Raw genomic sequence first — 72,089 nt, 5'->3', positions numbered from 1 at the left:
ATAAGTGAATTCTTTAGAAATCTTACTCATCTGTTCCTTAATCTTGTCCATTGCAGCGGCAGTGACACTGTTCTGATTGTCTTGCTCTACCGTGTTGACTCTAGTAGTGAGTGTTTGCATCATGTTAGACAACATTTCAATTGTCCTGTTGATGTTCTCGATATCTTAGCTTCCTTAGTAGCCATTGGTTGAAAGTAGACTGGAGATGGATCTTGTGGAGATGATTGTGGTGGTTTCCTTGTACGCTTCTTTGGTATAAGAGGTTGTTGAGGTATTGACTCGAACCGTAACAATCTACCCCTGCTTCTTGACCAAGTGTCGTGACACCGAAACAAACACACCTTTAATGACCAAACTTAACCTTAACCCATCCGGAAAATTAAAAAAAAAAATTGAATTTTAAAATTCTATAATTTTGAAATTCAATTTATTTTTTGTTTAAAAAAATATAGGAGGATACCATCCGACTTACTCCGAAAAAAAAAACCGACACAAAAAAAAACGACAAAAGACTACCCTAAAATACGGTCATGAAATGGTGCACGACTGATATGTCTATTTTATATAGGGTTTTACCCCCGTCCCGTGGTCATTATTAGTAGTGTTTTTGGCTCTTTCGGGCCACTTTTATTACTAATTTGTGTGTTCTAGTGTTTTCGTAGTTTTAGTTGTATTTTACAGGAAATTGCACTCTTGGAGCATTTTCCCGGGCCTTATTGGATCGACTACGGAAGCTAGAAGGACACGACCACTTTTGGAGCCCAAGATCGGTGAGAGCCGGTGACTAAGGGCTCGGTAATTTGGACACGAGGCATTTGGACCATGTATTCGAGACCCGAGAGGAAATATGGATTGGGCCGAAAAATCTAGCCCAATCGAAGTCCAAGCCTCGAAGATGAAGACCGGGCCCGATCGGGCAAGCATACGCCCGATCGGGCGGCTGCGTGCATTAGTGCCCTCAAGGAAAAGGCGCGCCCGATCGGGTGAGCTAGGCTCGATCGGGCGCGGCACATCAGTAGGAGCATAGTAAAAAAGGCGGGCCCGATCGGGCGGCCCTTCGCCCGATCGGGCGCGTGTTTTTCCTAGAGTCTGATTAAGTTTAGTTTAGTTCTTGTTTTAGGAGAAGTTTATATACGTTTTTGTACGGAATAATTACTTACCTCTTTCTCTTAGACTTTCTCTCTCTACTTAGTATCTTTCTCTCTCCTAAATTCTCTCTAAACTCTTGTTCTTAATTCCTTCATTAATTCCAGATTTACTTTGGTACAATTTCTTCCCTTTTTAATTTCAGCTATTTTAATTGCTTTCTTGATTATGCTTTTAATTATTTATTTGATTGGTTTAGTTATGATGATTAGTGAGTAGTTTAATTCTAGGGTTTATGGGGATCCATAATTAATATGAAGGGATAGTTTGTTATTATTGTTTGTTGATATTGTATGATAATTTCCTATTGAATTGTTTTAATTCTTTGCAATTAGATTATGAATCGAGCAGATGTAATTTGATTGTGGATGTTTAGCAATATTGAATTGATGAATCGAGCAGATGTTGATTTAATATTAAAGGCTATTTTTAATAGGAACTTAGGTCTAATAAATTGCGAGAGCCTGTTAAATCTATGATGATTAATAAATTGCGAGAGCCTGTTAATCATGTTATCTATGCATTGTTAATTATTAATTACTTCGTTCTATCCCGGAATATTAATTATTGGTGAACCTGTGACCCTAGGTTTCCTTATTATTGATTCTTTTCTCCTTAAACTTATTCTTCGTAGTATATAATTCACACTAAAAACATTGGTTACGTAGATAATTTAGATTATATTAATTAATTAGAATTAAAAAGACATGTTTCCCTGTGGAGTTCGACCCTACTTCCCTATCTACCTTAGTTAGTGATTTAGGTAATTATTTTTTATTAGGGGATACGACTTTACCCTGTCAAAATTTGGCGCCGTTGCCGGGGAAACGGTTTTATTTTTATTTTCTGATTATATTTTTGTAGTCTAGATTATCCCCCCTTTTGCCTCAAAGAACATTAGTTTTTTGAGGCAAATCTCATATTTGTCTTTAGTTCTTTGTTTATGCCCAGGTGTTCTAGATCAGGTGACATCCCTTTTGATCCTAAGATCGAGCGTTCTTTTCATAGGCAAAGGAGACTCTATAGACAAATTCTGGCGGGTTCTGAGGAGGACAACGATCGAAGAGATCCTCCCCCTGATTCTAGTGATACAGATATTCCTTCAGATTCAGAATCAGAGATGACGGCCCAGAAGAAACTCAGTGATTATTCGCAACCGAAGCTCACAGATTTCCCGCACCTTACTCCTACTCCGGCTCTAGATGGAGTTAAATTTGAGATCAAGCCCCAATTTATCACTATGATAGAGAGGAAGCAGTTCAGCAGAGCTAAGGGTGAAGATCCTAATCTTCACATCGCAGATTTCTGCCAATATTGTAACACCATTAGACAAGCCGGGGTTACGCAGGACCAAATCAGGGAGATTCTTTTTCCCTTTTCATTATGTGGCAAAGCAAAATTATGGTTTTTCTATCCCTTGTCACATTGGGAATGTTTTTATTGATAAAGCTTTATGTGATTTGGGTGCTAGTGTCAGTGTCATGCCGTCATCTATCTACGCTAAATTAAATATGGGAGAATTAAAAATTACTAATATAACTTTGCAAATGGCAGATCGTTCGGTAAAATATCCCTTAGGTATTTTAGAGGACGTACCTGTCAGAGTTGGTAAATTTTTTATTCCGATTGATTTTGTTGTTTTAGATATGGCAGAGGATACACAAATACCCATTATATTAGGTAGGCCTTTCCTCCACACTGCAGGAGCGATTATTGATGTGAAAAATGGTAAACTAACCCTTTCTGTAGGTGACGATAATGTTACCTTTAATTTAGGGAAGGTTTTGAAAGGGCCTATGTTAGAGGAAAATTGTTGCTATATTGATACAATTGATATAATGGACGATATTTGTGTTGATAGCTTGCCACAGGTTCTTGCAAAGGATCCCTTACAGGAAGTTCTCTGCGGGAACTTATTCAGCGACAATGCAAGCGTTTGGGGTAATGAGGTACAGGATATTGAAAAGGCTCTTTCCTTAGAAGAGTTAAGCCCCAAGGAGACAATGAAGGTAGTAAATTTAGTTCAGGAATCAAAACCTGCAGAGGTCAAGAAACCTGAGCTAAAACCTCTCCCTTCTCATTTGAAATATGTTTTTCTAGATGAACAGGAACTACACCCCGTGATCATCAGTACTGCACTCACTGACCTACAATCTTCCCAACTTCTAAGGGTCCTCAAAACCCATAAGAAGGCTATAGGGTACAGTATTGATGATCTCAAGGGTATTAGCCCTGATTTTTGCATGCACAGGATTCATCTAGAGGAAAATTACAAGCCATGCATTCAACCCCAACGAAGATTAAATCCCAACATGCAGGAGGTAGTCAAGAAAGAGGTGATGAAATTACTTGATCCAGGTATCATCTATCCTATTTCTGACTCCAAGTGGGTAAGTCCTGTGCAGGTAGTACCGAAGAAGGGTGGGATGACTGTGATAACTAATGATAAAAATGAATTAATTCCCACTAGAACTGTAACAGGGTGGCGTATGTGCATAGACTATCGTAGATTAAATATCGCCACTAAAAAGGATCACTTCCCTCTTCCCTTTATTGATCAAATGCTTGAGAGGTTAGCCAACCACAAATTCTTTTGCTATTTGGACGGGTATTCAGGATTTTTCCAAATTCCGATTCACCCTGAAGATCAGGAAAAGACTACCTTTACATGCCCTTATGGCACTTTTGCATATCGTAGAATGCCCTTCGGTTTATGTAATGCACCTGCTACCTTTCAACGTTGCATGATGAGCATTTTTTCTGATTTCATAGTCTATTATGGAGGTCTTTATGGACGATTTTAGCGTATATGGTTCTTCATTTGATTCATGTCTAATTAATCTCGCTAAAATTTTGAAAAGATGTGAAGAGTGCAACTCAGTACTTAATTGGGAGAAATGTCACTTTATGGTGATAGAGGGAGTAGTCCTTGGCCATATTATATCTGATAAGGGCATACAAGTAGACAAAGCTAAAATATCAGTGATTGAGCAATTACCTCCCCCAGTCAATGTTAAGGGAGTTAGAAGCTTCTTGGGTCATGCGGGGTTTTATCGCCGCTTTATCAAAGATTTTTCTAAAATTGCTAAACCACTGACACAGCTTTTGCTCAAGGATGCCCCATTTATTTTTACTGACGAGTGTCTTGAGGCTTTTAACAGGATTAAGCAGGCTTTGATATCGGCACCCATCATATGTGCTCCCGATTAGAACCTTCCTTTCGAAATCATGTGTGATGCAAGTGACTTTGCACTAGGAGCCGTGCTCGGACAGAGGAAGGATAAGGTTTTGCATGCTATTTATTATGCTAGCAAAACCTTAGATGAAGCCCAAGTCAACTATGCCACCACAGAAAAGGAGTTTCTTGCTGTTATTTATGCTTTAGAAAAATTTAGATCATATCTAGTTGGTTCTAAAGTTATTGTTTTTACTGATCATGCAGCACTGAAATACTTGATAGCCAAGGCGGAATCAAAGCCAAGGCTACTCCGGTGGGTTCTCTTGCTCCAAGATTTCAACATAGAAATAAAAGATAAAAAGGGAGCAGAGAACGTAGTGGCAGACCACTTGTCACGTATCAGGTATGATGAGGGTAAGGATTCTTTACCTATAGATGATTCTTTCCCTGATGACATCCTGTATGCAGTTGTAGAGCATCACCCTTGGTATGCTGATCTTGCTAATTATTTAGTGGGTGGTACTCTACCTCCTGACTTGTCCTACCAACAGAAAAAGAAATTCCTTTATGATGTTAAACATTATTTTTGGGATGACCCTTTTTTGTTTCGTGAGTGTGCAGATGGATTATTTCGCAGGTGTGTTCCCGAATGGGAGGTTCACGGCGTCCTTTCCAGTTGTCATACTTCACCCTATGGTGGACATCATGGCCCCACTAAAACGGTGGCTAAGATTAATGAGTCAGGCTTCTTTTGGCCTACTATGTTTAAAGATGCTAACACTTTTGTGCAAGCTTGTGACTCTTGCCAGAGGACTGGCAACATTTCGCGGAGGCATGAGATGCCCCAAACTGGAATTCTCGAAGTTGAAATATTTGATGTTTGGGGTATCGATTATATGGGGCCGTTCCCATCTTCCAATGGGAATTGTTACATACTTGTAGCCGTCGATTATGTGTCCAAGTGGGTAGAAGCCATAGCTTCACCAACAAACGATTCTAAGGTAGTCATCAAGCTCTTCAAGAAGATCATATTTCCCAGGTTTGGTGTTCCACGAGCTATTATTAGTGATGGGGGTACCCACTTCCATGAAAAACAATTGGATAACCTCCTTAAGAAGTATGGCGTATATCATAGAACAGGGCTTAGTTACCACCCTCAAACTAGTGGTCAAGTTGAGGTCTCTAATAGGGAAATCAAGGCGATCCTAGAAAAGGTAGTAGCCAAGTCAAGGAAAGATTGGAGCATGAAGCTTGATGACACACTTTGGGCATATCGAACAGCATTTAAGACACCGATTGGTACTTCACCTTATAGATTGGTTTATGGTAAGGCATGTCATCTTCCCGTAGAATTGGAGTACAAAGCCTTTTGGGCAATCAAAGAGCTTAATATGGATTCTAAGGCCGCGGGTAAGAAGAGACTTCTTCAACTCAATGAGTTGGATGAGTTTAGATTGTCGGCATATGATAGTGCGCGGATCTACAAGGAGAAGACCAAGAAGTGGCATGACAAGAGGATCTTACCAAGAGAGTTTGCACCGGGTGATAAGGTTCTTCTCTTTAATTCTAGATTGAAGATTTTCCCAGGAAAGTTGAAGTCTAAGTGGTCCGGTCCCTTCACTGTCACAAAGGTGAACAAATTTGGTTCGGCGGAGTTGGTGAATGACAAAGGTGAAGAGTTCAAAGTAAATGGCCAAAGGTTGAAAGTGTATCATGAAGGTGCTACCATTAGAGATGTGGAGGAGACTCTCCTAACTCCACTTCTAACATGAGCTTCAAGGTGGTAAGAAGGTCGTGCGGGACCTAGATAAACCAGCGCTTTGCGGGAGGCAACCCGTATTTCATGCTTTCTAGAATAGTTTTCCTTTTTCCTTATTTTTGTTTTTTTTTTTTTGGAAGGCGAGGAGAGTGATATTTCACCAGTTTTAAGTGTTGTTGTACAGGTATGAATTTGACAGGTAATAAGACTTAGAAAAAATTTGAAGAAAAAAAAAAAGAAATCGGAGAAAAAGGGCCTCTCGGGCCCGATCGGGCGCGTAAGTGAGCTAGAATTCAGAACCAATTTCGCCCGATCGGGCAAAACAGCCCGATCGGGCACGAAAGCAATGTTGAATTCAGAGATTATTTTCGCCCGATCGGGCGAAGCTTGCCCGATCGGGCGCTTTTTTTGGAAAATCGAGTGAAAGGAAAAGATATGTCGGGCGAAGCTCGCCCGATCGGGTGAGCAAAGGGCGAAAATTTTGTTCGCGTTCGCTCCCGATCGGGCGCGCAACTTGAGTTCTGGAATTTCAAACCTTCGCCCGATCGGGCGAGGCTCGCCCGATCGGGCGCGCCTACAGCCCGTCCCCCCTTTATTTTCTTTTCTCTTCTTTCTTTCCTCACTTTCTCCTTATTTCATCTTCTTCATTTCACTTTCTCTCTCTAAAACCTCCATTTTCAAACCTTCAACTTACACTTCAATCCAAGATCTCCTCCAATTCTTCCATCCAAATTCAAAAATTCTTACATATTCCATCTCCCCTCATCCTCCTCTACCATCTACACTAATTTTCCCCCACTTTCTCTCAAATTTTCTCAAACCCTAAGAGAGAGAAACCTCAAATTTTCCACTATTTTACAAAGCAATGGCCTCAAAGCGTTCAAGGAATCAAAGGGGTGAGAGCTCAAGTGCACCACAACCAACAATCAACCCGGACCTTCAAATTCCGGGATGGGAGGAGGTTGTAATCACCTCAAAGAAGCAACGGGTTAGGATGGTCAATCTCATCGATCGTCGGGTAATTTCTACCCGTTTCATTCATCATCCTACATTAGTTAGGTTAGGTCTTGATAAATATGTGGAAAAATTGTTCAAGGGCATAGGCATGAGTGGTTTTTTTCAAATGTGCCATGATACTTATGATTATTTAACATTGGAATTTATCTCAAGTTTTAATGTTATTAAAATGAATGCACTAATCACTCATGTACAATTCCGATTATTAAACAACGATGTGAGACTAACTCTAAAAGAATTTGGAAAGTTGTTTGATTTAAAATCGGATAAACCTATTGAGCCCTCTCAAGACCACACCGCCGTGGTCTATAAGAGGTTAACTGGGGAGGATTTAGTGAACCTCCAACATGCCAAAGGGGCGTGGATTCAACATCCCGTCCCAAAGCTTTGGCAAAGATTTGTCGGCCTCACTATTTTTGGGAGGCATGAACCGGCAAATGTTCGGAGAGATGAATTGGAACTATTGGCATCCTATATAATTCCTAATGCTGAAAAATTGAACATACCCCATAGGATAGCCAATCATTTCCAAAGGGCGGCCAATGCGGCCGAGGCTAGTAGGTCTAGAGCACCTATTTACTTTGGGGGGTTAGTGACCCATATTGCTAGGAAACACTTAGGTTGGAACCCCGATGGCCATAGGAAAGTTGTGGGATCGAACCTAATTGACCTACCATATTTAGGGAGTTTGAACTGGGTACAACCGGTGGGGAGTGATACTTGGTGGATTGTCCACCGACAATCGGGTAGGAGGGACCAAGACTTTACCTTACCCAACCCCGCCTTGACCAAATTTGAGAGGGGGAAGCCCTCTTATACTTTCGAGATAAATGGTCAAGGTGAGGTTCAACCACCTCACCCCTCACCACAACCCCACCAATCCCCCATTCACCACTCACCACACTACCAACCACCCCCACCTTTCACCTATGGCATGCCCACTTCCTCGGTCGATTACAATGTCGACCCCAATGCCCCATATGACTTTTCGGCTTTTAGGAGCCAATTAGACCGCATTGAGACGGGGCAAGGGAGGGTTGAGGGTATGATGCAAAACCTAGACTCTAGGTTAAGCACCCTAGATGGGCGGGTTGGTCTTATAGAGAGGAACCTAGGGAGGGGCCTTTACCCCATGTATGATGATTATGCCCGTCGGGGGGCTATTCCTCCCGATTCATTTACTCCCGATTGGTTCCAATACCCCCAAGGAAGGTATTCTCACCCCGGTGCTTATGGTACTTATGTGGACTACTCTTCGGTCCACGGATATGGGGGTAATGCTCCTTATGGAGGTATGGGTGGGAATGTAGACCCTAACTACTATGCCGGTGGTTCGGGGTATGGTGGTGGTGGCTCTAGCCATGGAGGAGCCGGTTCTAGCCACAGCGGGGGCTATTCTAGGATGGATGAGGATGAGGAGTAGGCTACTCTCCCAAGTCAATGAGGGCATTGCTTGATTTGGCTTGGAGGGGGTGTTCTTTCACTTGGAAATTCTCTTTCTTCTCTCTCTTTATTTGCTTTCTAGTATAGTTTTTATTTGCTTTCCTAGTGTAGTTTTTTATTGTTTTCTTATATTTGAAAAATAAAAAAAAATTCAAAAATACGTTCCAATGAATTGTAAATCATGCTTCCCTATGCCCCATACTTGAGAAAAATTGTTTTGATTCTTGGTATTTGATGATGAATATTGTGGATTTGTTGGTCATGATTTGAAGTCTAATTGTTTGGATTCCTAAACTTGCGTCAATTTTGCCCAACTACTTGTGAATATAGTGCTTGACTAGTTGATTTGGTTAGGAAATGTGTGATAGTTCCATAATTCCTGGTATGTCAATAAATTTGAGTATTGATTTGCAACTATGAGTAGTGTTTCATGACTTATTATTATGCACATGAGGAGGACGAAAGCGTTCATTCTTTTAGGTAGCCTTCAGAGTATTAGATACATTTGTTCCCTTCTTGTTACCCATGTTGTTGCTTGTGCCCTTTTATTGTTTATAGCCACATTACAAGCCTTAATTGCCCCATTGGTTACTAGTCCCAAGCTTGGCTTGGGGGAGCTATTAGTGAGTGAGGTGAGGGAGTTTGTAGTGTGCACATTATTTGCACAATTTGGGTGGGTTTTTAGAAGTAATTTGTTCTTGATCATATTTTTGTTTTTATGAGTTTGAAAGTTGTATATATTTGAGAAAAATAAAAGTGTGATGGAAAAAAAAGAAGTTCAAAAAAAAATGAGAAATTTGAATAAAAGAAAGTGAACTTCTAAGAAAAAAAAAAAGAGAAAAAAATGTTTGATGTTCAAATGTTCTAAGTGAAGGTTAATCAAAAGAAAAGAAAGAAAAAAAAAGTTGAGTTTCAATGTAAATATTTCAAGTTATGAGTTCAAGGTTTGTTATTCACTCTTGTTCCATATTGTCATATTTTTATGAGTGAAATTGTGAGTGTTGGGATTGTTTTTATTGTTTGGAGTATATTTGGTGGATTGTTGTTGGAGTTGGTTATGTTGGAGATGTGTATGACCATTATTTTTTATCATGGGTTTATTAGGATTTGGCTCCCTTTTAGCATAGCTTTTCTCTCACATAATCCCAAATTTATCCTACCTTTACCCTAGCCTTACATTACAAGCTTAAAAGACCTTCCAACCTTGTGCATAAAAGTTATGTAAATGTGAAAGTGTTGTTTTTCAATGCAAGTTATGACTTGGCATATTTCGAGTCGACTAGTAGGATGAGCGTTCAATGTTTTTTATACACACGAGAGTGTGAGTTGGGAGGGCATTGTTCACATTAAAGGGGTTGGGTGGAGAGCGATCGAGTACATTCTTTACTCGCCACACAAATGAGAGTTGAGTGTGTGAGCACTAGTCGTGAATTTTATATGCTCTTGTGGTTTGCTTTATTTGACAATTGTTGGGGAGGAAGGGTGATTAGATTAATAAGATTGATTGATATTGAAGCATGTTCATTTAATTTTACCTTGAATCGTTGGATTTTGATTTGTTTATTGGGGTGAAGTATGTTTTATATGTTCATTGATGAGCTCTTTACTTAGGGACAAGCAAAGGTTTGGCTTGGGGGAGTTTGATATGTCTATTTTATATAGTGTTTTACCCCCGTCCCGTGGTCATTATTAGTAGTGTTTTTGGCTCTTTCGGGCCACTTTTATTACTAATTTGTGTGTTCTAGTGTTTTCGTAGTTTTAGTTGTATTTTACAGGAAATTGCACTCTTGGAGCATTTTCCCGAGCCTTATTGGATCGACTACAGAAGCTAGAAGGACACGACCACTTTTGGAGCCCAAGATCGGTGAGAGCCGGTGACTAAGGGCTCGGTAATTTGGATCACGAGGCATTTGGACCATGTATTCGAGACCCGAGAGGAAATATGGATTGGGCCGAAAAATCTAGCCCAATCGAAGTCCAAGCCTCGAAGATGAAGACCGGGCCCGATCGGGCAAGCATACGCCCGATCGGGCGGCTGCGTGCATTAGTGCCCTCAAGGAAAAGGCGCGCCCGATCGGGTGAGCTAGGCTCGATCGGGCGCGGCACATCAGTAGGAGCATAGTAAAAAAAGGCGGGCCCGATCGGGCGGCCCTTCGCCCGATCGGGCGCGTGTTTTTCCTAGAGTCTGATTAAGTTTAGTTTAGTTCTTGTTTTAGGAGAAGTTTATATACGTTTTTGTACGGAATAATTACTTACCTCTTTCTCTTAGACTTTCTCTCTCTACTTAGTATCTTTCTCTCTCTTAAATTCTCTCTAAACTCTTGTTCTTAATTCCTTCATTAATTCCAGATTTACTTTGGTACAATTTCTTCCCTTTTTAATTTCAGCTATTTTAATTGCTTTCTTGATTATGCTTTTAATTATTTATTTGATTGGTTTAGTTATGATGATTAGTGAGTAGTTTAGTTCTAGGGTTTATGGGGATCCATAATTAATATGAAGGTATAGTTTGTTATTATTGATTGTTGATATTGTATGATAATTTCCTATTGAATTGTTTTAATTCTTTGCAATTAGATTATGAATCGAGCAGATGTAATTTGATTGTGGATGTTTAGCAATATTGAATTGATGAATCGAGCAGATGTTGATTTAATATTAAAGGCTATTTTTAATAGGAACTTAGGTCTAATAAATTGCGAGAGCCTGTTAAATCTATGATGATTAATAAATTGCGAGAGCCTGTTAATCATGTTATCTATGCATTGTTAATTATTAATTACTTCGTTCTATCCCGGAATATTAATTATTGGTGAACCTGTGACCCTAGGTTTCCTTATTATTGATTCTTTTCTCCTTAAACTTATTCTTCGTAGTATAGAATTCACACTAAAAACATTGGTTACGTAGATAATTTAGATTATATTAATTAATTAGAATTAAAAAGACCTGTTTCCCTGTGGAGTTCGACCCTACTTCCCTATCTACCTTAGTTAGTGATTTAGGTAATTATTTTTTATTAGGGGATACGACTTTACCCTTTCAACGACTAACGGAATAAAGTGTGTGAACACGACATGTGAGTGATTAAGTGAGGTTATGGACGCGTGTTATGACCGTATAGCTAGACATGACACCAAACTGGACACATAAACCACATACGTACGCACAAAAAACCAAAAAAAACTGACAGAACAGTTCCCCTGGGCACCGTGTCACGGTACTGATTGACGTGACACGGTGTAGTCTACCGTCAGACGGTAGAAAGCGCCGTGTCACGGCACTGTTCACCGTGGCGCGGCAGAACTTGTCGTGACACGGTGCTCAGTTCCAGGTCTTTTTTGTGAGTTTTTCCAGATTTTAGTCGATTTTAGGTCCGTACTAATTACTATGTGGAAATAAAAACCCTCGGTCATGGGTTAAACAAAAAGAGTAAACACATAAGGGTTAGCACCAAACAAAAAATGTAGCATTTAGTCACGATGATGTAAAAAAAGTTCGCAACTTAGGGTCTCCCCAAAATGTCTCCCCAAAACCAAACCCGATGATGAACAACCTTTCACCGCCATTAGTGATCGGGTTGAGTATTTAATCTTGGAGTGCTTAAATCCATATTTCCATTTCAAAAAACCAACCCAATTCCTAGCTCATTTCCCAAACCATAACTTATTTTTCTCTTTTCGTGCCTTCCCAAAATAATTCATTTCGTGTCCTTTAAAATCATTCATTTTGTGTCCTTTTTATAAAAACGTTTAATCTAGTTTATTTTGGTCCATAATCTGGGTCCAATGATTGAATAATTGTATGGGGCTTGAAAATAGTTTTCCAACCATATATTATAAGCCCAAATCCGAGTTATAACGAATACGTTATGGCCAAAATATTAAACTGAACCCAAACCAAACCTAAGTCCACCTTACCTACGACCCAATGATCATGTGGAGGGTCCAAATTATTTAATCCCATTCCTAAAAAAATTAGGATTAATTAGAAGCTTCTGTAAGTTTCTAAAATATCTTAATTATCCTTTTTGAAAAGATAAGATTAAAGAGTTTGAAATTGAATAAAACTTTTCTTTTTGAAAGTCCTATTTCTATTCGAATTGAAAGACATTCAAAGATAGACATATATTATTTTCGTGCCTCATAGTTTTTATCCAAACTTTATATGGTTGGATAGCCCTTGATATTATCTTTCCAATGATATATTATAATATCAATTCCGAGCTATAACGGAAAGGAAATGAATAAAATGTCAAACTCTATCCAAAACTGACATTGTCTCACTATTTCGTCCATATCTTTTATTCTACAAAATATTTTAATCTTATTCTAATTGGATTAGAAAGTAGACTTCAAGAGCTTTCCAACGATATCTTATTCATCTTATTCCGATTTCTAGATCAAAAGATATGATAAAAACAAAAACCGCAAAAACTGCAGTCTATCGAGTTTTATTCCGATTTATTCGGATCTTATCTTAATTCTTCGACCCTTCTTTTTTTTCTCTATAAATAGAGGTCATATCACCCCTTTTTCAATCATCAACAACCTTGATCATAAAATAATTCTCTTCTCCCTTTTTAGCCTAAATACTATACACCCTATTCTCTAAAAATACTTCCCCTAATTAAGCACTCCAAGGAGTCCATACAATACTCGAAGTTCTATACTTAAACCAAGGCGTGAAAGTTATAATTAACTGAGGGTTTGGACCAAATCAACTCTACATTTATTTAATTTAATTTTCATTTGATTTATATTTTAATTGAAGTTACTAACAGTTTATTCATGATGTAGCAATTCAAGTAAATGCGGAAAGTGAGTAGTTAATCATTTAGTTACTCTTATTTTTATTCTTGTTGCTAGCATCATGATTAGGTTATTTTATATTTAATTTGACTAACGATATTATGGTTAAATTGCTTCCAATATTAATGTTTATTCTAGTATTCTTTATTGATCATCATATTGCATGTTTAAAGGGAATATGTAATTGAAAATCAAGCCTAATAAGATAATTTGGACAACCGGTTTAGGATCCTTTTTAATCTTGTTGTTTAATCAAGTGATCACGATATTTTAGAATTATATGCTGCATTAATATTCAACCAATTTAGCATAATAATAGTTTGGAGCAAATTGAATTTTTGTTTGTATGCCTTTGAGATCGCAGGAATCATTTTTCACTATAAGAATCGAGTAGAGGCCAATACGGGTGAATGTGACTCCATGACTCACTTCGTACCATCATCCCCGATCCTCCTTTCGTGGTTCCGAACCATATGGAGTTAGTAATATCATGGATTATGAATGGGGTGTAAACTTCACGGGTCAATCGTTGTTGCCTATCGTTGTCCCTTATTCGTGGTTGCCTTTTATGATCCGTGAACGGTTTACAAGTTCCCTAAAAACTTGTTGGCGGCTCCCTACTTTCCTTGTCCCTAATCGTATATGTCAATTCCCACTTCCTATGAGTGCCAAGCATATTCACAACATGCTTTTAACGTAGGCGCACTTCGAACGACGCCTACAGATTTGAACATAGATTAAATTAGAACAATAAAGTTAAGTTTTTTTTTTTTACACTCGAAAAAGGGGAAGAGGAGGCACGGCAGCCACCTGCTGCCAGCTGCTGGTAGCAGCGGCCACCTGCTGCCGGTGACTGACAGCGGTGGAGGGGGGCGGAAAACAGAGCAGCCGAAAAAAAAGAAAGGGGAAGGGGAAAAGAAAAGGAAAGAAAATAAGGAGAAGAGAGAGAGAAGTTTACCTTGGGTTTTTCTCCACTCTGGGCAAAGTTGATTTGCCTCATAAGTGAGATATTTATACCCCTTCTCTACAAATCCCTTTTTCCCTAAACTTCCCTCTTTTAGTTTTTCCTAATTCCTTCCCTAATAAAACTTGTTAAAATTAAACTTTCTTAAAATAAAACCCCAACATTTATAAATAAAGAAATTAAATAAAATTTCCTTTTATAAAAATATTAGTTAAAATACCATAATTAAGATATTAAAATTATTCAAATACTTTATAAAATACATATTTTAAAATAAAATAGTATAAAAATACGGGGTATTACAGCCTACCCTTCTTAAAAAACGAAATTCAAACCTTTTTCCTCTTTATGTATAGTATTGCTGTACTTTTTGTCATTTCTTTACTCCTTTGTGTCTCTTTGAGAGCACGAATACTCAAAATACTTAATAAAATTTGTGCAAAAAGCACCAAAAATAAGTAAAATATAGGGAAAAAGCGTGAAATTCTATCGCATTCTACCCCCCTTAAAGAAAACGAGTTACGCCCCCGTAACTCAACATACCTGAAACAACTCTGGGTATTTCTTTTTCATTTCATCTTCTGCCTCCCAAGTGGCTTCTTCATATTCTTGGTTAGACAAAAGTACTTTCACAATCTTAACGTTCTTATTGCGTGTACTACGCACTTTACTGTCAAGAATCTTGACAGGTCTTTCCTCATAAGTTAAGCTTTGATCTAACTCAATGGTTTCGGGTTGTAGCACATGGGATTTATCAGGAATGTACCTTCTCAATTGGGACACATTAAATACGTCATGTACTTTACTAAGCTCCATAGGTAAGGCTAACCTATAAGCTATTTTGCCTATTCTTTGTAGTATTTCATATGGACCAATGTACTTTCGACTGAGCTTTCCTTTCTTTCCAAAACTCATCACTTCTTTCATTGGTTACACCTTTAACAATACTTTATCGCCAATTTCGAACTCTTCTTCCCTACGCTTTAAGTCTGCATAGCTCTTTTGGCGATCTTGAGCTGCTTGAATCTTAGCTTGAATTTCCCTTGCTTGCTTAACTGTATCTTCAATCATTTGAGGCCCTAGGATCATAGTTTCACTAATGTCGTTCCAACAAATCGGACTACAAAATTTCCTCCCATACAAAGCCTCAAATGGTGCCATTCCTATGCTCGCATGGTAACTATTATTGTAGGAAAATTCAATTAAATCCAAGATATCTTCCCATCCTCCCTGGAAGTCTATAATACAAGCTCTCAACATGTCCTCCAAGGTTTGAATGGTTCTCTCGGTTTGTCCATCTGTGGCAGGGTGAAATGCCGTACTCATCTTAAGTGTTGTACCAAAATTTTCCTGTACACTTTTCTAGAATTTTGAGAGAAACCTGGAATCTCTATCGGATACAATATCCTTTGGAACCCCATGTAACCTCACAACATGTTTGATGTAAGCTTTCGCAAGTTGCTCCATTTTCCAAGTCTCCTTCATTGGTATAAACACTGCGGATTTTGTAAGTCAATCCACCACTACCCAAATGGTGTCATTTCCGCTCTTTTGACTTAGGAAGGCAAGTCACAAAGTCCATTGAAATGCAATCCCACTTCCATCCTGGGATTTCTAATGATTGCACAGTTCCTTGAGGCCTCTTGTGTTCTATCTTCACCTGTTGAAATGTTAAACACTTTGCCACAAACTCAGCAACCTCATTTTTCATTATAGGCCACCAAAACATCTTCTTCAAATCCTTATATAACTTGTCTCCTCCCGGGTGTACTGATTAGAGTGTATTGTGGCCTTCTTCCATCAAATTTCTCTTCACTTACTCACATTTATGTGGTACGCACCATCGACCTTTATACCTCAAACTCCCATCTTCGTGAATTTTGAAGTCTGTAGTTTTTCCTTGCTTAATTTTCTCACGAATCCTATCCAACTTCACATCTCCCTCTTGGTTTGCTCGATTCTCGCCGAATATTGTTGGTTGGATGCTTAGGTTCGCAAGAATACCTGCTGGTACTCCCCATTCTACAACTTCTAAATTCAATTTCATCATTTCCCTACACAACTCATTAGCTACTACTAATGAGTTTAGTCCATGACTAGTTTTACGACTTAGAGCATCCGCAACCACATTCGCTTTTCCTTCATGGTATTGTATGTCTAAATCATAATCCGTCGTATACTCTAGCCATCTTCTTTGACGAGAGTTCAAGTCCTTTTGGGTGAAAATGACTTTAAACTCTTATGGTCTGTGTAAATTCTACATTTCACTCCATACAAATAATGGCGCCAAATTTTTAGTGCAAAAATGATCGCATCTAATTCCAAATCATGGGTTGGGTAGTTTACTTCGTGGGTCTTTAATTGCCCTCGATGCATATGCAATCACCTTTCCATTTTGCATAAGCACGCACCCTAAACCATTCTTTGATGCATCGCTATATACATCATACAGTCCACTATCATCCGGCAGTGTAAGCACTGGTGCTGTAACTAGTTTGTGTTTCAAGAGTTGGAACGCCTCTTCACACTTATCATCCTACTCAAACTTCTTGTCCTGCTTCATTAAAGTAGTCATAGGTTTAGCAATCTTGGAAAAATCCTTAACAAAACGCCAATAATACCCTGCTAAACCTAAGAAACTCCACACATCAGATTCTATTTTGGGTATAGGCCAACTCTTAACAGCTTCTATTTTGGCTGGGTCTACCTCTACTCCATCCTTGGACATGAAATGTCCTAAAAATGCTACCTTTTCCAACCAAAATTCACACTTAGAGAATTTTGCATAAAGGTGGTTTTCTCTTAGTGTTTGCATAATTTCCCTTAGGGGTTCTGCATGTTCTTCCTTTCTCTTTGAGTACACTAATATATCATCTATGAGCACTACTACAAACTTATCCATAAATTGATGAAACACCCTATTCATCAAATCCATAAAGATTGCTGGAGCATTTGTCAATCCAAAAGGCATAACTGTAAACTCGTAGTGTCCATATCTTGTCCTAAATGCGGTTTTAGGGATGTCTCGTCGACAATCTTCAATTGGTGATACCCAGATCTCAAGTCAATCTTTGAAAATACTGTGGCACCCTTTAGTTGATCGAACAAATCATCGATTCTTGGTAGGGGATACTTATTCTTTATGGTCACTTTATTTAGTTCCCTATAGTCAATACACAACCTCATATTCCCATCTTTTTTTTTCACAAATAGAACTAGAGCTCCCCAAGGAGAAGCACTTGGTCTAATGTATCAATTTTCCAATAAATCTTGCAATTGCTCCTTTAACTCACTCATTTCTGCAGGTGCCATTCGATATCAGTAGGCTTGAACTTGGGAATGTCAGCAGTGGAGAAATTCTCAGGAAGCTTGTCCCTTATGGACGAAGAGGCGACAGGTTGCTCCACATAAGTGAATTCTTCAGAAATCTTACTCAACTGTTCCTTAATCTTGTCCATTGCAGCGGCAGTGACACTGTTCTGATTGTCTTGCTCTACCGTGTTGACTCTAGTAGTGAGTGTTTGCATCATGTTAGACAACATTTCAATTGTCCTGTTGATGTTCTCGATATCTTCCTTAGTAGCCATTGGTTGAAAGTAGACTGGAGATGGATCTTGTGGAGATGATTGTGGTGGTTTCCTTGTACGCCTCTTTGGTATAAGAGGTTGTTGAGGTATTGACTCGAACCGTAACAATCTACCCCTGCTTCTTGACCAAGTGTCGTGACACCGAAACAAACACACCTTTAATGACCAAACTTAACCTTAACCCATCCGGAAAATTAAAAAAAAAAATTGAATTTTAAAATTCTATAATTTTGAAATTCAATTTTTTTTTGTTTTAAAAAAAAATATAGGAGGATACCATCCGACTTACTCCGAAAAAAAAAAAACCGACACAAAAAAAAACGACAAAAGACTACCCTAAAATACGGTCATGAAATGGTGCACGACTAACGGAATAAAGTGTGTGAACACGACATGTGAGTGATTAAGTGAGGTTATGGACGCGTGTTATGACCGTATAGCTAGACATGACACCAAACTTGACACATAAACCACATACGTACGCACTAAAAACCAAAAAAAAACTGACAGGACAGTTCCCCTGGGCACCGTGTCACGGTACTGATTGACGTGACACGGTGCAGTCTACCGTCAGACGGTAGAAAGCGCCGTGTCACGGCACTGTTCACCGTGGCGCGGCAGAACTTGTCGTGACATGGTGCTCAGTTCCAGGTCTTTTTTGTGAGCTTTTCCAGATTTTAGTCGATTTTAGGTCCGTACTAATTACTATGTGGAAATAAAAACCCTCAGTCATGGGTTAAACAAAAAGAGTAAACACATGAGGGTTAGCACCAAACAAACCATGTAGCATTTAGTCACGATGATGTAAAAAAAGTTCGCAACCTAGGGTCAAGATCTATGTTCAACTATTGGTCAAGCTTTGGGTGTCAAAAGGGTACCATGGTTAAGAGTTTGGACGCGTTAGCAAGGCAGCCTCCCTTGAGGGTGTATGCCAACGGGGGTCTCCGCGAGTTCGTGATGAAATCGAACTCGACTCCATGGTTTGGGTGGATTTAATAACTCGGATGAACCCTTATTGCCATGAGCGTTTTTGGGTTGATAGAGCTTAAATCCCCCGGGGCTAAGACGCATGTAGAACACACATGTTTTTTCAGAAAAATCGAAGGAAGTTGACTGTGAGAAGAGAAAACAAGCCACCAGACTGATTTTAGGACTGTCGTAACACGACAGAAAATCCCGTGCCACGGTACTGCACACCGTTAGACGATGTACTGCACCGTGACACGGCAGATTCTGTCGTGGCACGGCAATCAGAAAATCTGACTGGTGCCCTATTTTCCTTCGTACGCAATCAAGTTATTCAATTTTTCCTACGGGACAGACCTAAATGCGACATTAAAACGTCTATGCTTATGCAAAAAGGCCAAATTAATCACAGGAATCATTTTTCGAGAATCTTTCAAGTCTCATCCACTCATCTTAATTAAATACCGATCACTCAAATCGATAAATAACCAAGAATCCTCCCTAGTGGAGTCGCCAAATTGTAGGCGTCGTTCGAACTGCGCCTACGTTAAAGCATGTTGTGAATATGCTTGGCACTCATAGGAAGTGGGAATTGACATAATACGATTAGGGACAAGGAAAGTAGGGAGTCGCCAACAAGTTTTTAAGGAACTTGAAAACCGTTCACGGATCATTAAAGGCAACCAGGAATAAGGGACAACGAAGGCAACAACAATTGACCCGTGAAGGTTACACCCCATTCATAATCCATGAGATTACTAACTCCATATGGTTCGCAAACACGAAAGGAGGATCGGGGATGATGGTACGAAGTGAGTCATGGAGTCACATTCTCCCGTATTGGCCTCTACTCAATTCTTATAGTGAAAAGCATTCTTGCGATCTCAAAGGCATACAAACAGATTTTCAATTTGCTCCAACCTATTATTAAGCTAAATTGGTTTAATATTAATGCAACACATAATTCTAAAATATTGTAATCACTTGAATTAATAACAAGATTAAAAAGGAACCTAAACCGGTCGTCCAAATTATCTTATTAGGCGTGATTTTCAATTATATATTCCCTTTAACATGCAATATGGTGATCATAAACATAATAGAATAACATCAATATTGGAAGCAATTTAACAATAATTCCAACAATATAAAATCGTTAGAAAAATAATAGAAATAAAAGGAACATAATTCTTACTCTGATTCTGTTTGCTTGCAACTACAAAATAATAAACGAGTTAGTAACTTCAAGGAAATAATAATAAAACAATAATTAAATTAAATTAAATTAAGTAGAGTTGATTTGGGACCAAACCCTCAAACAGTTCTACCTTTCACGCCTTGGCTTAAGGACAGAACCACGAGTAAAGTATGGACTCCTTGGAGTGCTTGAAGAAGGAATTTTGAAAGAAAAAGGGTAGGCTAGTGTTTAGGCTAGAGTATAGAAGAGAGAAAAATAGAGAATTAATTGATGCCCCGTACATCAGAAATGACGGGGTATTTATAGAAAAAATGTGCTGAGGGAACACACGGAACCCTAAAATGATAAAAAAATTAAAAATTAAAAAAAAAAACCCTAAAAACGTACACCGCGACACGGAAAAGTGTAGCGTGACACGGGAAATCCCACCGTCAGACGGGAAACATTCCCGTGACACGGTGTACTTTTGCGTGACGCGGGAAATATTTAGTGAACGGGGGGAGAAAACACGTTAAGGGTTTACGCGGAAAGGACATGGAAACCCCCATGTCACAGCAGGTATCTCGTGTCACGGGAAACCCCACCGTCAAACGGGAAAGTTTCCCGTGACACGGTGGACTGCTACCGTGACGCGGGAGTTTTCAGTCCGCTTTTCCGTCTAAATTCATTTTTAACCCTAATTTCGTTCAGCCTTTTAAGTGCCGATTGATAATTTCGGGCCATTTCTGTTTTTTTATTATCATTTGGGCTAAAATAAATAAAAAGTTTGGACTAAAATAAACAATAAAATAAAAAAAAAAAGCTTGGGCTAAAATTAAAAATTATGCTTTGACTAAACATCAAGACTGATCCATGGACTATTCAAAAATTGAATTTAATTAAATACGATTTTTTTTAAGCACTCTCGGGATTAAATACTGAACCCGACCAATAGTGACAGTGAAAGGTTGTTCATCATCGGGTTTGGTTTTGGGGAGACATTTTTAGGTGTCTATAGGTTTCCAACTATACGTCCCCCAAATAAATTGAGGTTAACTAACACGGGAGCTAACCGTGCCAGCGACAAAACCACTCAAAGATGGCGGAATTCCTGCGCATAATAATAAATAAAAAGGAATGTACAGCGTCCTGTACTCCATTAGAAGTTATGGTTAAATATAAAACCCCATAACTCCCCCCATTGTTCATACTCAAGGTATATACGTTCCAAGAGTTTTGGTGCGTAATCTCTTTCACTTTACGTTATTTACATGTTATTGGACTTGGTGATGACTCTCAAAGCATAATAACTCAATCAACAATAATTATTCAATCAACCAAATATACCAATTTAATTCTTGAATAATTAGTGACCACATATTATTTAATGTTGAACCCCTTTTAATTCTACCTCAGTGTCAAAGACACCTTAAACGCATAAAGCGCCAAAAATCCTATCCCTCGTTATTAAAAACACCTTAAGTGCACAAAGGCACCAACATACAATTTATTCCTCATGTACATATGAAGCAAAGTTCAAGCGAGCTTTAGAGATCGACAAGCGTTGGTCTTCGGAAATTTTTCTTCGGAATATTATCGCAACAAACATTCAAGCATCAAAGCTCTTTGTTCAGAGACGCGTGGACATATCATCAAGATCTTTTGCTCCAGAGACGCGTGGACATATTATTCAAAAGCTCTTTTGTTCAGAGACGCGTGGACATATCATTCAAAGCTCTTTTGCTCCAGAGACACGTGGACATATTATTCAAAATCTCTTTTGTTCAGAGACGCGTGGACATATCATTCAAGCTCTTTTGTTCAGAGACGCGTGGACAATCCTTTCAAGCTCTTTTGTTAAGAGACGCGTGGACAATCCTTTCAAGCTCTATTGTTCGGAGACGCGTGGACATATTAAAAAAAAGAAGCTCTTTGTTCAGAGGCACGTGAACATATCCAAAAAAAAGAAGCTCTTTGTTCAGAGGCGCGTGAACATATCCAAAAAAAAATAAGCTCTTTGTTCAGAGACGAGTGAACATCGAAACAGCAAGATGGCGTTCCCTAGATTGTGGAGAGTTGTCACAAACAACTTAAGGTAATTTCAAGCGAAGTTGTCTTCGATCATGCTCCCTTAGACGTGGAGGATGGTCACAAAACGGAAGAGGATCGTTTCAAGTGAAGCAATCTTCTATATCGGAAGCAGTTACAAGCATAGCGGTTTTCAAGAGGGATGGCATTCTCTTGGCAGGAGGTCATCAAAACAGTAAAGCGGCAGCAAATCGGTTACTTTCAGAGGCGTGTGCTCGACGGTGCAAGATACGCGTTTCTTAACTCTTTTATCTGTTTAACTAACGCTAGCTTGCAGGTATCGGCGTTAAAAGAGTGATTTAGGATCGCATAACGTTCTGAATCATTCTCCGTCCCTATCGCTACTTTGACTTTTGTTTTCAAAACTTGCGTTTCTCCAAACTCAGTCAAAGTGGGGGCTTCTGTAGACACCCATTTGTGTCTCCCCAAAACCAAACCCAGTGATGAGTACCTTTCACATCGAATCATAATCGAATGAAGTGAAAGTGTGAAATGTTTAGTGTTGCGGATAGTTTTAATTTCTTTTCTCTTCTTTCTGTTTTTTGAAAACTTATTTTAAGAAAACAGTCAATCCAGTTTGGTTGGTCCATGATATGGGTCCAATAATAGTGTAGTTGGATTGGGCTTGAAAAGAGCATTCCAACGATATATTATAAGCCCAATTCCGATGAATATTGAGGAAGTTATGGCCAAATTACTAAACTGGGTCTGGTTTGAGCCTTATATGCGGCCCAATGATCTAGGGGATGGCCTAATATGGATTTATCATTCCTAATGCAATTAGGAATGGTTTTAGTCTTCTAGATTCTTCTAGAAGGTTCTTTTCATTCCTAATTCAATTAGCATTGAAAAATTGAATTTTTGTTGACTTTTTAGAGTTTTAATCAGAATCAAAGAACGTTTTTGAGGAAAATACGATTTTATCCTCCTGTACGTCAATTTCTATCTGATTTTAAGAAAACACGTGAATTTCTGAGTCAGTGCCAAACGCCAGTTGTAGCGCCTGACGCTACGCTTGGCACCTGGCGCTAAGATCGGCGTCTGGCGCCAATGGCCGGCGTTGACGCTAACATCGTTTTATCCGCGTCAGAACTCTGTTTTGGTTTTTCTATCCTTCTGGTTGATTTTCTCTATAAATAGCTTCCTAAAAACTCCGTTTTCATTCATCAATTCTCACCAACTCTCATCAAGTTTTCTTGATTACTCTCTCTCTATCTCTTTTCTAAACTAGCATTTTCTCAAATACAAAATTCCGCATTCGCAAGGCTTAGAAACACCTAGCCATATTCGAAGTTGCTTTCGCCCTAGATGTGAAAGGTTTAATTTCTAAGGGTTTGGTCCCAAATCTCTCTTTCCATTATTTAATTTAATTGTTTAAATTATTATTTTCCTTGAAGTTACTAACGTGTGTATTTTGTTATTAAAAAGAGGTACGAGGGATCCAAGTAAGTACTTTAATGGTTTTTATTGATGTTATGATATAGAGTTCATGCTTAGGTTGTTATTATGATATTCCTAGTATCATGTCTAGGGTAAATTTAATATTAAGTATGATTAAAAGTTTGATGCCTTTTATGTTCTTCCTAATATTTATGATTGTTAGTATCATGTTAGGGCTATATATTTGATTTTTATTGTTTAGTGACATGCTAGGGTTTGTTATTAATCTTGTTAGTATCATGCCTAGGATCTTGCTATTTTTATTATGCTTTAACATGTTTATGGTTATGATTATAATTGTTATAATTTATGATGATTATTTTTATGATTATTATTATGATTATTATTATTATTGTGATTATTTATTATGTTGCTTGATATTTATTGTTATTGCTTGATCACACTTTTTATGCATGTTTAAAGGGAATTTGTACTTGTAATCACGCTTAATAAGATAATTAATAATCTTGTTTAGGGTTAATTGATTATAATTCAAGTGATCGCCAATAATAGTTTTATTTGTGCATTAATATTCAACCAACATAGATAAACAGGTTTAGGGTAAACCTAATGATTGCAAGTTAGTCAGAAAGCGCACATGAATACGATCAGAATAAAGTAGAGGTCTATTATTAGGGCAGGTTCAATCTCTTTTAGGTTGGATTTGTACCTTCATCCCCGAACCCTATTTGGTTCAAGACCTTATGGAGTTGACGATCTCTTGGATCGTTAAGGGGTGTAACCTTCACCTCGTGAGCGGTTTACAAGTTCCTAAAAAACTTGTTGCCGACTCTTTTGCTCTATCTTCTTTCCCTTTGGACGCCACCGTACTTTAGTGTATGATCACAGTGGGGTTCAAGTTAGGGGTAATGCTTGAAATATTCTCTATATATATATATATATATATATATATATATATATATATATATATATATATATATATATATATATATATATATACATATATATATATATATATATATATATATATATATATATATAACAACAATGATTTGCATGTGATTTAATGATTATTTGGAACCCTTATTATTGCTACATATGAGTATATCATTAGTACCCATAAATTAATTAAAAATTGTGCATAGCCAATTTTAATAAGACTATAGAAATGTCTAGAAAATACTAAACAACTTGAATTACTCCTTGTAAGACCCTGTTCACTTTACCTTAAATAATTGGGAAATTCTCACCGGTAACACCCAACTTTTGTTTTTTCCCAATGGTAGAATGCAAAATTTTGGATTATCATTGGTAATCACCAATTAGTAATAATAATTTACTGGTAACATTAATTAAACCTTTACCTAATTATTGACTAACCATGGTTTACTAATAACACAATTACAAACCTATCCTTCTAAAAAATCACTTCCCTCCAAAGTTATATGCTGCTTTCCCTCCTTAATCAATTACCCCTTTATATAAACCCTAAACCCTCAATTCTATTCGTATTCTCTGTTCTTCTTCTTCTCAATTTCTCTTAATACTTCCATGGCTAAACAAAATGCGAAATATAAGATAGCATAGGGAATGAGACAGGAGGTCAGCGAAAGTATCCAATCCAATAAATTAATCATCTTGATTGAAGTTTTAGTCGGATGATTATAGATTGAGTTACCAATTTATCTGTATTTTATCAATCGTGGGTAATTCAAGGTTCAATTTTTCTGGGTTCGATTAATTTAGGTTCACTTGACCCAATCATCACTTGTTCTTCCAATTTTCGATCTGATTTTGAGTTTAATTTGGTGGGTTTCGATCTAATTTGGGGATGAACTACTAGGTTTATTGATTAATTTTAGTTTATGTGAGAATTTGATCATCTGAAGCACCGTGGGCAGGCTTCGGCTAATTTCAATAACACACTATCATCATATTGCAACAAAGTCATTTATCTGACCTTATACAACCAATATTGTAAAGTGAATGCTATATTGCTATTGGTTTACCTTACATCAACATGGGGCTGTACAGAAGGTACATGAGAATCATGGTGATCATCCGTAGAGCTCACCTGATCTAATTTGTCAGAGAAAGCTATTGCTATGGAGAGGACTAACAGTGGTCGTGACAACATCTGAAAATAATTAATTTATATAATCTCTTAGAAAGGGGGTTTTCAAGAAAAAAAAAAAGGGAATCCAAACTGCATAATGATGAAACGAGAAGTGTTGAATTCATTGATTAGACAGAAGTGGTTAAGAGAAATAAATAGGGTCAATTTAGTCATTTTGCAGTTTATTTCCCATTTAACATTTTAACCATGGTTAAGGTTTTAAGTAAAACTTTCATTAATGTTACTAGTAACTTAGTATTGCTAATTGGTGATTACCAATGATAATCCAAAATTTTGCATTCTACCATTGAGAAAAAACAAAAGTTGGGTGTTACCGGTGAGAATTTCCATAAATAATTTTAGTTCTGTAAAAATAAATTCAATTCAATAAAAATAATTTCAATCCAACCCGTCAAAAAAAAAATATTTCAATCCAGTAAAATTCAGTAACTTTAAAGAAGAATTATAAAAAAAAAATAATAAAAAAAATAAAAAAATAAAAATAAAAATAAAAATCAGTAAAAATAATTTCAATTCAGCAAAAATGATTTCAATTTGGTAAAATTAATTTCAATTTTGTAAAAATATTTTCAGCTTAACAAAAATAAGGTGAATGAAGTGAATGAGACCTTATTCATGAACATTGACAAATGCAATCGAGTGCATGTATCTTAACATACATGAAGAATCTCATAATTTGAACCAATATTTCAAGCACATCTTAATCAATCTTTGATTTCAAATACTAATCTCCTAGAAAAGAAGCAAATTAAACGAAAAAATTATGCATGATAATACTTTTGGTAACAAAATATTCTTTCAATTTTTTTAAAATGGAAGTAATATATCAGCTTTTGCAAAATTTGCATATATATATACATATCAAACATTATGTAGTGACACATAATTGTTCAAATTTTTCTGAAAAAAAATAATATAATTGTTCAAATTGATACAATGGTGTTTAGGAGGCGTCTTTCGATTTTTTTTAATTGTTGTGGTGTTGCTATTATCAATTTCGATATATGAATCAATGGCAGATGATAGTTGTAACAGATTCGAAGGGAGTTGGGTTTACGATCCTAGTTACCCTCTATACGATTCTTCGTTATGTCCATTCTTGAGCAAGCAATTTGATTGCCAGAAGAATGGTAGACCTGATAAATTCTACCTTGGTTATAAATGGCAACCTACTGGATGCAATCTTAATCGGTGAGCCCTAAGACTCCTAACTGTATGTGTATGTACTAATAAGTACGTTCTTTCCATTTGTATTGTAGTATTGTGTTATTCTCTTCTCTTTTCTTTTCTTTTTTGAAAAAAAAAAATAACAATATTTTTAGAGATTACTTTGAACGGTATTATTTTCAATTACTTAGGCTTCTTTTACTTTACCTTATATTTGCTGAACTGAAATTATTTTTGCTAAACTTAAATTATTTTTAATGAACTGAAATTAATTTTACTAAACTGAAATTATTTTTACTGAACTGAAATTATTTTTACTAAAGTAAATTTAATTTTTACTAAGCATAAATTGTTTTTAGTGAAGTGAAATTAATTTTTACTGAACTGAAATTATTTTTACTAAAATAAATTAATTTCTCTAAACTGAAATTATTTTTGTTATATATTCTTCTTTTAAGGTAAAGTGAACAGGGCCATTTTTTAATACATAAATATTGGAGAAAATAAGTTTCATACAGAATGAAATAAAATATCCTATGATTTGTTTTCATTATATATATAAAATAATGTTATTGTGGACTAGGTCGAGGTAAGTTTTTCTATCATATTGAACATTATATTAAAATTTTCATTAAAAAAATTAACCTCTTATAGCTTTTATAATGTCACACTAACTTTTATTTCAAACCTAGCTAATAACTTTTATTTTAATATAATAGTCTTTTTTTTTTAAAATTAATAAAACAATCATATTGTCTCTGGTCCACAATAAATTATTGTGAACCAGATTCATTAAAGAATTTGTAATGGTATGATCATCCGCGCACAAAACATGATAAAAAGACATGCAACATTTACAAATGAAACCTAATAAGTACAATAATTATTGTGTATACCCTTATTTTAAAGTTGGTGTAAACAAATGATCAATTAATCACGCACTTTTTTCTGAATTGATTATTACTTACAAATTGCAGGTTAGATGTAAATGAATTTTTTACAAGATTTCAAGGAAAGAAAATATTGTTTGTGGGAGATTCACTAAGCGTGAATCAATGCCTCAATGGCAATCCCTAACCTGCATGCTTTATGCGGGCAGTCGTAAACCTGTTGCTAATTACGACTTGGCGGAGCAAAGCCAGCAATCTCCCTTGTACACTTTTCAATTTCCTGTAAGTCACTTTCCATGCAATATATCCATTACTCCATATTAAAATCGTTCTTAAATAACCAAAAAAAAAAAAATATTACATCAACGAAATTGTACTCCATATGGATTTTTTTTATTTTTTAATTTTTTATTTTTAAATATCTTTAGATTTGTATTTTACGCAATTTTCAATGAACAATTATTTAGTCATTTACACTTGAACATTTTCCTGACTTATTTACAAATTATACTTGTATTTGTAATTGTAGGAGCATAATCTCACAATTGATATGCAATGGCATCAATATTTAGTCGATATAGATGTTGAAACAATAGGCAGGGTTTTGATGCTTGAATCCATCAAGAGCAGTAGTCATGTATGGAAGGATTATGACTTGCTTGTCTTTGATAGTTGGCATTGGTGGTTTCACGGGTCCTAATCAACCGTATGTCTCACTCAACTTATATACTTTTGGAATAAATACTCCTACCACCTTAATTTAAGGCGTTTGACATCTTTTATTTTTCAATTCGTTTCTCGTTGGCAGCCTCTTATTTAAAAGTTAAGAGGTATACACACTCTCAAATTCAATACAAAAATACCACATATTCTCCCATCACATGCATATACTTTCTTTATTAAAATAACAATTGATAATCACACTCCAAAACTCTGTCAATATGCCCTAATTAATCGAGTACACACTAAATTGAGGCGGATGGAGTACTAATTAATGCCTTATAATTTTATTTTATTTAATGTTGTTCGTCTATGTATGAGTGAATTTGTAGATGGGATTTCATCCAGTTGGGAAATGAAACAAAGAAGGATATGAATCGTACATATGCATTCGAGATTGCTCTTAAAACTTGGGCTAATTGGGTTGATTCCGAGGTTGATCATACCAGAACCAAAGTTTTTTATCAAGGCATCTCACCAAATCACTTACGGTAAAATAATTTAATTACTACTCGTAGTATTTTTCTTATCCTTCATGAACACTTTTTTTTTTCTAAATAATAATATTTTTCCATGGAAATGACAGTGGAAGTGATTTTGGAAAACCAGCAACACAAAACTGTGTAAACGAGCAACGACCCGTAAATGGATCAAAAAGCCGAGCAACACCAAGCCCAGGAATTGAAATAGTGAAGAACATATTGGGCCAAATGAAGAATCCACCTTTCTTTTTGGACATTTCATTGTTGTCTGAATTAAGGCCCGATGCACATCCTCAAAAATATGGTGACTCAAAAACTGGTCCAGATTGCACACATTGGTGTCTTGCTGGTCTTCCTGATACTTGGAATTTACTCCTTTATGCTTCTTTATAATTTTGTAAGCCTTTTTTTCTAAAAAAATAAATACAATTTATTAATGGACACACAAGAATAATGAATCAAATTTATTTTTTTCTTTATATGTGAAATTAATGGTACCTCCCATTAGAAATATTTTTTTTGTTGACGATGTTGAAGTATGTCCTATCAATATCATTGATCTTTATATAGGAAGAAATAAGAGACCTTAATAATTTTTAATTACGGTTCATATTCGTCCTCTATTATCTTAGAAAAAAGTAATTCAATCTTCCATTATGAAAAACGTAAAATATAATATTTACTGCTATCATGTATAACAGTCGTGTATTGTATGGATCAAAATGCTATATTCTCATAATAACGACAAATCCTAGCGTATCGTCCTTTAATAATTTCTGCAGTTTGTTTGTTTAAAACTTTAAACATATGTAAAGAAATAAATAATTAAAATGCTAGGGGTTATTTTTATAAAATGTAATTAAAATGTTAGTAAAGTTAAAAGAGTGTGGGCAAAAACTTACTTTTTTTTGTTAATTGTTTTTGAAAGAACATACATTTATTCATTTTTAACAACTTAATTACAACCTCCGGTTCAAATTACTCGCAACTTTGGAATATTTTATATCTCACAAATAATACCCCAAAATTGCGAGTAATTTGGACCGGAGGTAGTAAATCATTATAAATTTTGAAACATGGAATTTTTTTTATATATTTGTTTAGATTTGAAAAGATTTGTTGAACAAATTAGTACGTTACTTTAGACAAAGACAAACCAATTTCCCATTTACCAAATTATATTCATCCCTATTTATTGCTCACATGTAGATCGATCCACATACGTATCTAACCAATTCATAACACTCAATTTAATTAATCTCATTAGCTTGTCGTTTTTGCTCCAAGTAAATTTTGTACGAATATTATTATTATTAATTTTTTCTTATCGAAAAAAGATCCTTAATAATCATTGAATCAAATGAGATACAATCCCAAATTTTATTTCAAACAGAAACACTAATAATTAACTTAAATCAACTAGATAGTCGTCTTGTTGATGCTTATTTTATACCATTAGTACTTTAAAATCAAGTGTCATTGATACGTATATTACCCGGGGACATATTTTTTTTAACAAGTACCATTAGTACTTTAAAATTAAGTGTCGTTGATACTTATATTAATCGGGAACATTTTTGTTTTGACAAGTACCATTAGTACTTTAAAATCAACTAAGTGATACTATTTTATACCATTAATACTTTATACGAGTAATCAATTAAGATAGTTGATATCTCGACATCTAATAAATCAAAGTCGTTCACACATATCTTCTCCTTTATTATAAATATAAACACCCCTTTTCCCTCACTCTCACTCTCCCTATCACCTCTCTCTACAAAATGAAGAGTAACTTCATTTCAAATATTCTTCTTCTTCTCCTTCTTGTGGCAAATGTTGTTATCCTCGTAGCGAACGCGGGCGACGAGGAGTTATCGAGTGCGGTACAGCGACACAGGAATCGCAAGCCGAAGAGAAGAGGGCGGAGAAACGGCTGTAACATCTTCAAAGGAAGTTGGGTTTATGATAGATCATACCCATTGTATGATGCAAATAGTTGTCCATTTATTGGAGACGGATTTAATTGCCAAAAGAATGGAAGACCTGATAAAGATTATCTTAAGTATAGATGGCAGCCTTCTGGTTGTAATCTTCAAAGGTAATTAACTTTCCTTCAATCGTTGTTCTGTTTTTATTTTAATAATAGTAATTAATTATAGTGATATTAATTATTGAAGGTAATGTGGTTAGTTTATAAAACACAATTTGCATGACATTTTAGTTGGTTATAATGTACCCGTTATAATAAGTTTGGTGATAAAGACGATTGTTTAATTGAAACGTTTTTTCTGTTCGGAATTTATAGTCACATACATTGTTCAATTTGTTCACACTCACGGGTACCTTCCATTTAAGTAGGTAATATATAATCGATAAATCGTGATTATTGATTCCAAGCGGAGTGAATATGAGATCGGTGTAGATCGTGGACAGAGTGGGTTTGTTGGTGTTGAGAAATTAGGAGGATGGGCGGGAGGATGGAGAAATATGACCGTTGTACCTAAATATAATAAATAAATAAAAAAAATAACCGTCTTACGGTAAACGGGAAGTAATAGTGGGCCCTACACGTGAATACCAACACATTCACCCCATTTCAATGTTTTGGTACCTGTTTTTTTGAGGAAGTAAATTTCAAGGGTTGTGAGACAAAATAAAATGTCTCACAACATAAAATAATGTAGTAAATGTACTTGGAAGAGGGAGAAAGGAAGAGAGAGATAGAGAGAGTGAAAAAAAGGTGAGGTAGGGCCCACCTTTGGAGTCATAAATGGTTTCACGTGCAAAAACGATAAAAAAAAAAAATTGGGACCACAACTACTGAGAATATATTTTATACCACTGAGGATTTTTATAAGTACCACTAAAATCGCATTGAGTACCACTAGGAGTATATTTTGTATCACTGAGATGTAATAGTATTATTTGACAGCCTAATTAGACATTTGAACCTTTTTTTAAATACCACTAAAATTATATTTTGTACCAGTGAGAGTGTATTTTGTACCACTGAATCTAAAATGGCAAAATTTAAATTCCGCATAAAATGACTAACTTACCCCTGTGAGACAATTCTATATCTCTCTCAACCCTCCGTCTATATAACCTCCTGTTTTTTGGGAGCCTGCACCCATATTGTGCTTTGGTGAATGATGAATGATACAACTAGGAGTAGTGTGTTTGTTTTAAGTTTTAATTATATGAGTAACTAGTTGACTCATTACGTCATTACATGAAATTAATAGATATACGTTTATTTTATAAGTTGTGGAGTATGGAGTAATATTTTCTTTGATTGAGTTTTATTTTTATATAGTCGTTCACTATTTATTGATATTTTGTTTATAAGAGAGAATATAAATTATTGCTCCTTTATTTTGAAGGAGCATAACATAGCTGAACTTGATGGTTTAATGTTCATGAAGTTTTATATAGATAGAATGATTTACTGTCCTTACCTGGATGCTCTTAAACTTCCCATTGTTCCATCACTTAAATGCTCCCACTTGGGTCACAAGCTTGTGTTACCAAGCTCAGCTATATAGACATAGATTATCAACGAAATATTCTCTCCGTCCCTTAATACAATGTCTCTTTTGAGAATTTATTCCTCACATGTGAAAAAAGTATTAAAAATATGAATATTTACTGTAATAGTTTTATACTCCATACTCCATATATGATATAGTTATTGAGGTCAGTTTACGTTAATGTTGGTATAAGTTTCTGAATCCGCTTACAATAAATAATTAGTTATCATTTGATTAAATAATTTTTTTGTTTTTATTTTTTTGGGAAATGAGTCAAATATTGAGGAATAATGGTAGTTTCAAGTTTCAACTTTATTTGTCGAATATATTCAGGGGCCGTTTGGTTGGGGGTAATCATCAAAGGGAAAGGGAATCAATCACCCTAATTCCCTTTGTTGCTGTTTGTTAGTTCTTTTTTTTTCATTCCCTTTCCCCCTTCAATTCCCCCAAATCCTTCTAAGTCCATTCCCCACCCCCCTAGGTATTCCCATTCCCTACCACCACCACACCACCACATCACCACCTTCCTACCTACCATACCACCGGAAAACCCAATCACCGTCCTACCTGACCCTCACCGCCCCTCCCCCGACCCTCACCGACTCTCCCCTGCATCGAAATCGTCGATTTGTTTGCACGTCGCCGATCCTCGATAAACTTCATCGTTGCCCCTTTCGCACCTCCCTCAACCCTTTTCGCACCTCCCTCAACCCTCGTCAGACGTTGTCGCACCTCAAACGGCGAGGGAGAATGGTTTCTAGGGTTTATTCGAAGCTGAGGGTAGTTTTTCGGGGTTGAGGGAGGTTTTTGCAAGGGGCGGGGAGAGCTGTGCGAGTGGCGGGGACAACCGGCGAAGGGGGAGGGAGGTGCGGCGAGTGGTTTGGTGGTTGGAAACGGTGGAGAGTGAAGGTTTGAGGTGGATGCGTGGTGGTGGTGTGGTGGTGGGACCGGTGGTCCTCATTCCCCTTGTTTTTAAGACCAAACAATATAGAAAATTTTGGGTATCTTCATTCCATTCCTTGTCTTTCCCTTTGTTCATTCCATTCCGATTACCCCGTGTGAACCAAACGGCCCAAGGCTTTATTTAGTCAGAGGAGTATTTAACGTTTGCTAGTTTGAGGCTATTAAATATGGTCCGTAATTGTTCATTGACACTCCGTATTTTATATGATACGGCGTAAATTGTATTTTTCTACGGTTACTTGTCGGGTAGAATTTTTAGGTATTTGAAAATAACAAATTATTCATTTTTACTAATTAATAGATAATTATAAGTATGGTTTACAATAGAAAAATTGTTAGTCAAGAATTACTCTTTGTAGAGGCTTAGAAAAGACGTTACAATTACATTTGGTTTTTTTTTAAAGAAAAAAAAAAAAATCATCTTTAGGCTCCTCAATCCTTACGGTTTTTTCACTCCTAAAAAATTACATTGATTATGTCGTATGAATTTTGCTACCCGGCATTTTAATGAAATGGGGTACTTATTATTATTATTATTATTATTATTATATTATTATTATTATTATTATTATTATTATTATATATATATATATATATATATATATATATATATATATATATATATATATAATGTCTAAAAAAAAACTTCAGATATTTGATTTACTGCAATGTGGAAATTTTGTGAATATATTGGAAATTTTTTGTGAACAGATTCGATGGACGTGCTTTATTAGAGAAATGGAGGGGAAAAAAGGTTATGTTTGTTGGAGAATCATTAAGCTTCAATCAATGGGAATCACTTACATGCATGCTTCATAGCGCGGTGCCTCTATCCAACTATACCGTTGTCACTAGAGGTTCTCTCTCTGTTTTCTCTTTTCCGGTAAGCTATCTCATCCATTTACACTCTTCCCAACATTTACGGTCCATTTGCTAGGCGATAATTACTCAATTTGTTAGTACAAAGATATTTTGTATTTCTTCTAAATTACGTATATGTGGTGGATTATGTGTTAGGGAGTACTTTTTTTCTTTTTTTTAGACATATGTACGAAGCTTAAAAATTATATATAATTCGATGATCATTAAGTATTTTCAATTTGTTAGTATTTTCATATATACTACTACATGTTTTATAATAAGCTTAACACTTTTTTGTTCTTGTACGTACTTTATATATAATTACGTTAGGCTTATACGGAGTACATGACATTATAAAATAAGATCTGTTTATTTATTTTGAATAGGAATATGATACTTCAATAATGATGTTGAAAAATGGATTTTTGGTGGACGTTGTGACTGAAAAATTTGGACGAGTACTCAAGCTGGATTCTATTAGTTCCGGCTCTACTTGGTTATGGGCTGATGTACTTATTTTCAATTCCTACCACTGGTGGACTCACAGGTACATTATCATTATATTTAGGCCCTATTCTCTTCACCTTAAAAAAATAATATTAAGTAAAAATAATTTCAGTTCATTAAAATTAATTTCAGTTCAGTAAAAATAATTTCAGTTCATAAAAATAAGTTCAGTTCAGTAAAATTCAGTTTTCTTAAAGAAGAATTATAATAGAATATCAGTAAAAATAATTTCAGTTCAGTAAAAATAATTTCAGTTCAGTAAAATTAAGTTCAGTTCAGTAAAAATAAGTTCAGTTCAGTAAAATTAAGTTCAGTTCAGAAAAAATAAGTTCAGTTCAGTAAAAATAATTTCAGTTCTGCAAAATTAAGGTGAATCAAACAGGGCCTTATTATTATCATTACGAGTACTATATGTCTATATTTATTACGGCATCCTACTCCGTAACATGAAAGACAAAGTACTTGTTACAGCGTTGCAGAAATGCAATATATTTTTAAACTTTATGTCCATGGCTTAAATTAAGTGTACAACATTTGATGCAGATGGGAATACTTCATGACGGGAGGCAAGATTATCAAAAACATGGACCATATGAAAGCGTACAATATTGCATTGAGAACATGGGCTAAATGGGTTGATGCTAACATTGACCCTAGAAAGACTCAAGTTTTCTTCCAAGGAGTTTCAGCTGCTCATCTTAAGTAAGTTCTTTTAGATACACCCTGCTCGCTAATTAGCTTGGTTGAATACACCTGATGCTCACAAATTCTTTTTTCTTTTCCGGTTCTTTTGGTGTGTTACTTGGGTTTTGCGGGTCCAGTGGAAGCGAATGGGGAGAACCAAGAGCAAAGTTTTGTCGCAAAGAGACTAGACCGTTGTTAGGATCAGTGTATCCAGGTGGTAGTCATCCGGGTGAAGTGATTGTGAGGAAGGTATTGAGTAAAATGAAGATGCCTGTTCATTTGCTCGACATAACCCTTCTCACTCAGTTAAGAAAAGACGGACACCCAGCAATTTACGCCGGTGGTGGTCCTAAATTACTTGATTGTAGTCATTGGTGTCTTCCTGGTGTTCCAGATACTTGGAACCAACTTTTGTATTCAATTTTGTTCCGACAGTGAATTCAACAAACAAAAACAATGAATTTTATTTTTTAAACAGCAACTGTCACTTTTTGTTGATTTTTTTTCTTCACCAGCAAAGAGTTATATTAAACACTATTAAAACACAGGAGCTCGTTGTCAAAAAAATAAAAAATAAAATTAAAATAAACACAGGAGCTGAAGAGCCGCTTCGGAAAAAAACATTAATACACCTTTAAAAGATACAGAGATTCTCATCTGGTCTAACAAATGTGAGTTTGTTTACAGAACTGAAATACAAAATGGTAAAATTATCTACCAGCTATAACCTACTGAAAGAACTTGATTTTCAATCTACAAAACAAGATGCATAATTGTGTTAAAGCTTTGGCAAGATCAATGAGTTGCTTAACAAATTTATTTCGACACACGGATTCTCTTGTCTCGGAGAGGAAGATCAATCGGTTGCTGAGCTTGGTGAGGATGGTCTGGTCCTTTGTACACTTTGAGGTGATTGAACAAATACCGGCCAAGCTGTAAATAATTTTTTAATTAAATTATAAGAGGGTAACATTTAAATAGGCAACACCATCAATCAGAAAGCATAGAAACAGAAGAAATTTCATTCAGAGATCCACATGGAATCTAGCACTTCCTTTGTTTTCTTGCTCTATTTTATTTTCCCAAGGGTCAGTGTGGGTGTAGAATTGTACTTTATTAATGTATGCACGGAAGCCCCAACACATGGGCTGAAGTAAGACAACGTATAGACTCTTCAGCTGTGTGGGAGGCGGCTCAAGGTCGTGAGACAAGTAAAAAAGATACGGTGTCTAAGAATATTGTGCATTTTTTGTACTTCTTTTATTAATGATAGTCTATTGTGCACTTTGCGTAGAAAGTTCAAGGCTCAGGTTTCCAAGAACTTTGATAAAAAAAATTGAATTATATTCAGAAACCATGAGGCTGGAAATTAAGTTTTAACTTGCTGATATAGCATGTTAAATATCACTTTTAAGAATAATTTTTAAAGGGTTTTTCTCGTTTTTGGGAAGTCAAATGCAGTAACTTGCAGAAACCTCTAATGTGGCCTATTTGGGGGAAATTAATTACAGTGACTAAGGAGGATTTCTAAATAAATTGAGGGAAATAAAAAATGCAAGATGAAATTTAAGTTCATAGAATCTGAAACCTACTGGCAATTTCAAGTCTGGCAGTTTGCTGTTGTTTAAAGCATAAACAAATATCCAGACAAGCAGAGCTTCTACAATAGGTTATAATTGGAGTATTAAGGCGATTTAAAGATTCCTCAGATTGGGGCAGTTTCACAGTGCTCATATAGGTTGAGGTCTCTCTTGTTAAAAAGCTCATTTTTCCACCCGCCACAACATCTCAACTGATCTACTTAAAAAAAAAAAAAGCATCCTTGATGCGGCAGAATCACGGAACTGGATGTACTTAAATCATTTTATAATTGGAAAACATTGCCTACGTAATTGCACAGAAAATACACAACTCTTTTTCTGTAATCAATCAATATGCAACACATTTTCCTTCATGTCACACACACACACTCAGCTGCTCTCCAGAAAATCTGCTTTAATACATAGCACGGCTTTACTTGGCTATTGGTGTTAGACATAGGTACACACCCAACATCCAAGTCATAAATTTGGCTATATTTAACATACTGAGGTCTGAGGTGTCAAGGATCCTACAAGGTGTTTTGAGATGATGAAGAGCCTGAATAACATAGGTCAAAGAAAAGTATGCAATTTTCATAGAGGTGGTATATAATTACATGCATGTTGGGTAAAAGTGTTTTTGTATGATTCGGTCTATTTAAACCATTATATCCAACTACCTAGTGTTTTGTCAGCTGTCGATTATTAGCAGGCAGAATTAAACTATATCATAAGTAAAATGAAGACACAGCCGAAATCACTTACCCTTCCTTTAGGAAGCTTGCCACGAACAGCATGCTCAACAATTCTTTCAGGAATTCTTTTCTGAAGTTGGTCAAAAGTTTCCTCTTTCAGACCACCTGGCCTTCCTGAATGCCTCCTGTATAATTTCTGTGTCCTCTTTTTACCCGATACAGCAATCTTATCAGCATTTACCTGTAGTTTTTCAAGTAGAGCGAAAGCCAATTAGCTGGTAGATACTTCATGCCTATACTGCATGTATGTGAGTAGCAAAACCTATATGAGCCTTAATATGACCAGATCTAGTATGCAAAAAGCGGTGAAGTAGCACAAATGACCTGAATCAGCATCTGGAAATAATTATCTCTTGTCCACTTTATTATATGACTAATACTCACTGCAGTTTGAATATTGTCTAGTATAGATTGCCTGATAAAGAGAGTTTCTTGTACTTCAATATCTTGTAAGCATCCAAATTCCCAATAGTTCAAGCTTATTGTTGTTACGCACATTTTAATGAAACCTAGTCATTTATAACAAACAAAAATATCTGAATTTCACTGCCCTTTATATTATTAATGTTTTGCTAGGCAGGGAACAGGTGTGCCTAGGTGCTGAGAAGAGCAATGCTCCTCTTTTTTTTTTGTAAGAGAGGCAATTTTGATGAGGTGAACACTTTCTTTTAAAACACCAAGAAAACATTGATTTATTATTAACAGCGCCTCACTTCAATGAGGCATGCGTAAGGCACAGAACACACACCCCCCCCCCCCCCCCCATCACCATGATGCACCCTGAGCCTATTATGCATTGGCAAGGAAAGGCAAGCTTTTGGAGCAGGGTCCGTCCTGTCTCACTAATCACTAACAATCTATAAGTAAGGAACAAAGCTGTTTACCTGGCTAATAACAGTTTTGAAAATCCAAGATCCACTCAATCAAATTAAGAAAGTTTGCCAGTGCATATCAAAAGAACAAAGAATACCGTAGTTCCTGCTTACCCAACACTTATCATAGTTCTACGGTTCTACCTACTTCCTGTTAGTGAGAAAGTTATTTCCCTGAACATCCCCTTTCACTTCTATAAGCACTAATAAAGAGTTAAGGAACAGTTATGGTACACAGATGAAGATACAATGTCAACATTCAAGCATCGGAGAAAAGCTATAGTACTTTATAAGTATATAACAAAAAATTTAACATCCACAAACTCTCATCTTTAAGCTTCAATACTCAAGAGAAAACAAGCTGCATGATGTATCAAAAACTTTCTGCTAGTTTCCAACGTTAAGAAAAATAGACAACAATTTTTAAAATAAGAGGTTTTGCCCTTTTTTTTTTGTTTTTTTTTTTTTTTTTTGAGGAAAAATATGAGGTTTTGCCTTCTTTCCTTTTAAATTGTAATTTACGTCGGTCAGCCCCGCAGGTATGAGAGGAACTAATGAACGCATATAACATAGCTATGTAAAGGAGGATGCAAGAGACAAGGCCACATGGTTTATAATAAGCCTAAACTTCAGAGAAATAACATACCACAATTACAAAGGCTCACATGTCAACACTTGGAGTAAAGGAAGCCACATTCTTCCCACGAATATGAACTGCTATAATCGACGCCAGCCTCCCAAGAATCAGATCTGTGGCATCAACAACATACCATGTCTTGTCGGTAGGGACGTGGTCAGCAGCTTTAGGATACCAAGTTTTGTTCCAAATATCCTGGAAGCAGAGAAAAAAATAAATAAGCGTGAGTAAAACAAATTGATTTACAAAGTTTTTTTTAACCAAAAGATAAGATTATCAGCCACATGAAAATAGTATGAGTTGCTTGATTGCGAGGACAAGGTGCAAGTTAGACATTTCTCCACATAAAATGATTATGTGCAAAATGTGGTGTATATATATATATATATATATGTGTGTGTGTGTGTGTGTGTGTGTGTGTGTGTGTGTGTGTGTGTGTGCGAACATGACTTTTGATGGAGACCACATTCATTAGCTGCCTAGACCTTGAAGTAATTTAGATAAGCACAAAGAGGAGGAAAAACAAGGGGTATGCATGCACATTCACACTCGACCAAGGCTTCTATTCAAATTCAATCTTAACAAAGTGAAAAACAGCACAGTTCTTTCTGGGTTTGGCAGGCTGCAATTTCAATTCAAAGGCCTGTTTCTTCAGGAAAATTTTCTTCTGTCAATTTTGTCACTGACTAATAATTGCAATTAGGAATAGCTATTAAAAAAAAGAGAGAGAGAGAGACTAGCTTTATAATTCGTTAAATATTTTGCTGATGAAGAAACATGCCACCATGTAAAGATATTAAAACCATTTGTATCAATAAAAATGAAAAGCCTAAATCTTCCTAGTGAAATCTAATGCCATAATTATACCACAAAAACTCCCTGCTAAGAGTATCCAATAACACTACCTACACAAAGAACTTACAATATGATTGATGTAACTATTGACATTGGGCTAATTATTTCAACTCAGTTTTATTTCCAGCTTTTTCTATACTCATTTTTGTTGGCTTTCCCAATTTTTTTCTTCTCTCTAAACTAGGAATTCAAATAACGAAAACATATTTGCATAAATCAGTTTCTGTGACATTGTAATTAAACACTTAAAATAGCTCTAACCACCCAATCCATTACAGAATTATACTCAACAACCCAAAATGCCAACACAAAACATAATCAACATATTTGTAGCCCAAATTTCACCAAAAAAGCCTTATTAAGCTAATTATAATTCCAGTCAATAATTAGCCTCAATCTTCAACAACCTACATCAGAATTCCCTAAAATATGACTCCCACTACACCAAAAACAAGCATAATTGGAGTTTATCAAACCACAACACATTCAATTTATTAATTAACAAAAAATAAATAACAAATGTCAATGCGTGATTTTGTCATGAATTCCGAAACTTAAAACCCCATTACGAAATACAGTTAGCCCTTGAGGTTGCATATATCACGACCAATAAAATCAATAACTGAGAAGTCACCCATACAACAATAAACTATTAGACATTGCAGAAATTGTAAGGAGGAGAGAGAAAGAGAGTTACAGGGCCAGCAGCTTCATCAAGAGTAAACATCCAGCGTTCGGCTAAAGGAACATGAGGTATAGCAAGCTCTTTCTTCACTCCCTTTTTGAGTTGACGCCATTGCTCAGTACATGACTTAGAGGATGCTTGAGGGCTGACAATTGCTGTTGTCTTGGTTAAGCCAGGAAACCTGGAAACTGGAGTTTGCTTTAACTGGGTTCCGAAGATGGATTTCTGGGTTTGTGTTGATGGAAATGTTAGGGATGAAGCGCAGGCCATTGCCGCCATTGTTGTATGTGTCTCCGAGCTCAGAGAGAGAATGAGGGGGCCAAGAATTGGATAAGATGACACTCAATAGTGCACACTCGCAAGGTAATGAAACTAGGATTTTGAAGATAGGGGGGAGATGGAATAAAACCCCCAATTCAATTTCAGCCGATTTAGGTTCGTGGTTGGGTTCGTGTTGGGTTTGGTTTCAATCCGGATTAAAAGGGTTCCGCATATTCTTAGGTGCACATTCATGCACTGATGCACCTATAAATAGGTGTAACAATAGCACAATATGAACATTAGCTTTTTAAAAATGAACATTAGCTTTCTTCTCCTCTGTTTTTCTCCTTCGTTTTTTTTTCTCTCTCCTCTGTTTTTTTTTTATTATTATTTCCCCTTTTTTTACACTTTTTTATTGAATTTGTTTCTTACAACATGAAAGTAGTTATTAAGTATATTTTTTGTGTGAATTTCAATTTTGTGCTTTAATTTCAATAGATTAAGGTTTATATGAATCTTTCAATTCACAAATTATACTCTGTTTTTCTCCTTCCTTCTTTAATTCTCTTTTCTTTTCTTTTTTTCCCTATTTTTCTTGTTTTTGTACGATTTAACGATTGAATCTGTTCTTTAGAATATGAAATTGGTTGCTTATCTGATTTTTTTGAATTCATATGAATTGAATTTTTTTTTTTAGCTACGATCAATTTCATATGTGTATGAATTTCATCTGATTTTCTGCATTTTTTTTATCAATGAACATAATCATGCAAATATATGAACATATGCATAAGTTCTCTTAAATGCGAACATTAGCTTTTCGGAAAGTGAACATAGGCATAAAAAAATATGAACATATGCATTTCATAAAGTAAACATAACAATTCAAAATATGAACGTAAGCATTGGTTTTCTTAAAGTGAATATAACCATTTAAAAGGTGAACATATGCGTAAAAATATATGAACATATGCATTTAAGAAAGAGAATATATGCATAAACAGACTTAATGAGAATATTTATGAACAACAAATATTTACTTTGAATATTTACATTATGAATATATACAATATTAATATGAATATAAGGCATTTAATTATGAACATAAAAAATTGAAGAAATAAAAAATAATATGATTATGAAACATATGCAACATAAGTATTAAAAATATGAACATATGCATTCAAAATATTAACATATGCATTGGTTCATTTTTGAATGCGTATGAACATAACTAAACATTTTAAAAGGTGAACATATACTTAAAACAATATGAACATATGGATTTAGAAAGTGAATATATGGATTTCAGAAAGTTTACAAAAGGATTCAAAATATGAACATGAGCATTTTAGAATGTGAACATAAGGTATCCGTTTGATTTCACTATTTTTTTTTTTACAATTCCAATAAAAAATTTCGAACAATAGAGTATCGAACAATATTAAAACAAAATTAAGTGATAATCATATAAATTCAAACAAAATTAAGTCAAATTTACATAAAATTGCCTTTTCTTAAGGAGAATCCTTTTGATTTTGCATCTCTTCTCTAATGTCCATTGATGTTTTTGCAATTTTTTGATGAGAGAAAATGAAATAGAGGAGAGAGAAAATCATATAGAAGAAAAGTTTTGACTTTGGAAGTGACGTTACATTTATTGGGTGTGGGTAGGTGTATTGGGTGTGGGTGGGTGTATTGCACTTTTCATGTTTTCTAGTTTTAGGGCTATTTTTTAATTGGGTTGTGTGTAATTGGGCTTCTGGGCTGCGTTGTTACACCTATCTAAGGTGCACAAGGGTGCACCTTAGACTAATTGAAAAGGTTCAAAAGTTTTAGGTATTTCAATAGGTCTACTATAGACCCTGGTTCATATAGAATAGGTGGATCACTAGCCCAAATACAATCCACAACACAAATACAATACAAATAACGCGGCCCAATCTCTCGTTTCTTTCTTTCTACTCTAACAAAACTGACAGAAGATTAAATATGAACATTTACTCTTTCAAATGCTGAAAAACTCTCGTTTCTCTCTCCTCTGCAAATTCGAGAATAGCCATGGATGAAAAGCAAGTTACCAATGCAGAAAGGTAAATAAAATTTCTGAACCTAAAATTTATTTAAATTTCTTTGAATTTGCAATTAACCATTAATTAAATTTCTTCATTAGTTAAATTTTTGCAATTTGTATATAATTTTAAAATATTTTTCACATTTTTTAGAGTCCCAACAAATTATTCTACAAGTAGAGATGAAGATGAATTGTTAAAGCTAATCCGATCGGTTTCAAAGTGTGCAGTGGTAAATTGCGATTGTTCGGATATTTTTTATGTTCAAAATTTTTAATGTTCAGTTCGGATTTTTTTTACTAAATGTTCAAAATTTGCAATCGTCCAGATTTTTTTTATCAAATGTTCAAAAGTATAGGCGTGGTAAATTGCAAATTTTTTTTAGATATTTTTACTAATAGATGTTTAAAATTTTCGATGTTCAGTTCGGATTTTTGTTTTTTTTTTTTACTAAATGTTCGAAATTTGCAATCGTTCAGATTTGTTTACTAAATTTTCAAAAGTATAGGCGTGGTACATTGCAATTGTTCAGATACTTTTACTAAATGTTCAAAATTTTTGATGTTCAGTTCAGATTTTTTTACTAAATGTTCAAAATTTGCAATCGTTAAGATTTTTTTTTACTAAATGTTCAAAATTATAGGCGCGGTACTTTGCAATCACTAGTAGAAACATACAAAAAGGCAACCCCCAAATGGCACCGGTTCAGACCAAACCGGTGCCAAAAACCGCCCAAAAAATGGGCGGGATTTTAGACCAAGAGTAATGGCACCGGTTCAGATCAAACCGGTGCCAAAAATACAAAGGGCACCGGTTTGAACCGGTGCTACTGAACCGGTCCAAGGTTTTAAAAAAAAGCCGGAACATTAAAACCCTAAAACCTTTCATTCGATCTCCTCCTTCTCTCCGCCTCCATCCCCCCCATTTCCTCTTGATGAGTGACATTTATGTCACTCCTAAGGAGTAGTTTTTAGAGTCATTTTCCCGTTTATTTTATCCTATTTTCCCTTTCTTTCTCTTGTTTTCTCTTTAATAAAGTTTCTAGTTTATTTTGGTAATTTTGTCGTGTTTAGTTCTTTTCGTAGTTTTTAGTTTATTTTCGTATTTTATTTGCTTTTGATTTGTTATATTTCGTTCTTTAATTTTCCTTGAAAGTTTTCTAACTTACTTTTATTTATTTTAGTTGGTTTTGAGTCTATTTTATTTCACTTTCTTTGCTTGTATAGTTTTTGTTTAGTTATTAGTTTTAAGTTTATTTTGTTATTTATTTGATTTTATTTACTTGTATAGTTTTATTTAATTTTTATTAGTTTAGTGTTATTTCTCTTTTTCTATTTTACTTTATTTTATTCCTAATTAATTTATTTCATTCTTATTTGTCTTGATTTCTCCTTGGTTTTGTGTGTAGGGGTTCGGGTTTTATATCAAGTGGGTTCGGGTTCCAAGTTGAGTCAAACGCCAAACAAACCCATGCTGCCCCTTATCCTTCACCACACCCCACACCTTATCCTCCACCACACACACACCAACACACCACAGCATCCCCTCACCAACAGCACCTCCATCTCCCCTGCTCCCTCACGCACACAGCAGCTCACCAATACCAGCCACGCAACTCCCCTGCTGCCACCAACCAACACCACCAATCACCCCCGTACCAATCCGTGCAGCCACATCAACCAACCCATTAGCCCTGAATTCACCAGCCACCTCAATACACCTCTCTGCGCAATAACAGCAGCAACCAAACCCACACCAATACACCACCAATCATCCCCGTAACAACCACCACCTCCAATCAACCCAATTACCAACGCGCAACCCCACAACCACCAACAACAGCAACCACAACACTTTCCACCACCAATCCGCGCAGCCACTCACCACTACCCCCTGCTCTCACCACCTCACACTACCACAACCAAACACCACACACAACCAGCGCTCACCCTTCACCAATAACCCCTCACAATCAGCCGCACTCGCAACAATCACCAGCAGCAGCACTTTGCGTCAACAACCACCACCAATTAAGCAACCAATCGACCCAAAAATCAGAACAAATTGCAAATTAATCAAGTTCGAGCAAACCTATGAGTGTTCGGCCGAACGTCGAGTCAGAGACTTTGGGGGTTTTGTTATTCGAAGAGGAGTGGTCGAACATACCCATGGTTCGACCGAACCAACCCCGTAGTTCGGCCGCACCAACCCATGGTTCGACCGAACCGCTTCACGAGCCTCGCACATGATTTTTAATGAGGATCGAACGATTGAAGCTTGGTGATGGTCGTTGATCTTTGATTTGCGATGATGATGTGCGGTGATGATGGATTTTGATGAATGGTGAAGATGATAGTTGAAGCAGCCATTTTCGAAGAGGAGGCTGGTTGTGTTTTGTGGGATTTGTGGGTTTATTTTGTTTTTCCTTTATTTTTATTTCTTTTTCTTTTCCCTTTTCTTATTTTCTTTCTTTTATTTTATTTTTATTTTAGTTTCTGTTTTTTTTTAGTTATCCTTTTAATTTATTTTATTTTATTTTCTTTTTCTATTTTTTTCCTAGTTTTATTAAGTTAGTATAAATACCCATTTTTTTGGGGTAATTGGACATTCAATAACTATCTATTCTTCTCTCTAATTAGTTTTAGGTTAGGTTAGGATTAGTCTTTATTGGTAGAGAGAGAAAGTGAGGTTTTCTTCATTAATGAACTTGGATTTTGAAGAAGGAGCTTGTTCAATCCTTTGTAGACCTTCATCTTCAATTAATGAGCAATTTCTTACTCTCTCTCCTCTATTTTTATTTGTTTTATTGTGATTATTATTTTAGTTTTTGGTATTGCTTGTTAATCATGTTTATCCTTGATTGTTTGTTAATTAATCTTGTTATTAACATGATTAGTGAGTAATTTCCCCATTAAGGGGATGGTTGTGGTGTAGTGAACCTTGAGCATGTTCTAGGGTTTAGAATTGATTTATTTGTGATTAAAGTCTTTATATGCTTGATATTCTTTAATCTTCTTGCAAGTGCACATTGTTGGTTGATTAAAGGTGAATCTTTGCTAACAAGAAACGGAAGTTGACTTAGTTAAGGTTCATTACTATTGATTGTTATTTAATAGTACCTCCTAGTATATGGTTCTAATGTGGAAACATAGAGGCTATGTTAGGAGAAGCCAATTGACCCCGGAAGGCGGCTAGATTGGATCCTTTATTTCGATATTCGAGCATGTTTAGTTCATAATTAATTCAATTTCTATGCCTTTGTTTATGTTCAAGTGAATGCTATACCTAAACCATTTCCCTTAATGTTTTATTTCTTGTTTTAGCATTTTTAGACTTTAGTTTATTTATCTCCTATTCCGGACTAGCTTAATTGTCGATAACATTCGGTGGTGTTTAATCGTTCTCTGTGGTTCGACCCCTATGCTTGCCTTATACTCGTATTAGGTTTGTTTAGGTTGTATAAATTGTATTTGATCTAGGGATAGACAATTGACGACGCGTTTATTCCCTTGTCAAATTGGCGTCGTTGCCGGGGAACGGCTTCCATTACCGTTATGTTATCTTATTGAGACTAGTCCATTGTATATATTTTCTTTTGATTTGTTTTTGTTCTCTTTGTTTTGTTTTTGAAAAATGGCACATTTTTCTTTTCCTCAATATGATGATGAACCTTTTTATGTCTACTTCCATAGACTTGTGGGGTTTTTGAACTATAATGGTTGTAATCCTTGTGAAGCTTGTGAGATTTGTTGCTATGGCATGAATGAACAAACGAGATATGAAGTTGAAAGTAGGTTTAATGGCGAATTTCAAGCATTATCGGTTCATAGTGCTTGGAGCTTTTTTGTACGGTTTGCTAAGGAAGTACGCAATAGGGCATGTAATGTTGCAACCAAAGCTCGAGCACCACAAAGTTCGAGCACCACCACAAAGCTCGATCTCCTCTCATTAGCGCAACAACAGCCGCCGCCGCCACCACAAAGTTCGAGCACCACCACCGGCATCAACATCAACAACAATTTCTGGGATTTTTTTTCAAGTTCTGGCTTTTTTTTTTCGATTTTAATTGTTTTTGTTTTCGATTCACCAATTTCGATTTTGGTTTTGTTTTTCGTATTTGTTTTTTTTTCAATTTTGGTTTTTAGGGTTTCAATTTTGATTTTGGTTTTTATTTTGATTTTGGTTTTTGATTTTGGTTTTCGATTTTGGTTTTTAGGGTTTCAATTTTGATGTTGGTTTTTGATTTTGGTTTTTTTTTTTTTTTTCCGATTTCTGGGATTTCGTTTTATTTTGGATTTCGTTTTTATTTTGGATTTCGTTTTTAGGGTTTCGATTTTGCCTTTTATTTTGGATTTTGGTTTTTTTTCCTATTTGTTTTTCGTATTTGGTTTTTTTTTTTCCGATTTTGATTTTGTTTTTTTTTTGAATTTTTGGTTTCTTTTTTTCGATTTCAATTTTGGTTTTTTTTTTTCGTTTTGATAATGTTTTATATTTCGATTTCAATTTCTGTTTTATATTTTATATTTTATATTTTGATAATTTTGGTTTTTTTTTCGTTTTTGATAATTTTTTATATTTCGATTTCAATTTCTATTTTATATTTTATATTTTGATAATTTTGGTTTTTTTTTTTCGTTTTTGATAATTTTTCAATTTTTTGATAATTTTTTTATATTCTTAAGCTTATTTTTACCAATTGATTTTTTTTTCTATTTAATTAGTGCAGGTACAGATTATCCAAGAATATTGATATGTTCATGTTGTAATTTTTTTTATGATTTATAATGTAATTTTATTTATTTATTTATATGTTAGTTGTAATTGATCTATATTGTAATTTTGGATTTGATTATGTATTGTAAATTTTGGATTATATATATTGAAACCAATTCGATTTTTGTTGTGATTGTTATTTTTTTTCAGTTGATTTTATTGGTAAGTGAAAAAAACCAAAATATATATATATATATATATATATATATAATTTTGGACATTTTTGTAACCGGTGCCAAAAGGAGGATAATTTTTTTTTTTTTAGTATTTTTGGCACCGGTTTTGAACCGGTGCCAAAAAGGGGGCTAAATGGCACCCCCCACATTGGAACCGGTTCAAACCGGTGCCTTAGAACGGGTTTGAACCGGTGCCAATTTCATTTTTTCACGTAATGAATTGTTCAGATATTTTTACTAAATGTTCAAAATTTTCGATGTTTGGTTCGGATTTTTTTACTAAATGTTCAAAATTTGCAATCGTTCAGATTTTTTTACCAAATGTTCAAAAGTATAGACGTGTTACATATAACTAATTTTGAAACAATCAATTAATAAAAATTCATACAAATTAATAAGAATGATCAAATTAATGAGAACAATAAAATATATCAATTAATCGATCATAATAGCTTGAAATCGATCATAATAATCCGTTGAAATTGATAAGTTTAGCTTCAAGAATTTCAAATAAATTTAAAACAAGGATTAAATCCACAAATTCATCTCAAAAACAAAAACTAAATCAATATTGATCACAATGAATTCAGAATAACTAACCTTGATTGATCCCTTTGGGAATTTCGACGATTTTCATCACGTTAAATGCAGCAAATCAATGGAAAATATTAAGGAATAAAAATAAAGAACAGAGGAGAGAGAAGAATAAGAATTTGTAAAAAAGGATTATAATAGAGAAAGAAATTAAAAGAATTAGATTAAATTTCTTTCAAAAAAAAAAAAAACAGATTAAAAGGGGGGGGGGGGGAAGAAGCAACTAAAATGGCGGGATGAGGAGAAGAAGTGAAGCTGCATATTATAGAGTGAGCCGCGTGAAATTGAGTGGTCCATATAGAATAGATAGACCAAAGTCCATAGAAGAATTTGTATTAGGTATTTCTCTACGAAAATTTGTTAATTACAATATGTTAAATTAGAATATATAATCTGAGGATTACAACAATTTTATTTAATTTTTGCAAATTACAATAAAAAAGTCACGCAATTAAAATTCAATTTTCAGCCACTTTCACCGGAATATGACATAATTAATCATTTAATGATATACAAAATAACCCCAATTCAATTTTAGCCCAATTCAATTTTAGCCGAGAAGAGTGAGGGATATTTCAAATGGTTAGAGTTTTTGCTCGATTTCAAGAGATATGTTTGTATCGCATCCGTGCCCTTGTGGCTATCTAAACACCAAAAAATTCAGCTGGAAAGGATTAAAGAGTTGCCAATTTGGGTTCGTGGTTGAGTTCGAATTGGTTTGGGTTTCATTCCCAATAAGAAAGGTTCAAAAAGTTTTTAGCATTCTAAGTATGAGTTAAGAGTTGTAGACACCCATTTGTGTCTCCCCAAAACCAAACCCAGTGATGAGTACCTTTCGCGTCGAATCATAATCGAATGAACCGAAAGTGTGGAAAGTCTAGTGTTGCGGATAGTTTTAATTTCTTTTCTTTTCTCTCTGTTTTTGAAAACTTATTTTTAAGAAAACAACCAATCCAGTTTGGTTGGTCCATGGTATGGGTCCAATAGTAGTGTAGTTGGATGGGGCTTGACAAGAGCTTTCCAACGATATATTATAAGCCCAATTCCGATGAATATTGAGGAAGTTATGGCCAAATTACTAAACTGGGCCCGGTTTGAATCTTATATGCGGCCCAATGATCTAGGGGAGGGCCTAATATGATTTATCATTCCTAATGCAATTAGGAATGGTTTTAGTCTTCTAGAATCTTCTAGAAGGTTCTTTTCATTCCTAATTCAATTAGCATTGATAAATTGACTTTTGTTGACTTTTCAGAGTTTTAATTAAAATCAAAGAACATTTTTGAGGAAAAGATACAATTTTATCCTCCAGTACGGCAAATTTATCTGATTTTAGAAAACGCGTCAAAAATAGTTTTAGCGCCCAACGCCAGCCATTGGCGCCTGGAACCAAGCCTGGCGCCAGCTCTGTTTTTCGTGCGCCAGATGCTCTGTTTTGATATTTTATCTTTTTGGCTGATTTTCTCTATAAATAACGTATTAAAAACTCCGTTTTGATTCACCTACAACTAGTTTTCATTCGCAATCATTAATTCTCTTAATTCTCTCTTAATCATTCACCATCATCTCTTTCTCTCTCTTTTCTAAACTAGTTTTTTTATATACAAAATTCTGCATTCATTAGATCTAGAAACACCTAGCCATATTCGAAGTTGTCTTCGCCCTAGACGTGAAAGGTTTAATTTCTGAGGGTTTGGTCCCAAATCTCTCTTTCAATTATTTGATTTAATTGTCTTAATTATTATTTTCCTTGAAGTTACTAACGTGTGTATTTTGTTATTAGAAAGAGGTACGAGGCATCAAAGTAAGTACTTTAATTGATTTATTGATGTTATGATGTAGAAATCATGTTTAAATTGTTATTATGATATTCCTAGTATCATGTCTAGGGTAATTTTAATATTAAATATGATTGTTACGATGCCTTTTATTTTCTTCCTAATACTTATGATTGTTAGTATCATGTTAGGGTTAAAGATTTGATTTTTATTGCTTAGTGACATGCTAGGGTTTGTTATTAATCTTGTTAGTATCATGCCTAGGATCTTGCTATTATTATGCTTTAATATTAACATGAACATGATTATAATTATAATTGTTATAATTCATGATGATTATGAATATTATTATTATTATTATTTTGATGATGATTATTATTATGATTATAATTATGATTATTGATTATCATTATGTTGCTTGATATTTATTTTTATTGATTGATCACACCTTTTATGCATGTTTAAAGGGAATTGGTATTTGTAATCCCACTTAATAAGATATTAATAATCTTGTTTAGGGTTAATTTGATTATAATTTCAAGTGATCGCCAATAATAGATTTGTTTGTGCATTAATATTCAACTAACATAGATAATCAGGTTTAGGTTTAATCCTATTGCTTGCATGTTAGTCAAAAAGCGCACATGAATACGATCAGAATAAAGTAGAGGTCTATTATTAGGGCAGGTTCAATCTCTTTTAGGTTGGATTTGTACCTTCATCCCCGAACCCTTATTTGGTTCAAGACCTTATGGAGTTGACGATCTCTTGGATCGTTAAGGGGTGTAACCTTCACCTCGTGAACGGTTTACAAGTTCCTAAAACTTGTTGGCGACTCTTTTGCTCTATCTTCTTCCCTTTTGGACGCCACCATACTTTAGTGTATGATCACAGTGGGGTTCAAGCTAGGGGTTAACGCTTGAAATATTCCCTAGAAGAGCATTTCCAAAAATGAGCAAAAATTAGTTTCCTCATTCTATCTCTACCCACTTTCTCTCTCTTCCAACCCATGAGCATTTTTGTGATCATATTTTTATCCCACTAATGATCAAAAAAAATTTTCTTCCCCATTTTCTCTCTCTACTACATTTTCTCTCTTACTTTTAGTAATACCCTCTTATATTTCTCTCTACTATATTATTTTTAATTCTTTTTTTTTACTTGCATTGTGGACCCCACATGATTACTATTCTTCTTAAAAAATGCTCATCCTATGAGCAATTTTCATTTTGTTCATGAGCATTTTTACTTTTGCTCATTGATGTAAGTCATTTTTGATTTAATTTCACCCAAAGTTTTGCTCATGAGCATTTTTTTGCTCATTGTTGGGAATGCTCTTAAGTTGACACTTATGCTTTAAGTTTTTGATTCTTTGAACGTTTGGGTATTATAACTTCTTTTCACCCTTTAGGTAATCAACCTAAATTTTCGGCGGAAAATTTGCTAATTGCAGTAATTTAAAGTTTGTATTTTGCAAATTGCAGCCATTTAAAAAAATTTGCAAATTGTAGCCTAAAAGTTATTTTAAATTGTAAATTACAGTCTGTTTTAACTTTTTCATCGGTATACGTGTCGAAAAATATTTGGTTAAGGTTGAGCTTAAGGGATCGTAATGAGCTCGGAATTAGCAAAAAAATAACGTAAGTGCCTCGCTTTTATAGCAAAAAATAGTTGTCCATAAATCGACACATTTTTGTTGAAGTTTACGTGCCGAAAAAATAATCGGTTAAGGTTTTAGGGGCTATCTCTCTTGCTCCACAACAATAGTCTATCTATACTAATCTATCTATTAAAACTTAAAAGGCGTTCCTAAAAATATTTATGTGTCACGTATTACTCCACATCACATTATCAACCTCGCATTCTACGGTTCTACCACATCACCCAATCAACTAAGGCCCCATTATCTTCACCTTATTTTTGCTCCGGAGATCGTACATAGATTCTCCCTACCAATTGTAATCCCAATTTCCATTGCCCAACAACTGATGCGGTTCCAAGGCATCAATATTGTTATTATAATTATTTTTATTGTTATTTTTAGTTTATTATTAGATGACCGAATTTATTAGGATATTTTTGTTAGTTTAATTCGGTTAGTATAAGATAAGCTTAACTTTAAAGATCATATTTGCAAAATATTATCTTTACAAGTTAGAGTTAGTTTCCTAGTTAGATTAGAATTTGTTCTAATGTAATTAGAAATCTTAGTACTTATTTGTAGCCTATATAATGGCATTTAGGCTCTTAATAAAAATAAGTTTTTGTCAAATTGAAATTTATAAAGGTTTACGTAAGCTTGTGCTTGTGTATTCTTGGCCTAGTTTAGGTTTTAAGCTCGTGTTGCTTAGCGTTTCTTGACCGAGACTCAAGATTCCAAACCTTTCAACTGCGATTGAAGGTTATATCCATCAAAATTCATATCAAATTGGTGTGGCTGCTGTTTGACGAGGGACGAGTTTGACAATTTGTGTCAAAAAACTCAGTTTCGAATGTCATATTGATCGACTTGGTTCTCCTTTGTTTCTAAAGATTTTGAGGTGATTATTTTTTTCAAATTGGTTAATTTTTTGTCTAGTTTTCACCTGCAAAATTTGGGAACTTTTCGAGAAGCATAGCTATCAAACTGGGTTCGTTCTTTACACCTGGTCAAAAATCAAATTAATCTGCCATTGTTGAGAAAAAAAAAACTGCGATTACTTGGCTGTAATTTTTTTTCTGAATTTTTGGTCGAGTATTTTAGACAGATAGGGCTAGCAGTATCCAAAATTTCAGAATTTTTCGAGGTGTTTTCATTGGGTTTTGGTCCTCGTACTTTCGATCAATTTCTGGACTGGTTTTGTGTGTTTTCTCATCCACATAAACATGGAAAATAAAAGTTGGTTTGAAGCATTTATGATGGAAATCAAGAAAATGAATGAATGTTTGGATAGAATTGATGCTCGTTTTCAAATTCGTGACGTGAGATGTGGTGTACAAGATATGTCTTATGAGAAAGAGAAACTAGAGCAACCAATTGTTGAGGCTATATACGAGGAAAAGATTGTATCTTTACCGAGTGATAATCTTACAAATCCAATTTTAGAGCAATCTCATGAACAACTAGTAGAAGAAAAAGAAATTATGGAGCACAAAAGTGTATTTTTGTCTAGTTTTGTTGACGAGGAGGTTACATTTGAACTATCTAAGTTGGTAGCAAAAAGTCAAATTTCTACAACTTCCTTTTATGGTGATAATTGGGATACAAATATTTTCACGTATTATTTCCATTATATTGATTGCATTGACAAAGGTGTGTCATCAATTAAAATTTTGGAGCATTCAATTGAAGTTTGTGGTGCATTCATTGGTGTAAAATATAAGCATGACGTGGTTGGATGGAGACATATTCTTTTAGCTCATGTTCGATTAATTTGGATGATATCTTGGTTCCATGGTTTGCTAAAACTTGGGACAAGTTTTTTTCAAGAGGGGGAGTATGATGCGGTTCCAAGGCATCAATATTGTTATTATAATTATTTTTATTGTTATTTTTAGTTTATTATTAGATGACCGAATTTATTAGGATATTTTTGTTAGTTTAATTCGGTTAGTATAAGATAAGCTTAACTTTAAAGATCATATTTGCAAAATATTATCTTTACAAGTTAGAGTTAGTTTCCTAGTTGATTTTATCTAGGACTTCTAATGTAATTAGAAATCTTAGTACTTATTTGTAGCCTATATAATGGCATTTAGGCTCTTAATAAAAATAAGTTTTTGTCAAATTGAAATTTATAAAGGTTTACGTAAGCTTGTGCTTGTGTATTCTTGGCCTAGTTTAGGTTTTAAGCTCGTGTTGCTTAGCGTTTCTTGACCGAGACTCAAGATTCCAAACCTTTCAATTGCGATTGAAGGTTATATCTATCAAAATTCATATCAACAACCAATTAATTAAACAAACTCAGCTATTATTCTATTCTCCTCGAACGCAAGTCAACTGCAACTCCGCAATCATGGCTATAACACTAGCGTTGATCACAACATCCTCTTTATCCAACTCCATTTCCAAAACCTTCCCAAGCAACCCAAACAAATCCACCTTCTTCTCCACCTTCAATCCAAATCCCACTCAAAAACCCAACAAAAATCATCAAATCTACCATAAATTATCACAACCCACAAAAATGGCTGAATTTCTGACTGCAAAATCATCTCCAACTGACCTAGTTGCTCCACTCTCAGGTGCAATCAACCTCGTCCAATCAAACCTTGCCACTTGGAAATCCGCCGTACTCTCCAATGTAGTCATCTTCGTTCTGGGTTCTCCGATTTTGGTCTCAGGACTTTCTATCTCCGGCATTGCTGCTGCTTTCTTGTTGGGTACTCTTACATGGCGCTCTTTTGGTCCTCCTGGTTTTCTTCTTGTTGCCACTTACTTTGTTTTTGTAAGTTTTTATTTTTCTTCTGTTTTAATTTAATCATCCCATTTCGAAATTTCAAATTAATTGGTTAAATTTTGGAATTTGGAATCATGGGTTCAATTTTTAGATTGATTTTCAGGTTTTGGGTGTTGTTGTAATTTATGTGTTTGGGTTATATAATGAAGATCTTGTTGAGTCTGCATTGATTGCCTTCTTAGTTTTTCAATATGATATGGTTGATGGTTGCTGATTTACTGCAAAAATTCGTGAATAGCATGTCTGTTACTGCTAGATGTAGGATGAAATGCGTATATATTTTTATCAAGGTGAGGCGCCGAGGCATGGATGGAACTCGGGTTGTCTAGTGTTTCACCTGCATTTGTTTGTGATCGACTGGATTGTGACGCTTTTGAGTTGAAAATTATCAAATTTGGTAAACTTATCTAGGTAGATAGTTTGATGGATAGCATTTGTTATTCTGCATGCTAACCTTTTGATCCTGAACAAATCAATGAAATAGCCCTGCTTGTAAGCAAAGAAGAATTATAGGATTTCAGTATACAATGATATGGATTGTCATTTGTATTCGATTTTGGGATTTGGAGTCTCCAGATGTCTGTCTCTCAAATAAATATAAGTCTTATTACTCGGTCCATAAGGTTCGTTTGAATCAGAAATCTACATTGAGAGTTTATGATTTTGTACATACCTTTAGTCCCACCCTATCCTGGATTATAGATAGCATAACTATGCTTTTAATGCTTCAAAGATAAATGGATTTTGAGGTTATCAGTTCATGAACCATACTGAACGTGTTATCGTGTTCTGAGAGAATTACAAACCATAATAGATTGATCTAATTCTCTATCACAACCTATCTAATTTAGCAGCTACATTCATTTGGTGAATTAAAATCCTCATGTGAACAAATTGATGAATGAAGATGCTGATGGATCCATTGGATTTTCCCTATCAAAACATCATTATTGTTTCCCCAAGCAGCTTTCCTGGTAGTGTTTCTCATGGCTGCTTTACATCAGAAGTCGGGATCACACCCTTCTGACATACGACTTCATTGCATCTAATTTAATTTCTTGTTTAATAATTAGCAGCTACAATGAGACAACATGCAACTTTAAGACAAGTAATTGCTGATCAGGACACTGAATTTTGGGTATAGGCAAATGCAAGTGAGTTCAAAATTTAAAATTTGGTTGGCCATGGAAGAATTATGTGTTCAGAGGTACTTTGGCAGGTATTCTTAATCAAGGGCTCAAGGCCATTCTTTGTCGCTCGGGTTAAGCCTAACTTTTGTCTTTAATAGATGGAAGGTTGTGCAAACTATACTATACGTCTGTACTTATTGAAAACATGGTCTAAAAGATCTTTCATATTTTTGTTTTTACCCTTCAATGCAAGAATGTGATGGACTTATCAATATTTATGGGTGAAATCTATTGTGCTTAAATAATATGTAGGCTGTACCAGTGATACCATACTTGGCGATTTAACAAAGAGTTTCGATACAATTTCTTACAACTTCTTGTTGTCTGCCCTTTGATGCAAAGTTATTTTGGGGTATATTAGCATCTCAAATTTCATATCCTGCTAGTAGGTCATTGGTACTGTGCACAAGTAGTTCATTATATAATTATCTTCATTAGCTTTGTTGTGGGATAGAATGAAATCGACGGTGTTTGTTTCCTACTACAATTTCTTTTAGTAGATTTCATTGGAAATTCTAGGATTACACAAACTGGTGGACTTTCTTAACATAATTTCCCCAACGTTCCTCCTCCCCTCACTTTAGCATCAATTATTCATTGTTTCTGGGGCCATGACTCATGTATAATATAAAGAACCGTTTAGCTGTGTGATGGATTTTTAAAGTGGCATTCAATTTAGTCAATAATTCCACCAACTTTGACTTTGGATATCCAAACTTGATAGTTTATAAGAAAACAGATGAAGGTCCTCTGGAGAGTGGAGAGGGACATTTCACAATTTACATTTCTTTCTCATTCGTATTTTTCCACTTCGGGAGTTTCCTTTTACATTGTTTAAGGTTTTTGGAAAATAGTAGGACCTACTATAGGCATGGACTAATGTTCTTTGGAAGAAATGGGCAGTTTTGTTTGGGGGTGTGGATTAGGGAGGATGAAAAAGACATAAATTCATTAAATTTAAGAGCTTTGCTGTGTCATGTTCGCTATCTTAATTTCTGATTGAAAGGATTTTTTTTTCTTATATTCTTTCCTTCCCACATATTTTGAGATTTATAATTTAACCTACATTAGGGAACTTTAGCAACCAAGGTCAAGATGGCACAGAAGGAAGCTGAAGGGGTTGCAGAAAAGAAGAAAGGAAGAAGAGGGCCAGGTAGTGTAATTGGTTCTAGTGCAGCTGGTTGTGTTTGTGCTATTCTTTCGATATATGGAATAGGAGGGAAGGAACTTTCTCAGCTTTGGAAACTTGGCTTTGTTGCCAGCTTCTGCACTAAGCTGAGTGATACCGTCTCTAGTGAGATAGGGAAGGCATATGGCAAAACAACGTAAGTATTTTATTCTGTATACATCAATTATCTTTTTATTTTTATTTTTTGGACTCAATTAATATACAACAGTTTATGTGTAAACTTGGTTTGCTTCAGTCTGCTGGAATGCTGGTGTTATTGTATAAGATGTTTTCTGATGGCTTGGGAAAGCTGGTGCTTTTTTATAAGATGTTTTCTGATGGCTTGAGATTCACATTCTACGCCTATTAATGCCCCTGATTTTTCCAGAATATAATACCATGGCTTTGTCAATAAAGAAATACTTATACTCACAAGTCACAATTGTAGGAAGATAATAAACACATTGAATTCTTTTTAAAAGAAGCTATGGTAATTGACAAATAGTCACTATTCCAAGTCAGGCATGCACGATTTCCTTTCTCTGTAAAAAAATAAATGAATACACACTGAAATTTCAAGTAGGATTCAGGCATAAAAGAGTAGATATCCTAAACGTCCTAAAAGATGAAGCATTCCTAGATCGTTAAACAAAATTATGTTGAGCACCACTACTAAGAAACATACCTTTCTTCAGAATATAGGACATCTAGTGACAACATATTATTGAACTGAAGTTAGAATAATGTCAAATACTTTAATGGCGTAATGTGCTCAGCTGTTCACAGTATCACATTGGGTCACTAAACTAATTTGACACCGATTGCTATAGACTAACATTATGGTTTATAACATGACCATTTAAATTACAGACATGGAAGAGAATGTAGATCACAGTTACTCCTACATGTCGTTTAATTGACCTATATTATTTTTAATTATTAAATGAGAATGTCTAAAGTCATCAAGCGGAGTTCATAATTTCAGATTATAGGTACATTTCGTTCAAACCAATATTTTAAGAAAATATTTAGTATCAAGAGCTATATAACCGTATAATTTTATCTGAATTTACAAAGGTTTTAGTTCTCTCCTGACCCATAAGTCAGAGATGGGAATAAAGAGAAATGGAAAGAGACTTAATTATAGATGATCTATAGTTAAGTGGTGAGCTATTTTTAGATTCAATTACAAACCAAATATATATGTTATTCTCTCTCTCTCCTTTTTTTTAGCCAGAAAATCTGTTTGGGTTCTTAATCTTTTTTATATTCACTATTGATTCTTAGGATATTAGGTGTTTTACAGGCTTTTTCTTTTCAACTTGCTCCATACTTCGTAGATGATTAAGCTCTTGCAAAATTAATATACTTCAGTTAAAATAAGTTTATGTTAGCAAATTAGTGTTCAAACAAAAATAAGTATTAAATATAGCAAAACAATTTCATTAGAAATCAGTAAGCTGTTTATTTGTACGTGGAGTTCTAATGAAAGAGATTTGTAATACCAATCACCGAATCATATTATTGTCATTTGGATATAATTGTTTACAAGTTTACCTGTACAATTTGATGTGATCATAATGTGTGAGTTTTAAGTTTTCTAAATACTTACCCAGTGTATATGAGCAGGTATCTGGTCACTACATTCAAAGTTGTTCCTAGAGGGACAGAAGGTGCTGTAAGTGTTGAGGGAACCATTGCTGGGCTTCTAGCTTCAATTTTGCTTGCCATTGTTGGTTGTCTTAATGGCCAGGTTCTCCTTTCTACTTTAAATAAGCTAGACGCTTACTATAGATAACTGTGTTTAAAGTATTACACGATAATTTGCTTTTACAAGGCTTGCCTACATAAGGATAGCAACTTTCCACTAGGGCAAGATTTTCCCATTAATGTTTAATCTATTATGTGTGCACCATATAAGATTCAGAAAATTTTATCCTTAATTTCTCTCCAATAGATATGACTTTGACTAAAGTAAATCAAATTCATGACCGAGCCATGCTCAGCGAATTCCAGTGGGGAGGGGGACTATGATGAGTTCTTTTTACTCTTCATGGCTGCTAAGAATTTGGCTGTGTAATTGGACACTGTCATTATCGATTAAGAGGGGCTGTGTGGGGAGCTTCAAATTTGAGCACCTGTATTGGGTGTAACTTAATGAGTGAGAAGTGTATGCTTTAAAATGAAACCCTTGCTTATGAACTACAACTACACAAATTTGAGGTGATGGCAGATAAGTAGGGAGAGTGTTTCCTTGTTTTTTTTGTTAAGAAGTGCTTTGATTATATATTAGTGATCATCATTATCGATTTTGTTCTTATTTACTGCCTCTGCTTTACTCAGTTTCATTTTGACACTATTCATACACTCTTTTGACTATGTGATTTATACGTAATAAAAAATAGACTCGTCTCGATACATATCATCAAAGTAAACTGTTTTTAATAATTATTACTTATAGTTTATTATTGATGCTTATTGTCAAAGTTGTGTTGACAGGCATGAAATAAACTGAAGTGGGAGAGAGAGAGGGGGGGGGGGGGGGGGGATTAATTTGACATTGTATGATTATTAAGTTTCTTGTTTCAGTTCACAATATCTTTGAGAATTCATGTGTTTACCAATCATTTTTGTGGTTGTGGATGTAGTCTAGAAAATGAAAGGAGCTATTGAGAACTAATTGTGTTTAAAATTGCCTGCAAAAGCAGACTTCTGATATTTCATTGTTGCTGATGACTTCATTACTTATCTAACTAATTGTTGGTTACAAATTAACTTAAGATTTCCTCCATCCCATCTATGAATTTGCTCGTACTATTATACAGTGTCTCAAAGTAAACTTCTGCTTAAGTTCCAAGGCAAAAATTTAAAGTATCATTCTACCTGTTTCTTTCCCCATCCCATAAAGATCATTTTCTCTCCATTCCAACACACTATTCTTTTCCCTTTTTCCCTCTTTGTTAACTACCAATTTTTTTATATCGAATATAACACTATTAAATATCTCTATTCCTAAAAGTGAAGAATTTTATGCGATGGAGCAAATATATAAGATCAGTATAACTTGAATTTTGATTGAGCTTTTCAATTGGTTAATTGATGCTCTTGTTTTCTTGGAAGCAGATAAATTTAACTGGAGCAGTTATCTGCATATTAGCCTCTCAGATTGCTAATTTCGGTGAAAGTATAATTGGTGCTTTGTTTCAAGAGAAGGAAGGATTTCAATGGGTAAGCTTCCAATTTAGGCTATGTGTTAGTTTTATGCTATTCCTTGAGTTCTTATGTTTCCAGATTTTACAACGGGTTACAAATTCAATTTGGTCCTGTGCTAGAAGGGGACGAAGCCAGCTGTTGATTAAATTAACCCGAAATATCTCATACCTGTTAGAACTTCCGTTTTTGCAGCTTAACAATGATGCTGTCAACATCATTAATATATCCATGGGTAGCATCTTGGCAATCCTGTTTCAACAAGTTCTGAATCGTAGCTGGCTCTGGTTAATATACTAAACCCTCAATCTAGCTTGACTGCAGTGTTATCTTACAGTAATATTAGATACATTTGATGATGATTTTATGCTTCAGTCATTCAAAAAATTAACTCAAGTGAAATACATGTCTCTGGTGAACAGAATGATTTTAAGGAGAGAAAAATAGGTGACATAAATGTCTAGAGATGGAGATGTGTAGATCGAACATTTCTTGAAGATGGAAGAAATCCAACCGATCCAGGTACAGTTTGGAAAATCCTCATTTCTATTGATAATCAAGAGAGATGAAGTGCAAACTATACTTGAAAACGCCAATTCCCTTGTTTTTGCCGCACTATGATAACATTTTCAGTGCAGAGGTTCAAAATGAGAAGCATAGAGTTCTCACAAGTTCGTGCATTGGGGAAATATAGTGACTGATAATCACTTTGTATGAGTTTCTTCATAAACTAATGTCATGTTGAGTGCAAAGCAAGTCCAATGCCAACTTAGCTGTCTAGTTATATAGCTTGTACGTATAAACATCACTAAATTTTTATTGGCATCGGTATATGAGTTTATTTTGTTTATTGTATGCTCAACGATGTTCATCGCACACAAATATTCTCTTGATTGATGGATAATTCCTCTTTGATAACGATGATATACTCTGTATGAGGATAAAGAGCGAAGCATATCTGAAATATTGAACTCAAGTATTGGATGGTTAACTTGAGGGAATCCAACTTTTAAGGTACTTAGAAAAGAGCCTAGACCAGGTGGAGTAATTGCATCGCTTTCCACCCCATATCCCCATGGTTTAGGAATTAAATTGTTTGAGGGGTTTTTGTAGTCGTTTTCCTCAACTGGATCCCCTTTTCCTTATCTTAATCTTCATATGTTATGTGAGTAGGTTAGACAGGTGAAAGACAATTAAATAATCATATAGAACATATGAAACATATAACCATACATAATTAAAAAATAATGTTAATTAAAATCTTTCATCGGTGTATAATACTCCCTCAATCCCCGATTGATAGTCACTTTTGCCATTTTTGGTGACTTAAAATGTTAGTCACATTTGCTTTTTTCAAGTACCATTAATATTATTTTTTTTACCAAAATTCTCTAACATTTGCAAAAATATTTGTGCAAATTTAACTTTTTCATGTAAATTTTTACTTTCCCATGTACTTTAATTATTTTTTCTCTCTGTTTTTTTTTTGCATACCCAATGTAAATTTACTTTTTCAATGTACTTTCTTTATTTCTCCTTAATTCCCGTGATTTTTTTAGCAAAAGTGACTATCAATCGGGGACGGAGGGAGTACGTGATTTGAACCTTCAATGGACCTTGAAATGTACAAGGATGGTAGTACTATGGCTTAGGAATAAGATTCATAAAGGAATTAGCTAAAATCTCGATCTTTACTTTCACAAAACGCTCCAACTAATTTACAAGCAAGGAAGATAGAAAGAAACTAGTTCAGTTTGATGGACTGGATAGCCTAGGGCATACTAGAGCTTCCAAGTTAAGGTGATCAAAGTCCTTGCAACAGGGCAGAGAATATACAGATGGACAAATGGTAATAGATGTTGAAACCAGAACAAAGAAGAATATGGACTAGAGTACATCATGATTAATTTAAATTAATTATGGATAACAAACTATGTAACTGTCAATCAATTTTATTTTCAAGTACATGTGTAACTTGGTTAAGTTCGTAACATAATCCTCATCCCTAAATCACAAATTATATGATCAAGACCATATGAAACTCAACGATCTCATTGCTTGTTTGAAACTTTAATGGAGCAATGTCCTTTTCTTTGTTGTTGCCTTTGATTTGTCCTCTATTCGAGAGATCTATTAGTAGTTTACAAGTGCTTAAAACTGTGCTCCGAAGGAGTGTAACGAGCTCACCAGAGGAAGTTATAAACGGGTTCATAACAGAAATTGCAACAAGAAACTGCTATCGATGTATAAAGCTATTTTTTTTAAAAAAATAAATAAATTACAGTGTATATATTAGAAAAGAAATTACAGGACAACCTATAACTTGTTTCTCACAAAGATGTCATTGCATGTCCAAAACTTTCGAGGAAAATATGGAACAAGGTAATAACTCCGTGAGGATAAAGAATGTAACAGCAACATTACAACAGCCTCACACTGCAAAATTATAGACCAGCCAAACTAACAGACATTGCAACTTCTTCGACAGTAACCTGGAAGCTGAGCAGTTCCCACCATATATTCCGGGTTCCTAGTGCACTCACCAAGCGCAGCCCATCTCTCACAATTTTGATTGCGATCACTACAACCATCCGTGAGGATTTTGTCAAAATTATCAACATGAATCCACTTGGTGGCAGACCATTTCTCACCCTCAATCACAGGACAGCCTCCGTGGAGACTCATCTGGTCAGGTACAGCATTTGGAGACAGACTGAAGAACAAAAGAGCATCCCCTTTCTTTGGTTTCACTGAATAAATTTGAAAATATTCATAAGATAGGGCAAGAATAATCCCAGAAATAACATTCTTAGTAAGATGTTAGGAGCATACCTGCAATGCCTTTCTTTCCACACTCAGACAAATCATCATTTGCTGCAATAGCTGCCTTTTGACGTTCTGACAACTGTCCATAGTAGTAACAAGTCAAAATTAAATACATATTAAGTCAATAATTTACGGCCCAAAAATAATCTCTTAAAACCAGACCCTGGCTCATTGAAACAGAACTTGTCAATTTTACTACAATTCTACAATTTAGACTTCTCAAGAAAAGAAAATGCTGCGCACAAACTTTACAGTAAGTAATAAGCACAAATAGAGGGCTTGAAACATTGCATAACATTAAAAACCTGTAAGAAAGCTTGTAGTGCATTTATTAAAGAAAGTAAAGATCAACTAACCTCTGCATGTGGAAACACAGTCTCACCGCCTTTCATAACATCTGATAGATACATAAGAACGGTTGCATAACGATGGCCACCACGAGCAATGTTAACTTTATCAACAAAGTAATCATAGTGAGCCTCATACTTCTGTCCTTCCTCGTATCTAAGAACTTGTATGTCCTCGCCATTCTCTAAGAATTTGAAAGGGGGAAAATAGGTACCTTATTTGCTTTTAATTATTATATCTAATGCAAAGACACAGACAGATAAACACGAAGCCCAAATTTGAAAAAGATTTTCAACTCAAGCAAACATGCAATCACATTTTATTTGTATCAAGTCTCAGTAAGTAACTAAATTCAACTTATGAAACCTAGATACGAAGCACCATTGAGAAATGATGAGACAGCTGATGCCATAAGATTTAATTCCAATAAGCATGCCTAGACAATATCAAAACATGTTGAGACTTGGGTGACAATTTATATGAAGACTGAAGAGGTGACTTCTATGTATTATGAGTGATCCTAGTGAAGGCGTATGCAGTGACTTATAAGGGGATGGGAGTGACGTTAAAACGATACAAGATGACTTCCACCATCCTTTGTACAAATCTGATCTACATGAAAATTTGTTCTTTGAAACGATATATCAACAACCACTTAAAAGATTCCAGTGTGACTTCTGATATTAGGCTCCATTTGTTTTGACTTGAAAACAATTTCTGGGAAAATGAATTACCATTATCCATTTGTTCAATATATAAAAGGTGGAAATTAATCTTTCCAAAGGTGGAAAATAGTTTTCTCAAAATCATATATTTTTTCTTTTAAAAGGAGGTGAAACCACATTTTTTCCCTTTCTACTCTTAACAGCCATTTCCTCTCCTCTCTAATAAAGTAATAAGAGACATTTATGTCACACATAGCTAGTGATTAGGAAATAGTGAGAGTTAATTATCCGCTAAATTTTCGGGCCTTTATTTCCCTTAGGTCATTTATTTTTAATTTCTAAATTAAGTTGCTCAAGTGATTTTTTTTTTTTAATTAATTATTTATTTATTTTTAGTCTTATCTTATTACTACCTCCGTTTCATATTATTTACACTGATTGACATAAAGTAGAGGAAAAAAATGTCCAATCGTTGCAAATAATATGAAACGGAGGTAGTATATTGTTTGGTTTTCATGAATTTTACGATTTGTAGCCTTAATAAGTTTAGGTGTTTAACTAGTTGCGCATTGTTGATTATCGTTTCTTTCATCTGATTTTTTCTATTTATTTATGTAAATTTTATAGAGTAACTTTCCACATTTAAATTGCTTGAATCGTCTCTCATCTTTATTCACTTTGTTCATTTTATTTTATTAATGTTTTATTCTGTTCTCCCTTGGTTCTATCTGCTTGTGTAGGTGAGTGTTTGAAGGGTTGAGTCAACGATATCATCGATCAAGAAACTCAAGCTCATCAAATTGGAGAACATATGCTTGCAAAAGAGCTTAAAATGCGCTTTACTTTGCCAATTGTAAACAAGCAACTTCTAGACTTCACCAACATTCTACCTTCTGCAGCAACATGCCACCCAACCCTTGCTGTTAGGCTACGTCCTAACAGCCCCTGCCTCTATCTCTCTCGCCACCACTCACCACACATTACAGAAACAGCAGCTAGCAAGCAAACTGAGTGCTGCCCCACCTCATTGTTGCACTAACCCACACCACTGCCCCAATCCAATTTAACTCACTCGACTCACAGCCCTTGAACACCCCCCCCCCCCCCCCCCCGCTGCCAGTCAGGCCACAGCACCCCACAAAACGCTGCACCAACAACACTCATGCTTCTCCCTTAAATGCACAGGCCCTCTGCACTCTGTCCTTGCTGTCCACAAACACAACAAAAGCCGTAGCACGTCTCGCCCCAGTCCTTGCTACCATCCAGTCATACCAACCACACAGCAAAGCAGTGCAGCACCAACACACAACATTACACATCTCACACCCAAAACCCACACCACGCATGTATACAACAGCCTACCACTCGCCAACACCCTTATCTTCCATGCAGCACTCCCTGCTTCCCACCTCGCCAACAACACACACAATGCAGCAACCATGCAAGTTTGCACTCTCATCCATCTTCTCCCGGTCTCCCCTTCTATTGCCACTTTCCTCTTCCTCTATAACTTCCCTTGTAAGGAAACAAAATAAACTTTCCCCAAACATGTTTTTTATCTAAACACATGAAACTTTAGTCCATGCAAGGGGGATTACTGATGATTCCTTCTAATTAACCTACCCCCCCCCCCCCCACCCTGCCCCTCTCCCCCCTGGCTAGAGATGGCCATGGATCGGAGGTGGGTCGGTGATCCTTCATCCACCTCCATCCACCAACGATCCATCCATCACCTGATTTTTCTACATCCACATCCGATCCATCCGTCATCTATGGATGAATCGGGTGATTATTCGAGTGAAATAAATATATAAATACAATTTTGCACTTTCATGATTAAAATCTAGATTTAAAAAAAAAAGTGATCAATTTATTAAAACTTTGATTCATCCTTCTAATACTTGTTCCTTTTAACAAATGTCAATTCCTAACATTACAATAGACATTAAATTATTAAAAAAGATATTTATTTTTATTTTTTATATATATAAATTTAACGGGTGGATGGATGGGTCGGGTGATGGGTTGGATGTATCATCATCCGAATCCGATCCGATCCATGGCCATCTCTAGCCAGGGGTGATGGGTTGAATTGTGCAGTGTCAGCACTCTATTCAAGCTTTATGGCATAGAAAATAACATGTGAAAGGTTCAAGGGAACAAGTTCCAAACATTAAACATAATTTAATCAACTAATTATACTAATATTCTCATAGATTAAAGACACATCTTTTTCTTCAGAAAAATATAATGCATGAAATATATTTCGAATTCTAAATTTCAACTAAAATGCAGCTAATAATAATGATAAAATAGCATTGACACTGCGTTAAATATATAGGACTGGAGAGATGAATGTGATTTAAACATTTAATATCATAAATGAGCTTACTGGCATAGTCTAAGACATCCCCGTTAATATCATTATTTTTATTTCTGAAATTAACTTTTTAGTGAAATTGATGCAATGAAGTAATGAATGGCTAAGACGAAGATAATATACTCCCATTGTCCCATTTAATGTGCTTGTATTCCTTTTTGGGTATCCCAAAATATTGTGCATGTTTCTAAAAATAGCACAAAATCATTACTTCCTCTGTTTATATTTAGTTGACGCATACAACTTAGACAGACATATTAAGGAGAGGAGAGAAAATGATAAGCAAGTGAGATAAACTAGTAAATGCAAATTATAAATCTTACCCAAAAAGGAGAAGTGTCAATTAAATATAAACTTCCTAAAAAGGGATACGTGTCAACTAAAAAAAAAGGAGGTAGTATTTACTTTTTATCTTTCCAATACAAAATACACATATACCTAAAAAAATCATTACTTATGTTTTATATTTACCATACAATATTCTCTACCTTTTATTATTCCCACACATATTCTCTACTTTTTATCTTTCCCATAGAATATACATCTACTCCCTTTATTCTCCTTATCGTATTTTTTGAGAAATAGGCACATCAAAAAGGGACGGAGGGAGTATCATCATATGTCAACTTATCAACAAACGATGAATGTCGCAACCAAATATTTCCAGATAATTCTTATTACACAATCAATAGTTTCAATGGTATACGTGCAATGGTAGAGCAATGGAAGCACCTCTAACAGCACCACAAAGCAGGTACAACATGATGTTAGATAGTGACCAACATAAGTAGTACATCAGTGATCAGTAGCAAAACATACCTCTACTATTATTATAACATAGGTATTAAGCTCATTTACAGATAAAAGTAATTGCAAAACCTGATGCAATTTAACACATAGCAAACGAGAGGGTGAGAAAGAAAACCTTGTGGTAAGAATGTCCAGACTGCAATTTTTTGCTCTATACGTTCAACAATATCATCCTGAAATGAAATAGGGCAAAATGCAGATGAATGCAATGAAAAGTCCAAGATAAGGATATATTTAAATTGCCACCACAATGCAAGACCACCCTTTTGAAGATTCAAAACTATCTCCAGTTAAATATAAGAAGAGATTTCTTTTCCATATACCAATTTGCAACGCATGTATGCCTTTCGGTTTTAATGCAAATAATTCATCGTTCTACAAACTAATTTTTGGCTATGCCCACAGCTTTCATCGCAGTCTTCAGTTCTTTTCCCTAGTCTTCAACTATTGTCCTCAGTTTCTACTTTTCCTATCCTCTTACATAGTAACACTCATTCTTCATTTAATACACCCAATAAACCAATGCTCCACTAATCGACAGTGTTCATCATCACTTGTTTTTCAAACAAAATGTTGCCCGGGATTCAAAATTTCAATGCTAATCACATAATCTACTGCACAATCAATCTTAGTTTCATATCAGGTACAGAATCAGCTAAACAAATCATCGTTAAAAGTTTACGACTACAACGAATTCAATCACCAAAATACATCACACCAAAATGCCGAAAAATGAGAGTAAAATCAGACCTTGGCCTTGCTGATAAAGGCGCCGGAGCTTGTCCTGACCTCACTAAACTGGCTATCCCCAGACTCATTATCTGCCACAGCTGACCTCTTCAGTTCCTTTTTCGCCTATTCGAAATAAAAAAATCAAAAAAAAAAAAATAAATAAATAAAGAAAAAATCAAAACAGCAGTACAACTTCATAGATTTTTTTTTTTTTTTTTTTCAAAAATAAATCAGATTGAGACTTACAATTGATATCAAATGATCACATTCTTCATCAGTCAGAAATTTCTCATATACAAATGCCCTTAATTCAAACAAAAATGATAAACCCACAATTTAGTCAATCAAATTCAACAATAATTATAATTTTTTCTCATATAATAGATTAAATCACAGAAAAACTGACCTGGGTTTCCAAGAAATTTGCCTGACTTTAGAAGGGTCAATTTTAAAAAGAGCTGAATTCACGGCCGTGCAAAGAGATCCATTGATCAGCAACACGATTGAAAATAGGGATATGATTTGTGACAGAAACCCTCGATTCATGTTGAGAATTTGATGAAGAAATTATAATTTTTGAGTCAACTTTGAAATCAATTAAGTATTGATTTTTAGCTTGTTTAATATTCAAGATAGCAGTTTGTGAATTTCTAATCACTTCCTCGAAAATGGAAGCAGGAAGCCGAAGATGAAAATATTTTAAAATGTACCTTAATAAATATCAACACGTCGTGTGAAAATAAGATACGAAAATGTGATGCTTACTAGGATTTTTTTTTTTTTTTTTTTTTTTTTAGAGACTTACTAGGATTATTTTGAAATAAATCAACTAACTTTATTATTAAAAAAATTAGGTCTTATAAATATTGATTTATTTACGAAAAATGTGATGTTCATTGATAAATTTTTTATTTATTTATTGAGTAAAAATAAATTTAATTCATTAAAAATAATTTTAGTTAAGTAAAAATAAGTTTAGTTTAGTAAAAATCGAGCTAGCCCAGGTTTCTCACGGTGAGAAACTAGATTGTTTCTCACGAACACGTGGCATGTTCAGTTGACAATTTCAGTAAAAAAAAATTACACGTCATACAGGTGGCCCTAGATTTCGTTAAGTCACGCCGTTAGTCCTGAGTTTCAATTGAAGAAGTCCCTTCTTCATAATCCAGCTTCATCTTCACACCTTCAATTGTACAGCTGCAATTGTTCACCTGCAATTGTTGCTCTGGTGAGCATTATTGTAGTTTTTGCTTTGGCCGTCTCGCCTGGTGGTGTTGGTGGTCGTAGGTTGCAAGATCATATTAAGGTAATTTGTTTTCCCATTGTTTCGTGTTGTTGTTTTTCGCCACTTTTCAGGGAGTTATATCATGAATTTTTGTGGTTTAATGTTTAATTTTTGTTAATTTGTGTGAGGTGTTGTTGAATTAGGGCATTGGTGAAAGTTTGTTATGTGAATTACCTTTGCAGTTGATTGTTCTGATTTCTTTTACTTTGTCAATAAAAGCTGTATTTTCGTTAAATTACGCAATTTAGTGTACTTGTATTTGTGCTTTTGCTATGAATCTGCTACTGCTGTTATTTTGCTATACTTGGCTATGTATTCTGTTAATTTCTGTTTAGTATTTGATATTAGATCATATTTGTAGGTGGACATGGATGTTAATTTGTTAGGTGGGTGTGATGAGGTGGGTAATTTGATGGAAATTGGTGTAGAATATAGTCAACATGAAGGTTGTGTTTTGAATTCAGAGAACGTAAGTTCATTGGAGGTGGTCGTGATGAGGTGGGTAAGTTGATTGAAATTGGTGTAGATGGCAGTGAACATCAGGGGTGTGAAGTTTTAAGTGCACAAAACTTAAGTTCACTTGGAGGTGGGTGTGATGAAGTGGGCAACTTGATTGAAACTGGTCTTGATGCCAGTGAACAGGAAGACGTGAATACACAATCCTTGGAGAACATCACCCTTACACAGACCATTGAAAACACTTTACCATTGCCCACTAGAAATGGTAAAGCTAATAGTCCAGTGCGGAACTGCTCCCCAAATGAGACAATTCAAACAATTGAGACTATTGTGTCCACGAATGAGTTCAGTGTGATAACCACTATTGACCCTCCAAAAATTGGTATGGTTTTTAAATCCTGGCAGGACATTGAGCTGTATTACAAAACATATGCAAAGCAGTGTGGATTTGGGGTTAGCAGGGTGCAAGCTGCTTATAACAGTTCCAAAAGGATAAGCAGGATCACATGGAGGTGTGAATGTTGGGGTCCGCCAGACATGAGGGCCAGGCGGGAGGCAAGGAAAAGGGCCAAGTTAATGGATGTTGGTGGCTGTGTAGGTAATGTGAATGGTGACATTGGTGAGGATGAGCTTGCACGTGGTAAAAGGAAATCCAAAAATGTTTTTACTTAGCTAGGATATATGCTAATCTTTCAAGTGATGGCCTATGGATTCTGAAAACCGTCCACTTAGAACATACTCATATTCTTTCACCAAGCATGGCTAATTTGGTGAAAGAGTATCGTATGAAGAATATGACCTCAACTGTATGAAAGAGGTTAGTTAATTATTACAAGGAAGGTGTTCCTGTGACGCAAATTCGTGGGTGTTTAGGCACGGAGAATAATAATTTTCCGAATGTGAAGGATATGCAACACGAGGTTTACAAGCATAGGCGCCTGAAGATGGCTGGGGGAGATGCACAGGCAATGATGGATTACTTTGATTATATGCAGGCTGATAATCAAAACTTTTACCATGTCCATAGGTTGGATCAGAAGGGTCGTCTAAAGGATGTGTTGTGGGTTGATGCAAGAAGTCGGGTGGCTTATGAGGAATTTGGAGACGTGGTGTGTTTTGATTCCACATATCTAACAAATAAGTACGAGCTACCATTTGCCAATTTCGTGGGAGTAAATCACCATGGCCAGTCCATTTTATTAGGTTGTGCTCTTGTTTCACACAAAGACTGTGACACTTTTCGTTGGATATTCCAACAATGGTTAGCTTGCATAGGGAACAAAGCGCCCGCTGCTATTCTCACTGATTAAGCAGCTGCAATGAGGAAGCCTTTAGCTGAAATTACGTCTAATACACGCCATCGTTGGTGAATATGGCATATACTTAGGAAACTCCTCGAGAGACTTGGAAGTTGTGCCTTGTATGTAGTCTATTGTAAGCTTCATTTTATACTCTTTTAAACCTGACCTGCTGTTGATACATCTTGATTATGTTTTTGTATCATAGGTATAAGCAGTTCAAAAACCCTTTAAAGTAAATAATATATGAAAGTTTCACTGCCGAAGAATTTGTGAGCCGTTGGTGTGATGCAATGAAGCTGTACAAGCTTGAGGATAATGAATGGCTACAAGAGTTGTACATTGAGAGGCACATGTAGATACTGGCTTACATGAAAGAGTACTTTTGGGCTGGTATGAAGACAACACAGAGAGTAGAGAGTATTAACAGGTTTTTTGATGGATTTGTTACGCGAAAAATTAAGCTTTGTGAGTTCCCTGAAAAATATTGCAAAGCAATGAAGAAGAGGACAACCGATGAGATAGATGCTGATGCAAGGGATTTGAAATACATAAGGCGCCTTGTTAGTGGATTCAGAGCAGAGAAGCTTTTCCAAAAAATCTACACAGATTCCAAGTTTTAAGAAGTGCAAAAGGAATGTTCAAGGATGCTTTATGTCGTTCCTTAGGGTGAGAGAGTTATTAGTGAAGCAGAAATCCACTATATACAAGAAGACAGAGTTTGGCTCGTTCCTGAAGGAGCAAGTGAAGAAATCATCAC

The 72,089-nt window shown here is 35.2% G+C and overlaps 4 protein-coding genes and 1 pseudogene across 7 annotated transcripts; 3 read left to right on the top strand and 2 right to left on the bottom strand.

Annotated features, from left to right (window-relative positions):
• The first annotated feature begins 26,686 nt into the window (after nucleotides 1-26,686).
• Nucleotides 26,687-29,326, top strand: LOC145628006 (protein trichome birefringence-like 38; annotated as a pseudogene).
• Nucleotides 29,327-30,706: 1,380 nt separating this feature from the next.
• On the top strand, nucleotides 30,707-35,956 carry LOC145629191 (protein trichome birefringence-like 42). The gene is made up of 5 exons (XM_081681730.1): nucleotides 30,707-31,034; nucleotides 34,141-34,312; nucleotides 34,677-34,837; nucleotides 35,341-35,499; nucleotides 35,619-35,956. The coding sequence occupies exons 1-5, from the start codon at nucleotides 30,718-30,720 to the stop codon at nucleotides 35,917-35,919; spliced, it is 1,110 nt and encodes a 369-aa protein (XP_081537856.1). The 5' UTR covers nucleotides 30,707-30,717; the 3' UTR covers nucleotides 35,920-35,956.
• A 123-nt stretch (nucleotides 35,957-36,079) lies between these two features.
• On the bottom strand, nucleotides 36,080-41,290 carry LOC145629192 (large ribosomal subunit protein uL13c-like). 2 transcript variants are annotated; one of them, XR_014111597.1, is made up of 4 exons: nucleotides 40,878-41,287; nucleotides 39,335-39,520; nucleotides 37,827-37,997; nucleotides 36,080-36,414 (listed from the first exon to the last, which is right to left on the bottom strand). XR_014111597.1 is itself a non-coding variant. In XM_081681731.1 (2 exons), the coding sequence occupies exons 1-2, from the start codon at nucleotides 41,142-41,144 to the stop codon at nucleotides 39,350-39,352; spliced, it is 438 nt and encodes a 145-aa protein (XP_081537857.1). In that variant the 5' UTR covers nucleotides 41,145-41,290; the 3' UTR covers nucleotides 39,331-39,349. The 2 variants fall into 2 exon arrangements, 1 of the variants encoding a protein (XP_081537857.1); XM_081681731.1 differs by lacking the exons at nucleotides 36,080-36,414; nucleotides 37,827-37,997 and having other exon boundaries at nucleotides 39,331-39,520; nucleotides 40,878-41,290.
• Nucleotides 41,291-54,456: 13,166 nt separating this feature from the next.
• LOC145627080 (protein VTE6, chloroplastic-like) lies at nucleotides 54,457-61,381 on the top strand. Of its 3 annotated transcripts, none has more exons than XR_014111306.1 (7): nucleotides 54,457-54,946; nucleotides 57,220-57,473; nucleotides 58,946-59,069; nucleotides 60,440-60,544; nucleotides 60,722-60,813; nucleotides 60,949-61,048; nucleotides 61,165-61,381. XR_014111306.1 is itself a non-coding variant. In XM_081679479.1 (6 exons), coding segments are annotated over exons 1-6 (1,008 nt in total). In that variant the 5' UTR covers nucleotides 54,457-54,514; the 3' UTR covers nucleotides 60,950-61,381. The 3 variants fall into 3 exon arrangements, 1 of the variants encoding a protein (XP_081535605.1); XR_014111305.1 differs by having other exon boundaries at nucleotides 61,160-61,381; XM_081679479.1 differs by having other exon boundaries at nucleotides 60,949-61,381.
• Nucleotides 61,382-62,763: 1,382 nt separating this feature from the next.
• On the bottom strand, nucleotides 62,764-68,943 carry LOC145629189 (putative prolyl 4-hydroxylase 4). Its single transcript, XM_081681729.1, has 7 exons — nucleotides 68,694-68,943; nucleotides 68,534-68,591; nucleotides 68,306-68,410; nucleotides 67,671-67,728; nucleotides 63,709-63,884; nucleotides 63,359-63,431; nucleotides 62,764-63,276 (listed from the first exon to the last, which is right to left on the bottom strand). Exons 1-7 carry the CDS (start codon nucleotides 68,831-68,833, stop codon nucleotides 62,987-62,989), a joined length of 900 nt encoding a protein of 299 aa, XP_081537855.1. The 5' UTR covers nucleotides 68,834-68,943; the 3' UTR covers nucleotides 62,764-62,986.
• Between the last annotated feature and the right edge of the window lie 3,146 nt (nucleotides 68,944-72,089).

Source organism: Chenopodium album, chromosome 4 (genome assembly GCF_948465745.1).
Source record: "Chenopodium album chromosome 4, dcCheAlbu1.1, whole genome shotgun sequence".
In the NCBI taxonomy this organism is placed as follows: Eukaryota; Viridiplantae; Streptophyta; class Magnoliopsida; order Caryophyllales; family Amaranthaceae; genus Chenopodium; species Chenopodium album.
Note: the sequence above shows the minus strand (reverse complement) of the source record. Positions and strands in the feature narration are given on the sequence as shown.

Excerpts from the sequence above, each read along its gene's own strand:
- LOC145629191 (XM_081681730.1), top strand. The coding sequence starts at position 30,718 with ATGAAGAGTAACTTCATTTCAAATATTCTTCTTCTTCTCCTTCTTGTG. Across the intron at positions 31,035-34,140 it reads TCTGGTTGTAATCTTCAAAG|ATTCGATGGACGTGCTTTAT; the intron begins GTAATTAACTTT and ends TTTTGTGAACAG. Across the intron at positions 34,838-35,340 it reads TACCACTGGTGGACTCACAG|ATGGGAATACTTCATGACGG; the intron begins GTACATTATCAT and ends CATTTGATGCAG.
- LOC145629189 (XM_081681729.1), bottom strand. The coding sequence starts at position 68,833 with ATGAATCGAGGGTTTCTGTCACAAATCATATCCCTATTTTCAATCGTG. Across the intron at positions 68,411-68,533 it reads GTGATCATTTGATATCAATT|GCGAAAAAGGAACTGAAGAG; the intron begins GTAAGTCTCAAT and ends TATTTCGAATAG. Across the intron at positions 63,277-63,358 it reads TGGAAAGAAAGGCATTGCAG|TGAAACCAAAGAAAGGGGAT; the intron begins GTATGCTCCTAA and ends AAATTTATTCAG.
- LOC145627080 (XM_081679479.1), top strand. The coding sequence starts at position 54,515 with ATGGCTATAACACTAGCGTTGATCACAACATCCTCTTTATCCAACTCC. Across the intron at positions 57,474-58,945 it reads AAGGCATATGGCAAAACAAC|GTATCTGGTCACTACATTCA; the intron begins GTAAGTATTTTA and ends GTATATGAGCAG. Across the intron at positions 59,070-60,439 it reads TTGGTTGTCTTAATGGCCAG|ATAAATTTAACTGGAGCAGT; the intron begins GTTCTCCTTTCT and ends TCTTGGAAGCAG.
- LOC145629192 (XM_081681731.1), bottom strand. The coding sequence starts at position 41,144 with ATGGCGGCAATGGCCTGCGCTTCATCCCTAACATTTCCATCAACACAA. Across the intron at positions 39,521-40,877 it reads TTGATGAAGCTGCTGGCCCT|GATATTTGGAACAAAACTTG; the intron begins GTAACTCTCTTT and ends CTCTGCTTCCAG.